The sequence below is a fragment of the Labrus bergylta genome, chromosome 3 (assembly GCF_963930695.1).
Source record: "Labrus bergylta chromosome 3, fLabBer1.1, whole genome shotgun sequence".
Lineage (NCBI taxonomy): Eukaryota > Metazoa > Chordata > Actinopteri > Labriformes > Labridae > Labrus > Labrus bergylta.
The window spans coordinates 9,888,131-9,959,498 of record NC_089197.1 but is presented as its reverse complement, the minus strand read 5'-3'; the positions used below and the strand labels follow the sequence as shown (position 1 = coordinate 9,959,498).

The 71,368-nt window shown below is 41.2% G+C and overlaps 3 protein-coding genes and 1 non-coding gene across 6 annotated transcripts in view; 3 read left to right on the top strand and 1 right to left on the bottom strand.

Annotated features, from left to right (window-relative positions):
• The first annotated feature begins 35,568 nt into the window (after positions 1-35,568).
• On the top strand, positions 35,569-35,735 carry LOC114921465 (U1 spliceosomal RNA). The gene has a single exon (XR_003809757.2). It is a non-coding gene; the product is annotated as a U1 spliceosomal RNA (small nuclear RNA).
• A 520-nt stretch (positions 35,736-36,255) lies between these two features.
• Positions 36,256-44,030, top strand: e2f8 (E2F transcription factor 8). Of its 2 annotated transcripts, none has more exons than XM_020655280.3 (13): positions 36,256-36,528; positions 37,732-37,992; positions 38,104-38,251; positions 38,466-38,789; positions 38,938-39,099; positions 39,481-39,618; positions 39,812-40,027; positions 40,125-40,206; positions 40,318-40,840; positions 41,368-41,634; positions 41,715-41,847; positions 41,975-42,309; positions 43,210-44,030. In XM_020655280.3, the coding sequence occupies exons 1-13, from the start codon at positions 36,511-36,513 to the stop codon at positions 43,384-43,386; spliced, it is 2,784 nt and encodes a 927-aa protein (XP_020510936.2). In that variant the 5' UTR covers positions 36,256-36,510; the 3' UTR covers positions 43,387-44,030. The 2 variants fall into 2 exon arrangements, with proteins under 2 accessions (XP_020510936.2, XP_020510935.2); XM_020655279.3 differs by lacking the exon at positions 36,256-36,528 and adding an exon at positions 37,120-37,289.
• A 1,496-nt stretch (positions 44,031-45,526) lies between these two features.
• On the top strand, positions 45,527-51,752 carry csrp3 (cysteine and glycine-rich protein 3 (cardiac LIM protein)). 2 transcript variants are annotated; one of them, XM_020655282.3, is made up of 6 exons: positions 45,527-45,637; positions 46,714-46,825; positions 48,776-48,947; positions 49,970-50,099; positions 50,566-50,659; positions 51,440-51,752. In XM_020655282.3, exons 2-6 carry the CDS (start codon positions 46,714-46,716, stop codon positions 51,511-51,513), a joined length of 582 nt encoding a protein of 193 aa, XP_020510938.1. In that variant the 5' UTR covers positions 45,527-45,637; the 3' UTR covers positions 51,514-51,752. The 2 variants fall into 2 exon arrangements, with proteins under 2 accessions (XP_020510938.1, XP_065808456.1); XM_065952384.1 differs by lacking the exon at positions 45,527-45,637 and adding an exon at positions 46,231-46,250.
• Positions 51,753-60,925: 9,173 nt separating this feature from the next.
• Positions 60,926-71,368, bottom strand: part of zdhhc13 (zinc finger DHHC-type palmitoyltransferase 13) — a 13,382-nt gene continuing 2,939 nt past the window's right edge. Inside the window, exons 2-17 of the mRNA XM_029281500.2 lie at positions 70,726-70,931; positions 69,060-69,182; positions 67,863-67,940; positions 66,796-66,940; positions 66,600-66,664; positions 66,292-66,454; positions 65,766-65,891; positions 65,533-65,666; positions 65,286-65,386; positions 64,049-64,173; positions 63,888-63,950; positions 63,688-63,781; positions 62,894-62,977; positions 62,644-62,801; positions 62,102-62,199; positions 60,926-61,553 (exon numbers count right to left, since the gene is read on the bottom strand). Of these exons, the coding sequence (XP_029137333.2) occupies positions 61,415-61,553; positions 62,102-62,199; positions 62,644-62,801; positions 62,894-62,977; positions 63,688-63,781; positions 63,888-63,950; positions 64,049-64,173; positions 65,286-65,386; positions 65,533-65,666; positions 65,766-65,891; positions 66,292-66,454; positions 66,600-66,664; positions 66,796-66,940; positions 67,863-67,940; positions 69,060-69,182; positions 70,726-70,931 (1,902 nt within the window). The 3' untranslated portion in view covers positions 60,926-61,414. The remainder of the gene's footprint in view (positions 61,554-62,101; positions 62,200-62,643; positions 62,802-62,893; positions 62,978-63,687; positions 63,782-63,887; positions 63,951-64,048; positions 64,174-65,285; positions 65,387-65,532; positions 65,667-65,765; positions 65,892-66,291; positions 66,455-66,599; positions 66,665-66,795; positions 66,941-67,862; positions 67,941-69,059; positions 69,183-70,725; positions 70,932-71,368) is intronic.

Below are 71,368 nucleotides of genomic sequence, written 5' to 3'. Positions count from 1 at the left end.
GTATCTCTTTATATGTGCTCCCAGGGGCGTGTCCAGACTTTTTAGACTGGGGTGGCCCAGCTGGGGCTCTGACTTGTGCAGGGGTGGCCTAAAGTTTGTGTGCACACACAGTTTTTTACCCCTTCTGTCTGCTGTTATCACACCAACTTTGCAAACATTGCAAACATCTGTACACTCCCAGCCTGAATAGTAAACTTCAACATAAGTCCCACCCCTGGCAAGGCAAAAAGGCAATCCTAGTTAAGGATTTAGGGGTGGCACCTGGGGTGGCCAATAAGATTTCAAAGGGGGCCCATGCCACCCCTCTAGACACGCCCCTGTGTGCTCGGCATGTGCTTAATCAACTGTGAGCCTTCAGTTATCTTCTCAGCTTTAAGAGAGTCATTCAATTAATGCATGTTAAACTGAAAAGGCAAATGGGGTCGGATTAGGTTTTATTAAATAAAAGCCACAGGTAACATGTCACAGTATATTCCAATAATCAACAGATTATGACTTTAAGAAAAAAGATCAAATTCTTTGACTTTCCTGTCACTGACCTGGACATCGAGCTGAATTCTCTTCTGTTTCTGAATGGCATTAAAATAATACCAAAGGAAAGCTAAACAGTATAATGGGATTTCAAGATAAGGTTGTTTAAATTCAATGCACATGCACGCTGATTCATTTTTCTCATTATTCCAGCCAACACTATCAATGTCTGGATCTGCCTTCAGCTCGATGGCCCCTCCATATCCCTCGCCTTCCACAAGCTCTCTGGAGAATCCGAGTGGGATGGCTTTAAGAGTGTGTTGATATTCTGCAGAGGTTGCAGTGTCTGGGTCGCCACACTTACCGGGGGGGGGGGGGGGGGGGGGTTGGAAAAACGGCATACAGAGATTAAAGAAAAAAGGGAAATAGAGGAACCGAAGCGGGATGGAAGAGGGAAATGTGTGAGTAGAGTTTACACAGCAAGTCCATTGTGTATTCAGGAGAGTGACTGTTTCATTTTCTCAGCTCTCTGGTGTATTTTTCTGACTCAGAACAAAGCCGGGCGCTGCTCTGCAAACAGAAGACCCACTTCATCTGGTCAGTGACCGCTATGGATGAGTAGAGACCCTCAAAGGACTCCTCTCAGGTGTGAAGACAATCGCAGAGGTCTAGTTTGGCCTCACTTGCTCCTTTGCACCACCAACAAATACCCCACTGGAGAGTAAAACAAAGTGCAATCAAACTCTCACAAGAGCTTGATCTAAAAGTTTGACAAAAGAGATTAATGGCATCTGCAAAATGCAACCTCTCAAAGAATCATGAAGAATAAGACCCAAGGTATGTCACATTAGACTTGAAGACAATGCCTTAAGGTTATTTATATATTTTTTTAACATATCAGGGAGGAGGGATATGCACAGACGGTTGCACCTCCACCATTGGACTGTGTCGTCCCAACCTCCACCTCCGTCCTCATGCATGACCTGCTCCGACCTCCACCTCAGTGGCAAGAAGTGTGAACAAGAGGACCGCGAGGAGTACAAAGGAGAAATCCTTCCTGCATACTATCCCATACGCTAATACAAATATATTACAAATAATGATTGATTGATTGATTGATTGATTGTTTGCAGAGATCATCTTTCAGAAAACATCTATTTCAAATGAGTTAATAAGCAAACTAGAGATCCAGTAGTGATTCCGACCTCCCACAGAAGAAATGTTATCTGTACAAACGACTGTTCTGATATGTCTCGCTGAACCAAGTAAAAAAGAAAATCTTCCTAGATCATTATTCACCCATTTCACCAAATCTTTGTTGACTTGCATGGTATGAAAAGCCTCCCTGCTAGACATGGAAAGTGTATTTAAAGTGAAAGGAGTGAGTATTATTGAGTGAGTAAAAGGCAGGTGTGTCATTTCCAACAATTCCCAAGTGTTGTGCCATTTCGCTCCACTTTCCATCTTCACACCTCTGATGCTAAACGCATCCTTTACTATATGTAAATTTATTTCTAGCCAATTTGCAGCTGCATATTTGAGTAAATTTAAAGGTAATGGAGTAAATCTGAAAAGTGTGTAATGCTGTATTTAAAAAAACACCATGCTGTGTCCCGGTTTCAGTGTGTTAATACCTCAGCCAGGTGTCCAGCTCCTCTCCTGGCAGCACACCCAGAGGAGTCCGCAACATGAGCCAGAGCTACTGGGACGGGATTGGGTATACATGTGTGTGTGTGTGTGTGTGTGTGTGTGTGTGTGTGTGTGTGTGTGTTTGTGAGCATGAAGTGGAGGGGGGTTTGTGTCTCAAAAACATTATGCTATCACAGCCTGAGTAAATCAGCGCAGTGGGTGAGGGGCCTGGAGTGTCTCGTTCACAGCGAGGGGGCGACCAGAAAATCAATGGGAGAGCAAAAACCCTTCAGAAACCTGCATGGCCTCGGGCCAAAGAGAGACGACGGAACAACGAAACGGGGGGGGGGGGGGGGGGGGGGATATGGGGGGAAAAAGGAAGAAAATGGGAAGATGGCAAAAAGAGAAGGAGGTTATGGTCAGTGTGTTTTCCACAGGGGAGACAGTAATGACATGATGGATGGGCTGCAATGAGTGAGAAAAATATGTAAATAAAACGATATGAACGATATGAGATGTTGCTGCTAGGATACAAAGTGTTTTAATGCTAATGAGTGTTTGTGGTAAAAAAAAAAAAAAAAAAAAAAAGAATAGTCTCTATATCCCCGTTAAAGGAGCAATATGTAACTCTGACCCCTAGTGTTTAAAATGGGTACTGCAGTCCAAATTCAAAACATTAGAGAGATCTGTCTCCCCCCCACCCCCCCTCCTCTCTAGAGTCCATGCTCTCACAGGTTGCCATGTGGTGAACACTGAAGCTTCAGTGTTTATCTAGCTCTGCATCAGTCTGTAAACCTTTCTGAGTTCTAATCTCTCTCCATTTTTTCAAAAGCATCTCCAATATTGATCCTAGTTTGAGCACGTTTCTGCTCTTATTAGAAACATGCAGAGGCTTTTTAGGTCGGGTACAATCACTTCTATCTGAACCAGTTTGTTTGCCCTAAAATCAGGATTTTCATTTTAACTATGCCACATGGAGGCTGGCACAAATACTGAGGTTGTAGGTAAATTTAGCACTTAAGTAGGTTTTAGCCTCAATAAACGAGCTTAACACAACCAAAATTATTCACCACCCAGGTGTACAGTTTTTTCCATTCATCCAGGGTTGTTTCTGTTAAAGCAAAGTAACCCATCCACCTCCCTAACCACATCCTGGAGCTCTTCCTGAAGGATCCAAAGGTGATCCAAAACCAGATGTGTGTTCTGTGTGTCCTCCCTGTTCGAAGTCTGCAAAATGCAGGAAGGCAAGGTTGCAGATATGTGAGATGCTCCTTTTAAAGAGCTGATAAAACGGATATATTTTAGGTACTTCACTTTTTAAACCTGTTATTAAGCTGTAATGGGGAATTAAGTCCTGTTGAAGATTTACACACATTGTTAAAAAAAAAAAAAAAAAAAAAAAAAAAAACAGACACAGGAAGTCATAAAGAATCCTTGTTGGAGAAATGTAATTAAAGTCACACATTTAGCTTTTCATTTTCTGGTAGCATCCTCTCATGCAGAACAGATAAGAAAGAAGATGTGCTGCTTTATTAACAGCCAGATATCTGCTATCTCTCTCTCACACACACACGTGCAGACAACACACACACCAAGCAGTGTTTCCATTCATTAGCATTTATTCGCTCTATAACTGGCTCACAGCGACTAGCCTGAGAAACTGAAGAGAGAGAAAAAAAAAGAAGATGGTGAGAGTGGAGGTACATCAAAAGCCCACTCCTCGTCAGTCGGCTGCATTGAGTCCTACCTTCTCTACAACATATTCACACAAACACACTAACCTAACCCCCAATTACCAGAAGGCAGCATAGTGAGAGGTCCGCTGTTGCACATCTGCCTGCCCACGCTGGGACACAAGTAAAAAATATTCTCATCAAGAAGAAAGAAACGAGTGAGAATAAAGAAAAAAACAACAGATGTTACTAGAAGTAACTCAAAGAGCATGAATGTTTGTTGATGTGCAGAGTTTTTTCAGCTTCCCTTCCCCTAAAACTCACTTACATTTACATTTTTAAATTGATTTCATGAAAAATCGCTCTCAAAGGTGAGAATAAAATCTCTTCCTATGCTAGTTCCATAGTGCACCATTTACCAACTATGTAATAGAAGAACTCCCACCTTCTGAGGTACAAACACTTGAAAACTTAGCTCAGTGAACTGGTGTCGGTTTTAGGCTATTCATTAAGATATTCATCAACCGCAATAAAAACTCATTCTTCTTTTTTTTAAGTGGACCACAAACGATGTGACCTCGCCCGTCTGTACAGGGGAAATTCTAACTATTCGTTGATATCATTTCATCTTTGCTATTTTTTCTCCCTTGCACAAACTGCAAAATGCCAGCGTCTTTTGCCACTGTGAGGAAATTGACTAGTGTCTCTGCCTCCGTTAAGTTGCAGACTTCAGACAACAAATGGTGAATGGACTTGAGCTTGTGTAGCGCTTTTCTAGTCTTCTACTCAAAGTGCTTTTACACCACACTGATGGCAGAGGCTGCTATGTAAAGAGTCCATCAGAAGTACCTAAGGACAAGGACACATCGGATATGTAGCTGCAGGAACTGGGGATTAAACCCCAAACCTTCCGGTTGAGAGACATCCAACTCGACAAACTGAGTCACAGCCGCCCCAAATGCACCATGTCACACATCTGCATCCAGCATGGAAGATGTCAAGATAATATAAAGTCCACCTGTTCTGTTCTCGAGTGCACACCTCCTGAGCAGCTGGCACAGGTATGAAAACTCAAGATGAAAGGTGTGATTCTTCATTGATTTCATCTGCTGTGGTTTTTTCAGATCGTAAAAAAAAGATGGAAGTGGTGGGAAAGTCAAAGAGGAGAAGGATGTACGAGGAGAAGGCTAAAGAGACCGGCGATAGATTGGAGACAGATGACTGAGACATGACATTACATTATAGGACCCGAGAGTTGGTAGCACTATCGATGAGCTCAAACCTGAATGATTTTCAGGTTTCAAAAAATGTGGAACTGGGTCCTCATGTAACTTGGTTCCAATCCCAATCCCTACTCAATAACCATGTGTCTCAACAAACTACTTTTCATGAACTTGGCACCAGTTACGATTCAGAACATGTTACTATCCTACCATAATCAAAGGTCTCGGGGCTTATGGGGACACTGAATGTTCTTGTGTATGCATCAAAACACACGTGTGTGCATGCAGAGATTTCCTCGGGTCCATGAGGTATTCCCTGAGCTCAGTAAATGAGTGAAAGCGCAGTGAAGCGGAAATCAATTTCCAACATCTTCTATCCGTGCCTCTTCCTTCCCAGACTCTATTTACCTCACCTCCACTTATTTACATATCCATTTATTCATTTATCAGTGGTCAGGTCTTGCAGGCCGTTGTAGCGGCTATATGGAAATCCAGAAGGCTCATTAATATTCAGATGTGTTGGTCGAACAATGACAAATTGCTAAAAAGAGAATGATGACTCTCTTTGCACATACACACAATTTTCCCTTTCAGATTATAATGTGTGCATGTCGGGGCTAAATGAATACAAAGAGGCTACCTGTATGTCTTTCTCTGGGAGAGTAATTATTAAGCAGAAAAGGCTGACAGGTCTTTACTCCATCCACAGTCTACACCAGCTGATGTCAAAGATTATACCCGTACCTACAGGCTGAAGGTGAAATTAGCTGCTTTTGTCTTTTGCTGGAGAGGAAACAATCAGACTCTCAATCCTTCTTTCATCCAAATCACTACTGAGCAACCTTGGACCTGTTATTAGTAAGTATTGTAACCATCAACAACAATGGCTTTTGCCTCTATTTTGGCAGTCTCTTGAAAAAAAAAAAACCCCATCCAAAGACAGAGATTGGAGTGTTGTGCACAGTTTTGTCGTACACCTTTGTATTTTTCTGCAACACGTTGATGCCAACCCCACATTGGCACAACTTGGGAGCCGAGAGAGACTTTTTTTTAACAGCTGCAATTTGTGAAGGGGAAATAAGGGGAAAGAAAAGACTTCAGAATTGCTCTGAGGCACAGATTAAAAAGGATGAGTTCATGCAGTCGGCTGTGAGTTTGTAGAGAGCTGCAAAGAACTAATTATCACTACGGGAAGGTTCTGTCTCGACATCGGCAGCCTGACAGAGAATATACATCTGTTAGAAACCCAAGTGTTAATTGGCTGCTAAAGGTTAACAACCCTTCATTTTTCTGTGATATATCATGAATGCATGTATGTTGGATAGCAGAATTCAGACTGCAACAAAAGTGTCGCTGTCAAGATATACAATCCATCTCTCTTTGCTTGAAGTCACCTGCCCACCAAACTGAGTACAGCCAGGTTGGAGACCACATTAGACTGTAATGATTGTTCACACTTAAGAGCACAAAACAAACAAAAGGAAACACATTCGTGACTCAATACATAGCAAACATGGCAAACATAAAGTAAATCTTTGCCTCAAGGCAGCAGCAGAGGGAAGACCGTGTAACCTTAACAAAAATGATTTATTATCTGTATAGTTAATGGACTTGAGCTTGATTAGAGTTTTTCTAGTCTTCTGACGACTCAAAGCGCTTTTTCACCGCAGGTCACACCTACACATTGACACACTGATGGTAGAGGCTGCTGTAGAAAGAGAAAATCAGAAGTAACTAATCCATTCATACCGCGCTGATGAAGCAGCAACTTGGGGTTAAGTGTCTTGCCCAAGGAATCATCTGACATGTGGCTGCAGGAGCTGGGGATCGAATCCCCCGACCTTCCAGCTGAGAGGCGACTGACTCTACCAACTGAGCCACAGCCGCACGCAATTGTGTTGTGGAGGTGATATTTTGCTTGAAGTTGGCATGCTAACAAAGCTACATTCTTATTTAACATACAGTATCTAATTAAGCAAATCTCTTACATTATTGCTGACGGATGATTTTTTAGTTGTCATGAATGCCAGTTTCACTATTTAAGCTCTTAATTTTAAAAAAAGATGGTCATCACCAAAGACACTGCTTCATTTATTCTGGGACTATTATTTTAATAGTTTCCTTTTAATACTTGCATATTTGGGTGAAAGCATGAAACCTATGCTCATGGAAAGAGAGACAGTTGAGTTACATCACAGCTGAAGCCTCGTCACTAGAGCGGCTGAAATGCTGTTAACACAATGAAGTGAACAAGTGTTTCACCTTCATGCAGGAGAACTCTCACAGCGTCATAAGGACCTCATGAGATTGCTTATACAGCTCTTGTACGAGGCACTTCAACATGGAAATGTTATCCACAGGGACACTTTGACACTCTGACATCTTCAGCCTCTCATGTTTAATGTGGTCATTGTGGTTATTGTAGAAGTGCTGTCATTTACCTTTTTGATCTTTTACCCCCACGTCATCCACCTCAACTTCACTTTCTGTGATGCTCAAAATGAAACATCAGAATGTGGTATTAATTATGAACATAATGAACATTAACAAGAAGCCTTCACTGATTTAGTTTGATGCAGAGGATGAGCAGGAGCACGAACAGCAAGACAGAGCAAAGGACTTCCAAGGCTTCCTGTTTTAATTTGGGCTGAGTTGAGTTTATGGCTCATTAAACTAATTTCTACCAACTGTTTAACTTGTAACTCACTTTACACAGTTTGCTATTACACCTGACAAAACTCATCAAATTATCCAATCCAAACCTTGCAGGTTACAGATTCAGTCACAGGCTGAGCAGTGGAAACACGCTTCTTTCCTTTATTTAATGATTAACTTCAGCTTTCCTGGTCGGAAAAAAAATTCAAACATGAAATCTTCTGAAAGTTTATAAGTTTCGTCTGACTCAGAGAATGACTCAAGGTCTTCGGGGTTGAAGCGAGGTGTTCTTGCCACTGCTTGGCCTGAGATTTCATCATCAGGTGAAGGATGAGCAAAGACGCCACAAAAAAAGCTGATTCCCACGCTAAGTGACAAGAGCAGTGGAGCACACTGCGGGCGTGTCACGCTCTGAAATATAAAAGGATGTGCGCTGAAATAAATCTGAGTAGTGGTCCTTTGATAGAAGAAAAGGATTTTGTGCTGATGACCGACAAGTCTGCTGCTGACTTTTATCCTCATGGGAACAGATGACAGAGCTGCTGATGTGGTAAACTTCTGAGTGAAGTGTGTGCATGTCCATCTGTGTGTAAACAGAGGAGTGTGTGTGTGTGTGTGTGTGTGTGTGTGTGTGTGTGTGTGTGTGTGTGAGAAATAATGAACTCCGGTCTGCCCTCTGTCTTATTGGATAACTTCCTGATTTGGCTAACAGCATATAACTCACACTGTTGACAGGGTGGCATGAATCATTCACATTTCAGATTTCACATTCTGGGACACAAAAACATTTTTCTTAAATACATATCTCATGTGACAGTTCTTATTATAGACTAAAGCTGCAGCTACCCCGTTATACAAAATTATATAAGAGATATTTTCAGATCTCAGGTCAGAGGATTGTGTGCTCTTCCTGTCCCTGCATGGACTTTGTCACTGTGCTGGAATTTTCACAAATATGCAGCATGCACTCTTATTTGTCATTCTGGACATACTATTCATGCACTTTCCCTTTAAAGGCAATGACTTAAATCCCAAGACAGGAAGAATATCTGCATGTTCTTTTAGCCGCATGTTGCACACAAATCAGTGTAGGAGCATCAACAAAGCAGGCAAAAAAAAAAACGTTTACAGACCAAGTCTCAAGTTGACCAGTCAGTGATCACTGTGGGTTAGCAGGTACTGCATTCTCTTCACAAATAACAAACAAACTAAGGGATTAAAACAAGTACAATCTCTAAATAAAGCCATCTGTCTTTCAAAAAAACGCTCTTCAATAACCTGAGCAGTCATCAGGAGGGACTGGGAGCATGTTTCCTTCAAGATTCTTTCTTGGTGCTCAGCTTGTTTTCAAGTTGAGATTCCTTCAGAGTTCATCTTTCACAAGGTTTTTAAGAGGTGTAGAATTATCTCTCTCAATAAGAAACAGATCCCATGATTTAAACAAATACATCTAAAAAAAAAAAAAAAGGGCTAATTAAACGTAAATAATTTGTCTCTTGACCTCTCTCTCCAGTGGGGAATTTGAGGCAGCTGTTAGCTTTATCTATCATAAGCTGCATGCAGAAAATTACAGACTCACCATTTTTTATTTGATTAATTGACAACAATACCCACATCCGACCTGTGGATGCTTCCCCGCTTGTAAGTCCCCAACTCTCTCTCTCCACGATTTCTGACTCTATTCACTGTCTTGTCTCTAAATAAAAGGCATAAAATCCAAAAAAAACAAACAGGGATGAGTAACTTGAAACACTGAAAAGGCAGTTGAAGGGAAGGAAAGTCCAGCTTAGAGTAGTCGCACATGTACAAGTTGATACAGGTTAATCGTTCAGGTAAAACATGAGACTCAAGTTGTAAAAATCTGGACATAATCATTCAGTAAATAAATTCTGAACCAATGACTCAAGCGGGTAAATGTTTGTTGAAAGTGGACGGGACAGCGGCACGCTAACCCTTGAGGTCCGGCTCAAGGAGGAGTAAAGAATAGCAAGAACGAGGGATCGATAAACATTGAGAAAGGGAGTCAAAAAGTGTCAGAGAGGAGGCGATGTGATGGGTAAAGGAGGTGGAGATGGAGAGAGGGTGATGGATCTTTAATAGGAGGGATGACAGAAGCAGCCAGAGAGGAGGAGAGGGAGAGACGTCCCAGGACGGGGGAGTAATCTTCCCACTCGTTGATGAATGCTTCTCCTCACTTCATACATCATCAGCAGGCGACAGCATCCCAAGCCTCCAGTCGATATCATCTCAGTTCATTGGCCATTTTTCTTCCTTCAACCATCCCTAACATACATTTCAAAACTGGTCCAAGTAAACGGTTGCGAACATGACAAAACAGGAGGGATGCTTTTTTTACCGTTTGACAATTTGTCTCCAATGTGAGTTTTTCAAAAAAATAAAAAAGCAAGAAAATATAAAATAAAAATGTCTACCTGATTCCTCCAGTGATACAAACGCCTCATGGTTTGATCGTAATTCAAAATACAAGGAAATTAGGCTGAACTAACCAAGCCATGTACGACACTCATTAATTAAAACTGGTGAATTATTATGAAGCATGAATCCAGGACTTCCAAAAATAAAACAAATGGACCATAGAGACTGGAGGTCTCATTTATAAAGCCTGTAAACCGTTAATCTTGTGAGCTCTTGTGAAAACGAGGCCAAGTTTCAGCAAGAAAAACAGTTATTGGATTTTTGCTTTTGTGACACACTTTTACTACAAGTCAACACTCAAAAGTCCTTGAGAAGTTATTTCCTGTGACGGACACCTTCACCTAGACGAGCAGCAACCTGGCAGGTTGATAAGATAAGAGGCGCAGCGTTCCAATAATAGCTGGTCAAGGCCGACAAAGCAACAATCATTAATCACATCAAAGCACACCTGGGCAAAACAAACCCAGCTCCAGACAGTTTCATTTTATGAGGATGAAATCATCATTTCTGTCACAATCCAATGTGAAAAAAAAGGAAGAGGAGAACCCAATTGCGGTACCGAACTGGAAACTATTTATTTAAACAAAAAGGCAACCAAAACTTACTATGAAAATGTCCAAACGGAAAACTCCACAAAAGAAGTAAAACACAAGGAGCCACAAGAAATCACAGCGAACAGGAAAAGACTGACGACTAACAGACAACGATCTAACACAGAGGGGAAGAAACACAGAGACTAAACAGACATGGGGTAATCAGACACAGGTGAGACTAACACACAGGTGAAGACAATCAAACTGGAGGGAAACACACAGGGGCAGGAATGAACACAAGAAACACTGAGGACAACTACAAAATCAATCCATGAAACACTGAAGACACACAGAACTCAAGAATGAAACATCAAAACTAGAACATAGAGGGACACAAGGATACAAAATTACAAAGCACAGGAAACACTGAAGGCTTAACTAGGAAACAAGCAACACTAGGAAACATTAATTTAAAGAAACACTAAGATAACACACAAGGGAACAAGCAACACTAGGATAGACATGATAAACAACAACAAGGAAACAAGAACTTTGAACTAGACAAAAATACCAAACTAACTAAGACCAAATCATGACCATTTCATCTGTACTGTTATAAGAGCAAGCAGAACTCCTGGCTACCATGTCAACTTTTTTTTTCATATACTTTATGAATCCCCAGAGGGAAATTCTGATTTACACTCTGTTATTAAAGGAACAATATGTAGAACTGTAATACAATGTTTACAATCAAATATCGAAATCAATTAAAATTTTACTCAACCTGTTATATATAATTTCTTGTTGAGTACTTACATTACCTAAAATATTTCCAACAGTTATCAAAGTCAGAGAAATCCGTAATTTTATAGTTGTAACGGGGCGTGTCTTGTGGCGGCAGCCTCCATGATGAGCCGCCATCACAGACACTCAATGGTTTGTCGTTGTCTTAAAGTGTGATGAAAGCAAAGTGCTGTTTGTTTTTTAGAGATCAGTTCTTCTAAACCTTTACAACAGAGGAATTTTACATATCTAACTTTGGAAGCCTGACACAACTCCTCTCAGTCTGCAGCTCCATACTGGAGGTGGCAGAGTAAACACAAACATGAGCAGGAACAGAAACTACTGAGAACTAAAACGCATCAATGCTACACAGGAACCCCCAAAAGACAACAAAACAGCTACAAGTGTATTTATACACTTACATTGTTTCCTCCAAACTGGATCTTGTAAAAAAAAAAAAAGTGCTTGAAACCTGTATCAAAGCTTCACGGGAGGAAAACTGTGTTTTAAAACACTTGATGCTGGAAATACAGTATGTGCCCTCTGAGTGAACTGTGGAGCCAAGTGTAATCTGTATTCTGCTCACAGTAGCAGCCGAGGCTTTGCGGCGCTTCTCCTCAGTGATGATGATTTAACAAACCCGCCTCGGCTCGGCTGCTCATTCTTTGTCCTGTTAGAGAACAGAAGGAACCGAAAGGTAATATTGCAACCCCCTTGTATTCACACATCATCCCATTTTCAATGCTCTGGAGGTATAGCCGTGTTTCACACTGCATTTCAATGGGCTGTTTTCCATACACCACTGTAGAAGTGTTATCACCCATCGGCCAACAGTGAGATATGATTCAGGCTTTATTGCATTTCCATGGAGCAGAGTGTTTCTCGGCTCCTGTACGGTGTTATCTCAGGCAGCTTATGGTGATCCTTCACTGGGACTTACTCCTCTCATCAATTCTACCCGTCGCTCCCCTGAACCTCACGTGTTTTGATTGGCCAGCAGTTGGCGCCGCCTTATTGGAGGCCAGCTCTGATTGGCTCGGCTGCGTTCTTCATTAGAGACGACTTGGACAAGCGGGCTGACCCTTGGAAGGTTCCAGAGCTTGTTATGATAAATGAGCTTTCTTCTCCGTCAAACCAACAGTTCATATATATACACCCACGTACATGTGTGCACACTCTCCTCCCGTCCCTCCCTTGTGTTTTCTGCATCAGTCCAAAGCCGCTGAAACTCAGCCTGCAGGCTTGGCTTCCCAATCTAAGATAACCTTTAGTTAAAAAGTGCTTACTGTAGTCTAATTTAAGATGTGCGAAAAACCCCAAACAGCCTCATTTGCATTCTGGATGAGGACAAGTCTTCGTTTTTTTTGGCAGGTGCTGAAGAGTCCAAGCTGACCTTGATAAAAGGCGCCCAAAACAGAAACTCAGTGCTCTCAATTCATCACCAATCACTGCAGCACTCATCCTTCAGAAGGCGCCAGTTGGTATGGAAATGAAAATCATTTTCTACAGTGAATTAACACAGCGCACATGCTGTGTGGAAAATATGTTCAGCTTGGTTGGCAGAATTACACGAGATGCGCACCTTCACAGTTGGAAATGTCATTTCCAGACAGTGACAATGAACACTTACCCCAAAGAGAGACCATTTAGAGTAAAGCGTGGCATTAAAAGTAACTACAAGGTGGGTTTCAATCACAGAAGATTTCTTATTACAAAAGTGTTAATAGAACGTCTTTTGTTTGGTCTGAAATTATTACAAATTAACTAAGCATATTTTAGCTTTTCAGACCATCTCTTCATGGCCTACACCATCAACCTGAATCAATCTGAAATACAAACTTCAGCCTCTATAATAACAACTGCACCATCTCACAATGATCAATAAATCCCTCTCCTTCTTCAAACTGAAAGAGTTACAGAGGGAGACAAAGAGAGAGAAAGAGGGGGAAACAGAGAGATGGAGGAGGGGTTTTACAGGAGTTACCAGCAGGTTTTGCAGCTCTGCAGTTAAAACCACCGAAGCAAAGAGAGAAAAACAGTATGAGGGGCCATAGGAGTCAAAAGTGCAAGATCACATAAGCGATTGCACTGAGTAGACACAGATAAACTGTATGAGATCACAACATTCAATGTACCAAACTGAAAGGACTTCTATGTGTCCAGAAAGTTGGTTTTGTTTACTTTCACGAGAAACATCACTGACAGCACCGTTAACACTTTCCAAAATGTGATCTTGGCTCAAATGTATTTCAGGACCATGAAGAAAACTGGTTACATGCATATCGCTTACTGTCGGTGCAGAGCAACCCAAAAACAGCAGCAAGAAAAAGGAAAGAATGTTTATAATCAAAACATTGCAAACAAATGGTTTGGGAGGAGTGGGATTATACATTTTTAATCAAATATGGTTATAATTGGGCAGTGCTTGTTAGTTAGATTCATCATGAGAGCCAGATGCTGGGGGGCATCTTGTGAAATATTAGTCTTATAGGCTATATGAAAATATATTTTTCCAATATCTTCCTCAACTTCGCCGATGTACCTGTAATAACAGCCTATAGGTTGATACGACCAGCTCTACCACTGAAGCAGCTATGTATATTTAATATCAGCTTTCATATGTTAATCTAAAAATGAGCTTCATTAGGATTGAGGCAATTCATTTCTAGTAATGGGGGAGGGTTGACAAAGAAGGCTCTTGGAGAAAAAAGCAGAAAAGTGGAGTTTAAAACTGGAGTTTCTTTGTCTGTAATGATGTCAGACAGAGGTTTGAACACACGCACGCACGCACACACACACATCCTCAAACACACACACACATCCTCAAACACAATCACCAGGCGGTTTTGTACACAATTCAAGTCTGTATGTTCTGCACTGCTGCTAGTGCGCTACTCGACCACTTCAAATGTTCACACATCTCCAAACATGCTGCTTTTATGTGTCAAGAGTGTGTTCATCAGTCTGTGCGTCTTATCTCCTTCTCAGCACCGCATCAAGGTACACAGCTCCTCTGCCTCTGAGTCACAAACTATCATTCTGTTATCACTGCAGCTACAGGGGGTCTCTTAAGTAGAAAAAAAAAAAAACCCTCAGTTTCTTGCTGCTTCAGCCAACTGGCACCACCTCCTGCTCTCCTGCAGCACCTCCTCCCCTCGCCACTTACTTCTGCCAGCTCCACAGTTCAGCGAGCCATTCAGGGCTGATGTAAGAGTGTGAAGAGCTGCCGACCGAGAGTCGAAACAGCTGGAAGGAGAAGCTCAATGGGAGACAAAAACATAAGCAGGGTATTAACTCCCTGAACCTGAGGTCTCAAACAGCTTTAAACCTGCTGGAGATGGCGGAAAAGTGGGCGGAAAAGTGGGCAAGAAAAACACAGATAAACACGATGATTAACACGATCGTGATAATAGGCAGCCTTGTTATCACATCAGCCTGGGACTCCCATCTTTAGAATTTGGAGTAATCCTTTTCTCCCAGCGAGAAACACAAGGGAGATAGGAAGACGAGGCTCCCAACAGCCAATAAATTAACATGTTTTTACATGGCCTTATCATGTGCATTTTGGAGGGATCTTGTTTGAGGAGGAGCCGCTAATGTGTTTGTCCCCGCCTGACTAAAGATTGCTGTAGATGGCTGAGCAACGGAGCATCAAAAGGGGGAAGTATACACATTAATAAGACAAAGGTTATATGCCCTTTGGATCAATATTTGACAATGTGCTGCTACAACTTAAAAAGCTACTGTTAAGATTAGGGTTGTCACAATACCAGAATATTAAACCTTGGTACAATACTTGATGATAAAATCAAATAACAAAGCAATAAAAATACCCGATGTTGGGTTATTTCTTGTTTTCAATGATCAAAAATTGCATGTAAACACTGCTTGAATTAAACATTTAAACAGTGTGCAGGAGATATCTTGAATGAAGGATTGTTGTTGAAACATCTTTATACATTTTCTCGTGACATCAACGTAATGATTTGTGAGAGCCCGTCTGTCAGAGATTATCTAAGAGGCGCATGTGTAAGTTCCTATGAGTCAAAATGTTTACATGCACAGTTAAGTCGAGCTACAGCTATAGATCGATTGGACTATTTAACTGGACCACTGTCCTTGTCCCACTATACGGGGAAGAATCAATCTATATGATCGATGTCTGACTCTGCGATGGTATGTGGCTATATGATCCCTTTTAGCTAGATGCGTAGACCTTCTTCTGGTTGACCTATTACATCACAACTAAATAATCGACAAATAAATTAGTAAGTGGAAAACTGGTTGAACAGTGAAAACATGGAGATCTGTACATTTCTGTCGTCGAGTTTGTGTGGTTCTCAGTCTGGCAGTTTATACCTTTATCTATGTTTGTGACGGCTTTTTCTTTCTATGCATTTATGCTGTTTGACTGTGAAGCATTTGCACGATGCCTACACCATGGGTCGGTTGAGGTGTAAACATGATGTAAGAGTAAATTACCTCACAACCACATTATCAAGGTGTGTCAGTGTGACTTTGAGAAATTTGTGATCTCAGTGCTACAAACGTGTATTTTAAAGATCCAGTTTTAGTGGGACTATCACAATAAATTGACTTTTGAAACACCATGTTAATGTACTTATTGGCTGAAATTGGCTAGAAGATCTCAGGAATGAGTGTTAGAAAGAGGCTTTAGATTTATGGTTCATTTTCATTTGTGTTTTCTTAAGGTTACTTTCTCATACCTGCATTGGTCTGTGCAGTCAAAAAACGAGGTTCTGAGATAAGTTAGGGACCCGAGTAACGTCTTTTTTTCCCAAAACTTTATCGGTCTTAGTTTCTCCATTTAAATTCAAGGAAATATATTGGACCTATGGACTTTAAATTGGTGGTGAATGGAGAGTCCTCCTTCAACCTCATACCTGTCCAGACTATTATAAAGAACAGCCTCATGCCCCTTCTTCTTGCTGAAACCCTGTAAAAACACAGATCTTTGCTTGACCACAAAAGTAACAGTTTCAGCTCCCAGACTGTTGAAGTATGAGTTACTTCTGCCCTTTTCCCACCTGTATACAGTCAACAAATAAATCAATCAATGAAGAATGATGTCATAGTTGTTAGGTCTTGAAGTCACAAAAAAATGGGCATTGTGGAGCGCCATAACCAACCTGCTGAAACAACAAGTTCACTTTTAGACAGATAGCATGTCTAACTATGTCTCTGGCTCCATTCAGACAAAAGACATTCTTGTGAGTAAATGGGAAAAGCTGGTTTCCCAGATTCTCTTTTTGTCTCATTGCTTGACTTCTGCAGTGCGGTATAGACAACCCAGGTGGCATCTTAACAAAATTTAATCAACTCAACTTTTGACATCTTGTGCTTGGTGATGTTAAAAAAAAGCCAAACCCCAGCCTGCCTAGGCTAAAATAAACACAGTCCTCATTCTTCATACATGTAGTTCAACCTCTTTTCTATGAATGAAGTATCTTTGTGTTAATAGGCACTTAGGGCCAAGAGATGGACTCTAATTACTAACACAGAGGAGTCAGGCTTGTGCAGACAGACCGGAAAAAGAGGTTTACCAAAAGGCAGAGAGACAGACGAGAAGGCAGACAGACAGGGAGTCTATCTCCCTCTCTTCCTGGATAAATATTTGATCAGCTGAACTCTGATGGGTATTGATCGGAGCCCTTATCCACTCATTATCGATCCCTGCTGACTGTGATCACTGTTTAGATCAACACACACGCACATGCACTCCTGTAACCTCTGAATGCCAAATCTGAATGAAAGGTTAAAAGCTTTAAACATTTAGCTCCACTAAAGTGTTTTGTAATGAGATGATTGCAGGGTTGCTCCAAGACAAGCACTGTAAAACACAGATGGTACAGATAAAGAAACAAATGTGTGTCAGTGTGTGTGTGCATACAACTGTGGTCTATGTAAGGAGCCACTCTCAGGTTACAACCCTTTCCCACTCTTCGGCTATCATACCCCCCTCAGAGTCCTATTAACAGCTAAGATTACATTACTGCGATGTCCTTGAGCCCCATGTTGGGTGACCCCTGCTGAAGTGCTTACACACGCACCTCTGCCTTCAAAACGGATGGGAACTACCACCACTACACACATGTATGTTCGCTGTGTAGTTTTGTAAGGAAAAAAAGTCTTGTTGCCACTTTAATCCAATCAATGGACTTTTATGACATGTTCAAGTGCAGCAAACACATAATCCTGGCTTGACACTGATGTTAAAATCGAATAACGGCAGCACAAGCACCAAACAGCTTCACTCAGGGAAAAAGGCCATTTGGGAAAAGAATAATCTTGGGTTGAAAAGGTTGAAAAAGGCATTGGTGTGGATGTGTTCTACATGTATTAAGATCAAATACCTACTTTTATGTCCAGGTTTCCCAATGTGTTCATGAGTTTTATAGTTTACGAGGTGCCATAATGCTGTTTCCAATATGAGGAAAGAATGTACCACTCTGGAAAGACATCACATGAAGTTCTTGGCTAGTTGTGGTGAATACTGAATGAAAACTTGCATTTGAAAGTGTGTCGATGGGTTTGCGTTCAGTGGCAATAACGGACTACCCAGGTTCATAAAAAAAAAAACCTTTACTTCTATCAGGCCCCCCATAATCGAACATGGTGGCTGTGTGTTTGAAGTTAGTAAGAATAAGCACAGTCGAATTCCCCATCCACTGCAATGAAAAGCTGCGGAAGGATTTTCAATCAGGTATGAAATCAAAACAAAAAAGAAATGATAGGTTGCCATGGTATAAGAATTTAAAGGACCTGAAACATTTCTTCCCCAGCCATTAACTGACATTAGACAAGCTGTACTTGTCAAGGGTGACTAATAATCTCACTGAATCCCATTAAAAGTATCTCTGCTCGTATCCTTTTGAAAATAAGAAACCAGCTATCTGAGTGGGTTATTGTCTCTTTTGGTTATATTCTTTTGAGGGGTTTTCTTGGGAGTTTTGAATTGATGTGGATTCTCTCCAGTCAGAATAATCTGTATCCTCATTGCAACTAATTGCCCTCAAACGTACTCTGTTTCCTCACCAGTGTAGTAGAGATGAAAGTGTGAGGAACATAAAGGCAAAGTGCTGATGTAAGGATTGAACTCCAGTCTCTGGGGTTACCGGTATGCTATATGGGATGGGAGTCAGGGATGCATGTTTTCCCTGCAACACCTCAATTCTAATATTTGACAGTGTGAATCAAGCCAACAATAATCCCCACTAAAACCCCAACAAAACCTAATCATTCTCACTAATCCTGGTATCATCTCTGATCTGGCAAACGCAGAAGGCATCAATGATATCTCATCGGGTTCTCTGATTGAATGAATGCCAATATCACATCTAAAACAGTGAGACCTTACGGTTCTTGGAGGTTATTGGAACAATTCAATTACGCCAAGGCGGCCAACCCTATCCACCGTGAATCAATCAGCGGAAAACACATCATATTTGATTTCATTTGATTGTACTGATTGGCTCTGACAGAGGGTAATATGTCCAAGTGGGGAAGGTAAAATTAAAGGTAATTGAATTCCCAGGATGCAGTTGCGGCCGGCTGTCGTTATGGGAAAAGCTGCTTTCAGATGCTCCAGGCAATATAGACTACCACCACTGAGCAGGGCCTTCAGGCATCCATCAATCAAGGAGTGAGAAACAATCACGCCTACAGTTTGATTGCTTTTGCACAAAACTAATTTTAAAAAGTTTACTTTGCAGATGTTTGTGTTTTGTATTTGTTTACACATTACCTTAAGTAAAAAAAATAAATTAAAAAAAAGACAAACTCCAGTGGACCAATCAGCAGCGTATCAATTGGGCATACTGCTCCTGTCATCTCGCCAGGTCAGGAATTTCAGTAATAGCTTATAGAAGAAGTATGAGTCAGTAACTTTGTGCACAGCATGATTGATGATCTTCTTTGGAGTTCAAACCAGTGAAAAACAAATTAATTCATCAAAACAAACAACTTTCTATTCCTCTCCAAAGAAAACAAGTTTTTCTTGGCTAGACAAAGGCCCACATTTACAGGAATTCTTAATGTAAGGGGGGGGGGGGGGGGGGGGGGGTGGAGAGAGAGAGAGAGAGAGAGTGCCACTCAATTTTAAGTGGATTATTCTCACCTGAAGTGCTGACTTTAAATCACTAGACTCTCTCTGGTGCTTTTGTTGCATCAGTCCTGATTCAAGCGTCTCCAGAGCATCATAATGAGACTTTCACTGGTTAGCGTCTGCCTTCCTGTCTGTTTTTCCACTGGGTTAGAAATCTAGGCAGTATAGGGAATGTGGTTATAAAAGAAAGGTGCTGGCATACAATCTATTGGTAATGATTTATTTCCTAATCAAAGGTCCGTTCTCTTCGGTTCTCATCAGTCTATACAATGCCGAGCAGAAGTAGTCCATTATATTTAGAAAGACAGTAACTGACCTACTTTGGATAGCTTTCCTAACAAAAACACTGATTAAACGTTGTTTATAAGAGGCGTCTTCGATGTCCCTATTCTCTCGTGATCTCCACGCGTTCGACACATCTTGGATATGGCTGTGGAGACCCAGGTGTGTGTGATCAAGTGTCCTTTTCAGGACCCTTGATTCCGGGCAGGAGGCCCCAGTCTGGGCTCAGCAGCTGTGCATGCACCGTACCTGGATCAATAACAGCAGAGAGCTTGTATTGATTATGTGTGTAAGTGATACTAGAATGGGGGTTGTTATGGAAGAGGAGGGGGGAAGGAGGATTAGTGATACAGGAATAAAGCCTTGTGGTGGCCATGGTGAATTGAGTGTGTGTGGGAGATTTTGTTGCTTTTTGGCCTCCTTTATTTTTATTATAGACGACATTGTTTTTAAAAAATGAGCGCAGAGTTGTCTTTTACCCAATAGAGGTTAACCCCTGATCTTTCCAAGCCTGCCGTATCCCCCCTCCCCATGTCCTGGTTTGACCCTTGCAACATATTTGCTTCACCTCACCTCAAACAAGACCTTCGATTAATCATCAACACAAGCTACATCTCGCCAAGACAGATTTGACATTCAGGAAAATCTTGACTGTGTCCGGGGATTTTCTATTGATTGTGAGGTGAATCCATCAAGACAAGTGGCAAATACTGAAGCATAAATGAAGAAGTGTGCTGATCTCAATCTGTCAAACTGATGATCAATGTTAGACTGATCCATGAATAATCCCCGACAAGGATCATTTACACAATCTTATCAGTGAGGGTCGATTCTCCCTCTAGATCCCTCTGACAATCAATTTCAGTTCGGTTTGACATTTCAATACAAATTGGATCAAAGGTATTCCTCGGAGCATTTTAGAAACCAGCCTGTTTTTGCAGCCGGTTTTGGAATAAGTTCAGTCAAGCTACCATATCACAACCAGCTGCCGTAACCTTACACATTAACATTTGTTTCCAGTCAAGAGTGAGTTTAGAGCTGTAGTTGAACTTTTCCATCCCCTGCTCTTTCTCTATAATAATAAATTTTTTGAACGAGAATTGCAATACAAAAATGCAAGTTGAAAATTGAGAAAATAGTACTTTCAGCTTCTAAATGCATGTTATAAATTGTATAAATGGATAATCTGATATTTACTTATTTTTTCTGAAGACACAGTGCTGACATTTTTTTGAACTAAGATGGCAAACAATGCAAAAAAAAATCAACTGAGGACAATCAATCACACAATCCATTCTCCGCCAAAAAAAAAGCAACCTGATAGGAACAAAAATAATTCCAAAAATAGCACATCACAGAGTACTGATGCAACACTTACTATGTTTTATTGGGTTGTGTGTCAAGACTGTGCATTTGCTTTGGTTAGAGGAGGTTTCCTCGGTCTGCTCCGGAGAAACAATGGGCTGACAACATTCCCTGTTTTGGGAAGGTTTGCTAATTTAGCCTCATTAGCATTCAGTGGATTAATCCTCACACTAGCTGTTTTACCATCTATACTTAAGTAACACCCCTAAGCCTGCATGATGCCACAGTCAAAAACATTTCACTTGTCGCACCAGAACTTTTTAAAAGACATCAAAAATGCACTAATGATGATTTCAAGTATTTTTATCCACTTAAGCACTTTACTTAAGTTGATACACCAAGAACTTTTAAAACTTAAAATATTAACAGAGGGAATTAAAAAAAAAATTGTTTTCAAAATAATTATTTGCACTATAACTGACCCCCCCCCCCCCCCCCCCCCCCCATCCTGAAATAGTAACCCTGACCAGCCTGTCGTCCCAGCTGCTCTGATTGACATTGATTTTGTGTTTTCTATGGACATACTCACATGAAAAACATCTGTTCTAACGCCCAGTTTAGTGCTCTCCGAGGAATTGGAAAGCTCAATTACAGCAAAGCTCCATGTGTGCAGCACTGCCCTCCAAAATAATGCTGAGGCAGCATTTGAAGAACGTAAGGGGGGACCCGATACATTCTCCGGATACGCCAGATTCTGAGAACACCGTCAGACACATTTTGAATATCTCAGTGATGTCCCAAATTATGAGCTATTACACCCACAGCTGAAATCTAGACCATTTGGGAGTGCTGGCCTGGAAACTGCTGTGTGGACGGCAGACATCTACAGCCTTTAAGAGAAACTGGGGAACACATTAAAATGCTATGCTGCTGCGCCTGAAATAATCTCATGATCATGTGAGGATAAATAAAAGGGTCGTAAAAGTCTTGATTTATCTTAAAAGAGATATAGCTATTATTAAATGAAAGCAAATGTGTTCTTATAACCAAATATTACTTCACCATAATCATTTTTCAATCCCTAACTTTGGAAAATCGACTTAAAAGGTAATATTTTAAAATGACGCTCCCAACTAGGTCTGCTGCCCCCTAGTGGCTATAAAACAAGGAATACAATACATTTCGTGCATCACATATAAATATGTTACTGGGGCTTTCAGAAGGTTGTCTGAAACTGTTTTCACACATGCACAACTGAAAATTTCTAGGAAATGTAATTTGGTCTGATCCTGATATTTCCGGAGTTGCTTGTTCACACTTGTTTTCCCTGTCAGTCTATGGAAGGGTAAAAGTGGAGAAAGGGGACTGGAAGGCAAAACTTTGGTTAATGTCTGGTTGAAAACATTTGGCTGTTTGGGTTCACACATGTAGCTCTCCAGAAAAACACATCGGAAGTTTTTTGTTATGTGTAAAAGCACTATAAAAAAAGTTTAAAAAAATACAGTGCTTCAAATTACACGACCAAGAATCTAATAGTTGAAAAAGGATACTGCAAATCAGTGTAGCAAATATTTTTTATATTTATATTTATTTTTTTAATTTGGTTTTTAAGGGCAACTGCTGACTGCTCTGTGTTGTTTGCAAAATAATGACTTTCAAATGTGATCTCATGTCGAGAAAATTAGGCTGTTTTTGTTGTTTCAGGGATTGGATACATTTATTTTTTCTTTGCAGTTCATAGTGGGTGTTTGGTGCCCAACATGCAAAAGCAAGAATAAAAACACCTCTAAGCAGCAGGCATCATTCCTCGAGCACAGACACAAACAGACATAATTAGCCTCTCCCCACCTCTGCATCCTTTAGATTCAACAGAACCATGACTCCCCTCGCAGCAAATTGACTAGAGAGTGTATTGAAATGCAGAGAGAAGCAACAGCGGTGCCTGGAAAGGTGGAGGGAGGCTGGGGGAAGGTGTTGGAGACAGAAAATCATTGTCTGATTCATCACTTCATGTTCAGGGGATTACACGCTGAGAGAGACACTGGTGGAAAATCTGCTCCATGAATAAAACAAGATTATTAATTCAGAAAGATAAAAAGAATCATTGAAGTTGAATCCTTCAATAGGATAAATTATCTAAAAAATTATCACATGGAGGCTACATACCAACACATGTACTACAATGGAAGGGATGGGATTTCCTAAAGACACAACCATTTCACACTTGTATGTACATATCTGCGTCCCTGTGGAACATGTGTCTTTTTGGGGAGTTTTTCTTTTTTTCAGTCTATAACAATCACAGATGATGCATGTCCTTTTCATCTCGGAGGTAAACAAGTGGACAAAAAATGAGATGAAATAAACATTTTAACAAAAGCTTTTTCTTCCGGAGAAACAAGTCTAGAGAGAATTTGAAAACCAGGCCCTGTGTTCCTTCAGTACCATTGTTCATTGTCACAGTGCCAATTGTGTTTCCCATAGCCCCCGCAGGCAAACAAGGTCTAGCAATATTTCATTGAACAACACACGACAGAAATCTCCATTTCCCTCCACAAAGGATGCTGATGCAGAGGAACCTTGTCCACCTTTTCCGTACTCCACTTTCCTTTATCTGCAGCCTCTTCCTATAATTCTGAATACTTCAATTCCAACCAAAATGCCACAAATATAAACCCAGGGCGCCAAGATGGAGGTGGAGCTAAGGTTAAGAGGTTGGGGAGTATATGTGGGGGGGGCTACAAATGAAAAACATAACCTTTTTTTTACCCCTCATCCCTCCTTATCACTTGGAAAATTGCTGGTGTGTTAAATTAAATTCCAACTGTATTTTCCAGGATGAAGGCGAGGGGGGAAAGGGGTGAAAACATCTTGAAGAGAAGCCGGGACACCCACTGTAGAGCACCAAAATGCACACCAGTAACCCATCCATCCATCCATCCATCCATCCATCCATCTGTCCATCCGTTCATCCAATTGTCCAGGTCGCATCACGGCACTTTGAAAGCCCACTCCTTTCCCTACTACTCTGCCTTTTCCAGTTCTTACCCACATTCAGACACACAAACTAACCACAGACACAAGATAATGGGGTCTGTATCTTCCCAAAGCAAAAGTAAAGTGGAATAACATTAAGCCAATGAGGCAAAGAAAAGCCCACTTTATTTGGATCTATGATGTTGGATAACAACAAATCTACCATCTTACCTTGTTGTTTCTTTCCATTCTAGTCACATACACACACCTTGAGCCTAAAGCAATCCTACAAGGTGCGGCAGATGGATTTTATATTTTTTATGAGCTTGAGTAAAAAAACAAAAAACAAATGCATAACTTATATTATGAAATATATCCGCTGGTATGAACTCATCTAAATAACTGTTCTTAAAGGAAAAACAATTAAAAAAAGTGTAAGTGAGCGCAGCATTTTGGTCCAATAGGGGGTTGACAGCTTTTAAATAACCTCTTCCAAGATATGAGAAATGCTGGCTCTCAGCGTTAATTATAACTTCATTATTCATTGAAATGAAACCAAACACAAAAAGAGGCCTTAATTTATAAAGACTGTTCTCAAATCACAGCCACCTGCTGAAATGATTAAAATGTGTATGTGTTTGAATATGGATACAATGGGTAAGTGAGAGGAAATCCCATCACCACAGGAGCGAGCTGCAGCACCTGTTCATCAGCCGAGCATCTAACCCTGAACCAGACTGAACCAGATCCTTCCCACTGACCCCCAGACAAGGATTACAATGTTGTGTGAGTCAGGACAGCCGGACCATCACACACCCTGCTGGGCATGTTTCTAACAACACCATTTCGCAGGCCATATAGGCTAGAGCTGTCATAGGACACAAATTGAAGAGAACGTGAATATAATGAGGATTTTTTAAATCTTGCCAATAAATCATAAAGAAACAGAACATATTATTGCTGTGCATTTTTTCAACAGGGTATTGAGAAACTGAATGTTACATGGAAAAATACAGCCTTCATTCAAATGAAGCATTCATGTAAACGAGGGGGAATTCATCACCATTTACAAGTATACGTACCTTTTTATGTTTTTTAATCATTTTTAAGTTCTTAAAATGAATATAAGTGAGAAAGGTTGGAGTTTTTCTCTGTTTTTGTTAAGCGGTCATGAATAGTGTTTGCTGAGGTACAAGGGTGTTTTCACTTAAAGGAGATTAGGGAAGATCAAATTAAGTGGTCTAAAATAGCTAAATATATGTAATTATCTCACTTATAACAATAACTCACACAGTCGAATCATCTTGGCAGTACAATTCTGGAGGATAATCTGGTAATTGTTCTGAAATTACCCTAATTAAATATTTAAGACAAAGGATTTTACGCCCGGTCACCAATGATATCCTTCCTGACATGAAGATGAGCAGGCGATTGGTATGTGAGGGGTTGGTAGTTTAGGGGGTCTGGCTAGCCAATCATGTTGCCCCTTAGCCAAAGTCCAGGCTATCCCACCAGCTCTTGCCACCTGTCCTTCACCCTCCCTCAAAAAGACTGCAGGGAGAGGGTGAGGGCCAGATGGTTCTAAAGGCCAAGCAGCATCCTGAGTGTAGCATCCTCCCCACCCCCAGCCTCAGAGCTACATGCCTGGTCCTACCTCCACCCTCTGACCGACCCCCCTCCTCTTCCCCAATCCAAACCCCAGAGTCCCAGTGCTCGTCAGTGCTGCATGACTGGGCAAACACAGTCCTTCACCAAGATAAATCCCCTGTCTCTCCGATGCAGCTGCCTGGTATGCAAGAAAGGCTTATCCTGAGCCTAAAAGAGCCCTCATCTTTACCGGCGCAAAACAGGATTCTTGACATTAAGATTTCCTCTATCACAAAGTGCCAGAACCTGCTCCCCGTGCAGCCTCTGTCGGTGGAAATCTTTTAAATGTAATGGTTTATGGATGCTTCAGCTCCAGAGGACCAGAGCTATATAATATAAAGAGAACCGGATCACTAAAGATGGTAATCACTTATCTGAGTGGTCCAGTCAGGGGCTGGACGTGTTAAAAGGGGGGAGAAGGTGTACAATGGGCTCTAAATAATCTCACAAGGCTGCTCGTTTGTCATCACGCTATCCTATCTCTCTGAGATTACATTCAATTAGTTTCAGATACCAGCAGTGCGGGGCGGCTGGCACATACTATCAATCAAATCCTGTCAATGACAAATTGTCACCGCTCTTGTCTCCCTCCATATCATGAGCAGCAAGCCAACTTAACGATGGATTTGTGATGGTGGAACCAGTCTAATAAGAGTCTCAACTCGGGGTCCAAAAATGGTGTCAAACCTCGCTGAAAGCAAAGAGATAGGTCGCTATTCAAATGTATTCAGGTGCCAGCAAGAAATGATCATTGCAGTTGCAGAAGAACAGGTGAAAAGTATGAACAGAAAGGGCTAAGGCCTTAATGTTAAACATGTTTAAGAGAGTAATGTAAGAGGGCAATGACTGCAGCTATCTGAGAGGTGGTTAGCGCAGATGTTACAGTCCTAATGAGCAGGTTGGCAGCTCAGGGAGGGTATGGCCTTCATGACCTTGCCCATATGTCTGCATAAATGACCACTGATGGAGGAAGCACTGTACAGAGCAGCATATGTGAGTTCTCTTTTGGTTGCACAAAAAAAGGTCTTGAAGTACAGTGTATCATACAAATACACCTAAAGACCTTAATTCAAAGCCTGGTTTTTCTGTTTCTTTAACTGAGAGTTTGCCTCAGAAAAATTGAGTTTCACCAGATGCACTAACCTGGATGTAGTTAATCAGATCTTAAAAGAATAATGGGTTCAGCTACAGGAATATTGTGAAGAGCTTAGACAAAGGGAAGCCAAAAGGTATAGAGGCTGCAAAGTATTGGCATTGCAATGGCCAGTTAATTTAATTCAGCTTCAACATCTGATTGACATGCCCCCCTGTGGAGGTTTTATCGGCTTGTTGCAACAGAGCTGACACCCAAGGCATGGCTGGGAATCTGCTGGTGAAGGGATTCCAAATTACAATCTGTGATCAGAATATCATGGGAACCCAAAGAAGCATCTCAAGAGTAGAGAAAGGAGTAGGCTGTCAAAGTGCCCTGATGCGACCTGGACAAATGGACAAAAGGATGGATGGGTGGATGGACGGATGGTTTGCTGGTGAGCATTTTAGCATAGTTCATCAAATCTTCAAAGACACTTGGTTCTATTTGTACACTGTATTCTAGAAAATTCGATTTTACATCAATATGTGACTGAAGTTGCTTAAGAAATAAATGATAAGTGTATTGCATTTTTATTCATGCATGAGTTTACTATTCCTTTGTCAGTAAATATTGACCCCCCCCCCCATTATCACATCTTATTGAACCGTTTGAAGGTTGGAAGTCACTCGAGCATTAGCAGTCAGGGAAAGAAAGCTCATTAAACCCGGCCTCCCACGCTGAATATGAAATGTATCCTGAGGTTCAGGATTAAGTCCATCTTGAGAAGGTAATAAACAAAGCCATGTAGGGTTTCCCACTCTTAGCTAATTACAGGGCCGTTAGAGAATGACTGCAGCAGAGCAGCCAACTGCACAAACACACACTGCAAACACCTCGTTATCCTACAGAACCCCACCCGACCGTATCAAACGCTTCATAATGAGCAGCCAGCAAAGACTAGTTAAAATAAATACATAATTTCCAATAGTCCTGATTGAGCAATTAGTGTCAAAATCACCCTGTCATCCTCCTGAGCTGAATCAATAATGGATTCCATTACAGACGCACTCAGTCACCTTGCGAATGCCCTTCGACATCTCTATCACATGCTTGTGGACAGGGTTGAGATGTGCTGTCAAACTCAGTTTTTATGTTCTCTGATAGCATATGTGAGGAGGACTTTGAGCTTTCTCAGCATACTCAAACCTTATTTGTAATGTGTGGACAATAAATATGCCATGACCCCTGCTTTCTCACCACAAATGAAGGTGGCTTTAAAAGATAAACCACCAATAAAGCTAGGATTATGTCAACAAAGGCTTACCAAATGTTGGTGCTGTAAATCTGTTTTTTATCTACATCACTCTGGAGTAGGTCACGGTATAAATCAAAGAGCTGTTCAAAAACATCAAAGATGAGGTTAATTAAAACACTGTATGGTGGAGTCCAAAAATGCTGTTCAGACAGTTTTGATCAAATATTAGCCAAAACTTTTTCTTCTTTGACTTTGATTCGGCACATTTAGCATGCCTAGCGAGACTTGAAAATCAAAGGCATTTACCTTCCAAAATGAACTTTGTGTTAGTTCACCAAAGTCAGAGAGAGAGGAAATGCAATACTCAAAACAAAAAAAATCTATCAATATCTGACTTTAGTTTTTGAAGAAGTTCAGTTTTTGACTGAAAGGGGAACATGTTAGAGATTGGGCTGGGACCAACCTCTACCCAGGGATCATCTTATTAGATTTTGAATGTGAATAAAATCCTGTTAAAAGTGGCTTTGTTTTATGGTAACTCACCGTTCGCCCAATGTGATGCTGATATGAAGATCCTTCATCTTGTTGCCATAAATAAATCTAAAGCCTGCTTCTCATTGGAAAGTCAAAGACAAAAACTTGCATTTTTTTAAGAAGTTAATATTTTTTAAAGTAAAAAGTTTGTTGTATTTGGTTGACTAGTTGTAGGGCAGAAAATCATTTTTGGGTCTTAAAACTGAAGAGCTTCAGCGAGGGTTACTGAATTATATCTAAAACTTTGGCCACGGTGAGGGATAACAAAGGATGCTCTGTGCATTATATATTACAAACCAACTCAATTCCAAATTGAGTTGGTTTCCTTTAACTCATACAAACGTTACCCCTTACCCCCCCATACAGGTAGTCAGTTACAAGATCCAGTAAAAAGACTTCTTGATCACATAATGTGTTGAGTGTTGCCAAAGAAAGCCAGACAGCACTATGAAGGCCCATAAAGGGACATGCTGTAAATCCTTAACCATTTCCTGTCTGCAGCTGGTCAATTCATAACAATAATGATCCAATCTCATGGAATCATAGTTCAATGAATACCTATTGAGGGCAAATAGACGCGTATTCAGCTCGTAGCAAAGTCTGCAGTTCTGCTCCGTCAAACACTGAGCCTTTTTTCAGCACAATACAATACATCCCTGATTCTCGTCTGCTTTCCCATGTAGGTCCATGATTGCCACTCAATGAACATTAATATAGAGAGCAGGGGACATGCGAGAGAGTAAATCTACAAAGGGAACAAAATCCAATTACCTCCTACTGCAGGGAGCATCACATATAGGATCTTGAACTCACGCAGCCCAGGTAATTGTCAAGGGACATTGAGCCTTGCTGCATGGAAGCCTGAAGTAATTCTGCAACAATGGGCACCGTGTGTACGGGTTACTACCTCAGTGCTTTCAATTTATTTAAGTTGGCTGATGTCCACTAAGAGGGAAGGTGAGTATTGGCTCAGTCTAGAACAACCTCCCTTCCCTGGAGAGCACTGAGCGTCTGGCCTCGTCTGGTCTCTCCGATTGATGATGCCGCCACGTTTGCGGCTGCAAGAGGGGCTCATAAGGAAATCTAGACATGTCACTGCTGATAACTGATCAAGCATGCAACGAGCGAAAACTCACTTTATGAATGATGTCTGGGCTGGTTTCCATAGCAACAGCAATGCATACAGAAAATAAACTAGTTTGGGTAGGATTACATAAATATTGAGCAGAATCCAAGCACTGGACAAGGTACGCTGAAGTCCTTTAGCTGCTCAGTTTGTCACTTGGAATCCAGAGAGAGAATCTGCGGCCTGGAAAATTGGAAAACAGCAGCTGGGACTTTGGTTGCATCAATTAATATTCATGTTCTACATAATCCCAAGTGACTAATTTAACACACCTGATCAAATCAATAATTCACAGGGGGGTGAAAAGAAAGAAGAAAAGGGATTAAACCCACTTATCATATCTGATCCCTGGGACATCAATGGCAGGGGGAGTGAAGTCAAATAAATCTCCACCCCATTTGGACCAGAACCAGACCCAGCAAAAATAACCAAACACTGCCATGCATGCTGTGACTCCAATATCTGTCCAACCATAGCTGCCCTGAGCGATGGAGCCCAGATTTTCTTTTTCACCTGAGTGAGGTTAATGACCGAGGGGATTTGGAAATCCTTCTTGTTATGCTACCTGAATTGAAAACAAACTCGAGCCTATACAGCCTGACCCATATATATATTTGGGTCGATATAGGCCTATCGCATATATTTAATATATTGGCCTTTATAGGAATTCTAAAAACTAGGGTAAATGATAACTGACGAGTTATTATGAAAGTGGAAGGAGAACATAAGCTTTGTTATGACTATAGACCCCATCTCATATTTTAAATATTTTGTATTTTAATGTCTCTATTTTTGCTTAATGTTGTTTTAATACATGTAAAGCACCATGTATGAACAGTGCTCTAAAAATAAACCTGCCTTGCCTTTTATAGTTGATGGGTGCCAGGTTATAACGTACTAAATAACACAAAATACAATGCTTGGGGTAATTAAGAAATGGTGTCATTGACCTCATGGTTTACAATGCATATTAATGAATTAATGTTAAATACACAGGAAAACAGCATTCTGGGTACCTTTGCAGATTATATCAATGCACCATTCATAAATAACCCATACATTGTAACCCATAAATACACTATTTATGCTGCCATATGGTAAATGGACTTGAGCTTGTATAGTGCGTTTAGTCTTTTGACTTCTCAAAGCACTTTTACACCGCAGGTCACATCTACACATTCACACACTGATGGTAGAGGCTGATATTTATTCATACACATTGATACCCCACCAACAAAGCAGTGGGAGCAACTTGGGCCAAAGTACTTAGCCCAAGGACACATCGGACATGTGGCTGCAGGAGCTGGCGATCGAACCGTTGGAAGACGACCGACTCTACGAAGTGAGCCACAGCCGCTTGGTAATTGATCCATTTATAAGTCTGATAGGTTAATGAGTCGAGTTCTACCGTAAACAGATCTTTGTTTGTAGCATGAAAGCTGCAGGAGAGTTGATTTCCTTTTTGTTGCAAGGAAGCAAATGAAAGTTGTTCCACCTTCATTAATGTGAAGAATAATCTTATTATAATAGGTTTTGAATCAACACAGACATTTATTTGGCATTTAATTGTCAGCATGTGCCTCTGTTACAGCCGTCATAATAAAGTGAAAAACTTCTATATCCTCCAAATGTCAGCTCCACCAGAACTTCTGTCACACCTGAAAGCCAGGTTTTTAGACTCTGACATTTCTGAATGCCCTAAGCACAACATTAAAACGGCTTCATACCAACAAGAATATGTCAAATTTTTTTTTTTTACAACTTACCTTGATGTATTCATCTTAAATCAAATTAGAGCTGTGAGGTTTGCATACAACAACAGTAGTACATCAACATCATCATGTGGAAAATGCAGAGCAAAGCTGAAACAGGGAAAATGAGTCACGGTATCAAGTGATCCATCAATCTTTACGCCAACTGCTAAAGTAATTCTACACAACCACAAAGCGCCAACGGGAGGCTGCGCAGACGCCTTGACGCTTTCACCGACTCTTTGAATCAATCCAGTTTTGCTTCCTTTGACGCCAAGGCTGGTTTACCTCGTCAAGGTCAGACTAGATCACAATGCAATGGCACCAAGGACTAAATCACCTAAATGGGAAAATGAGGGCATTTTTTGCTTTTGCATGAGTCTACCTGTTTTGGACCTTTTCTTTACAGACAAAATAGGATCTAAATGTGCAATTTACAAGAGTTTTCAGAGTTTTTCAAATCAAAAATCTTAGTTTGAGCAGAGAATCTTCAAAGTAACTGATTGACCATGAGGCATTTCTTACAACATTCACTGGAATTCGAGCGTTGCAAAATCTGCAAACTATTCACAGAGTTAAGTTGCCCAACATTTTATTTTTGGTTCTTGACTTTCCATGCAGAAAACCTCTCCAGACTCAACTGCGACATTCAAACTTAACAACCAACAATTTCTGATCCACTAGACGCTCCAGAGCACCCACTCAGCCTCCCTGTGTTCTTAAGGCGTCACACAACAAAGCGCAGACAGGTAGATAACAGACGGTCAGATGTTTACTCACCCTTTTCTGGTCCTCCAAGCAGTGCAGCACAGTTTTCCTCCTCGAAAGCTGTTGTGGACTAGCCTCTGCCCCTGCCTCCATCTTCCCATAGGTGAGTGAGTTCTTGGGCTCTCCAACAGCTTAATATATCCACTTCAGCTTTTACAACAGGCCTCTCAGGGAATGAAGGGAAATACCTGCTGCAAGTATTCAAGTCCCCTTCTTGAAATCACTTAGTTGCCAGTTGTGGTGCATGAACGTCTATCCAAAAAACAGGAAAATCTCTCCGTCCATCAGCTTTGCTTCACGAGAAAGACGACACCCAATCTTTGGGAGGATCCAACCTCAACCACAAGTCTTGTCTCAGTCATATCAATTCCTGATGGTTTCTCTGTGCAGCCTTCAGTCCTGAGTGGCTGATCTAAAGAGAGCATCAGGGCAGAGAACAGGAACCTGAGACAACCAGGGTGGTTGTCCTTCCCAAAACCATCACTGCTGCCATGGAGAAGTTATCTTACATGCAGGATGTGATCTACATGATCCTCTCCGCTGGTGGAGATTCTATCCAGTCGGCAGTAGATGAGGTCAGAATTCAGTTTCTTTGCGGCAGAATAAGTGAATGTGTCTATTCCAGGGGAAATCCTGCAGTGTGAAAAAAGACAAGCCAAAAAATGTCCAGTGAAAAAATAGATGAGTAAGAGCTGGTGTCACTCACAGCTCAAAGGTCAAGTGTGGCATCCTGACAGAGGACAAGAGCTTGTGTTGGGAGAGAAAACAGAGTTAAATTAAAGCATTGCAGCAAAGACTGCAGTATTAGAAACAACTTGTGATGCATGTTAAGAATCATACATTTCTGATAAGGCTATTTCTAAGTATCTCATATGCACAGTGGTTAATTATTTCTACAATTTGCATCAATTTTTGTGTATGTAGTTGTTAATTCATGGAGATAAATGACGAAAACCAGAGTTTGTGTATCGATTCCCCACTTGCTCATTGCTGCAGGTGTCTGAAAAACACTTAAATACGAAACTTTTTGCTGATCACAAACTTGCCATCGTGCTTTTTAATCCTAACAAGTTGTAGTAACCACTGTTTTTTTTTTTCCTCCGCATGGATTCCACGTCACACCAACATGAACTCAGGAGTTAGGTTACAATCTGGGACAAATTGCTCGCTGAAGGTTTGAGCTACTGCAGCATCCCTTCAGCAGAACCTGCGAGAGCTCCGAGGCTGCCTGACGAGACCGGCAGCTGCTCTGAGCTCTCCGCAAACTGTCCGTGATTGTGTCAATTAAACAATAACAAACAAACTACAAACATGAAGGAGTAGAGTCTGTGGTAAGAAATGATGCTCACCTCGCACTTGTCTGTTTCTTTCCCTCCCGGTGGAGATGGTCCCTGCCTCGTGCGCAGCGCTGTCCGTTCCTCTGGCTGCAAGCGGAGCAGCCAGCTGCGGCGTTCAAGTACCGTCGGAAATATTACGCGGACGGTGTTCCTTTCTGTTTTCTCTATGTAAAAAGTAAAGTGCACCCCCCCCGGATCATTTTACTGTTGTTTCATGAAAAGCTGCACATCTTTAAACTTTATGGAAGGGGAAAATTGCTGCGTCTGGTCTTTACATCTTCAGCAATTCGGAGTTAAGAGACACAACAAGCGATTTATTGTATATCAGGAAAAAAATAAACATTTTTATTTTGCACTTTGCTGTACAAAACTACATACAGCTGTTTATTTTGACTGTCTTGCTTCTTGTCCTTTAGTCAGATTTTTTTATATATAAATCCTCTGATTCTCATTACAATCAGTTCTTGATCTTCCACCGACACAATTTTATCTTTTGCAAATTAAAAAAATGTATTTTGCGTATTAACAAATTCCTATTGGGGATTAAAATGTTTTATATTTTCCCTAATTTTGTGTGTTTTAATTGTTTACTAGATTTTACGATATGATAAGTTCTATACTCAGGTTCTATACTCAAACTACTCACGCAATTGCAGTGGGTATTCTAATTTACAAGGGGAACTTAAACGCAGCACCAGGGTCCCACTCGGTCTCTCTCGCCGCCGTAACCTTACGTCACTGAGTGCTTCAAGCTCCGCTCTTCACTCCCAACATCCTTGAAGGCGCCCGTTGGTTTCCATGACGACTCTCGCTTTGGAGTGATCTACCGCCACCTAGCGGCCAAACAGAGACATGCCGATGCAGACATGTGGACCCAGTAATCAACACAAGTCCAACACAAAGGCATTACTCAGGCTACTGTTGCCATACCTGTTAATAGAACTTCACTTTTCACATTACACCTTAACGCAGCTTGAGTATTATTTTGTTTACCTTTAATAGATTGACTTTTTGCTTGTGAGGATTCAGGGAATAAATTACTGTTAAATCAATTAGCTGATTTACAGAAAATAATAATAAAAATGGACTGGTTCCAGCTTCTCAATCTGAGGGACTGGGTGGGCTCTGTTTCTCTTATCTCCTGTTTTCTTTTTGTAGGTTTGTGTGATCATAAAAACTTGATATATAGACTTTAAGTCAGTCTTATAAAACAGGAAATGTGTACGTCTACATCATGAAGCAGCATGGCCCAGTGCATTTAGAGACCAAGCATCCTGTCCGACTAACAGCCAGGGTTTCTTGATAATGGAGGCGGGGATCAGTTTTAGTCATGTTCACGTTGTGTGCTCATGCTCCTGTATGAGCAACTGTACCGTGCCGAAGCACACCTCTTCCAAGCGTGCCAGGGCCAAGGAAGTATACCGTGCTTGAACATAGGAAGCACTCACAAGACAAACAAAGTGGATTTTGAGGGTGAAGCCCAATTAGGCGCAGTACGGATAGCTTAGTGTGAATGCACTGTTAATAAGAAAGCAGTGTAGGAGAAGTGCTGTGCGGGTAAACCTGACACCTCTTCTGACACCTTTCAAGACACATCAAATATTAGTATTTACAGGTTGTATTGTTTACAATTATGTGGTTACGTCATGTCTTTTTTTTCCACTTGTTGCACAGAGTTGTTCGATTAGAGGTGGTATGAGTTAAATTTGGTGAACTTCTTAGCTAATAGAGGGTTGGCGGTGTGGTTGGTGTTGCTCAAGCATTGCCCAGGTCCCTCCACGAGGTTAAACCAGCTGTGCTCCCAGCAGGAATACTACTGTGTAAGGGGGTAAGGATTACAACAGAGGTAACATTTTAGAAAGTGAGCAGTGTAACAGACAGAATATGTTGAATTATATTTGTTAATAAACTTACAAATTCTTGGGACAACATGTTCAGCATGCTTTCCCAACGTTGGGTGCATGAAATATGCTTGTACTTACTCATACTTACCTGGCAGGGGAGATACCATGATCCAGAAGGTGGTTCACCCACGGCGGTGGCCTGGCCATTGCACTCCGGCGGGGCTGACCCATGCGAATTCCCCAAATGTGGGAATCTCGACTGCATAATTTGTGGTATAGTGGGGGACTGCGTTCACGCTCTCCCCTGATTTTCCACAATTTCCCAGTTTGGGATCAATAAAGTAATTCTATTCTATTGTAATACAAATGGGGTCGCCTGAAAGGTGTATTTATTGATAAATAAAAAGATATTGTATATTAAAATATATTGAACACAGGCTACTGTGGGTAATAGCAAATGCCAAAACAAGAAATTTGCAGAGTTTCAGACTCTGTCACTCATTGTTCATGATGTCATCCCAACCTTCTTTCCTCTGTCCCCCTCCCCCCCCACCCAAAAAAAAAGCCTGAATGTTCTCTACAATAAATGTTCACCAGCAACACAGTAGAAAAGACATTGAAAACAAATTAATTTAAGCTGTAGGTTGTTTTAGATGTCTGGAGTCGCGAGAGTTTAGGGAAATCACGAGCCAAAAAAAAAAAAAGTGTGGGAACCTGCTGATGTACAGTAATGTGTGGTGGGCCGGCCTTAGGTCTGCAGCAGCAGGGCGGAAGTGTGGGGTGACGTCAGCGCGCATGCTCAAACTGGGCGGGCCAAATGGTGGCGGTGGTCACCCACACACACACACACACACACACAAACACACAACTGGGCCAACTTTTCACAACTGTAGCAAAAGTTGACCAAGAGGCTACTGCCACTATTAGCGAGGAGGGAAAAACTTGTTTTTAAAAAAGTTTCACTTCAGGTTTTTTTATTTTTAGTTTCGTGGAACAAAAAAAACAAAAAACAAAGTGTTAAGATCCTGATTGTTAATCTGTTGGAAGTAATCTCACATTACCGACACGATGAGGAGATCTACATGATAAGAGGCCTTTGGGTAAGTCTACAAATATCTGTGTAATAACACGTGTGTCTTATTTTATTTGTGCGCTTCTACTCAGGTTTGTGTTTCGTTGTTGCTTAGTTACCGCGTCCTCTTTATAAACCACTTTATTTACCGTGTTTTTAACCTTAACGTCGTTTATAAACATTTATAACCTACGTTAACGTTACTGCAGAATAATTTATAACATATCTGTTTATGTGTAAAAAACCTGAACATCCGGGTTCTATAGTGTTGTGTTGTAAACTTTACCAGACGCGCGCCGACTTACTCGACAACAAACGTAAACTTCACGGTCGGTTTTCGACGTTTTAAACTTTTTCACCTCGTAAAACTAACGCTGTTTTTTTTTTTTAATAGTAGGGAGTTAAACGTTTTCACAATCGTGTCTACATTTTTAAAGATAGCCGCCACTAGATGCTTGTACAGAAGGTTCCGCGCCAAGGATTTCAAAAAATCTGTTTACCTGCGCGGGATTCCTCTTTCCACTTCCGCTACGCTGCTACGCGCGCCGCTCCCATTGGCTGTTTTCGATTAACAGGGCGGGACTTCCGCGTCCGTTTGATTAAGCGATTCGATGGAACGTACGTCAGTTACCGCCAATATGACTTCTGTTTTGATTAGATTTAAACAGATTTTGTGATGATTTTTTTTTAAACTAGATTTCTACCATCGGAACAAAGTTTCTCTCGTTTGTTTTCAGGGTGTGTTAAACAATGTGGACTCCCCGACAAATATATTGCTCTCAAAAGGCGGTAAGACTGAGTCGATATTGCAGTAATCCTGAAATCAGCGTTCATAGATAAACAGAGATCCACAGAGTTCAAATTATGAATTACTACATGATTCAACTAGGAAATATTTCCTTAAGCAAGTTAAAATCAACTTGAAATTAACACATGTATTTAATTAGTGTTTTTTTCTTCTAGATCTGTACTGATAAGAGCAAATCATGAGGTTTTAAAACACTTAATGATTCATTTGTCTTGGTTTTCCACTCTTCATATAAGCTTGTAATGCTAAGAACATCATTTAAAAAACAGATTATATCAGATTATGAAGACCCATTTAAAGGTTACTGTTTGTCTGATATGTTTGCCTCTCTAGTTGTCTGTGATAAGTCTCCTAAACCTCAGTTAAAATGAGTTGGCTTGTAATTAAATCACTTTTTTTTCTTCTTTTTCTTTTGCGGACTAGAACGATGGCTTTGTAGCTCCTCAGGTTTCTGTAAATACTCCAGTGAAATTGTTTGGTCACTCTGAAGTGTCAGCCGAGGGCCGCCAAACCATGGGTCCCCTCACCACACCCAAAAAGGGAAGGGAAGTCGGCTCCGTCGATCCCTGGACGCCGACTTCAAACCTCAAAATGCTCATCAGCGCAGCCAGTCCTGAAATCAGGAACCGAGAGAAGGAACTGTGCATGGACAACGATGGACAAGAGGATGTTGAATCTACACAGGTAAGAAAAAAAAATCATCTGAGCAGTCACTCATAACGGACACTCTCCAATGAAGCTAATGTTTAAAGAATGACATTTCTTGTGTGTTTTTCTCCGTTATCGTTCCCACAGGAAACTGAAAACGGAGAAGAAAAAATGATCAGCAGGAAAGAGAAGAGTCTGGGTTTGCTCTGTCATAAATTCCTCGCGCGATACCCAGATTACCCGAACCCTGATGTCAACAACGACATCTGCCTCGACGACGTGGCCACTGAGCTCAGTATGTCTTTTCTGTCAACTCTGTGTTGTTGTACTTCATAGTTCAGTTGATACAGTGATTATTAGAAAGTTAGTGGAGCGAGGGAATTTACTTTCGATTGTATTTGTTCCAGGTGTACGCAGCCAATCAGGCAACATGTTCCGTATCTTTGCTTCTTGTGATTCTTGTTTACAAGTTTACAAGAGACATTTTGTTTCACATGTTTCCCCTCCAGATGTGGAGCGCAGGCGGATCTACGACATCATGAACGTGCTGGAGAGTCTGCACATGGTGAGCCGCTCGGCCAAGAACCGCTACAGCTGGCACGGTCGCACCAAGCTGGCCCAGACCCTGGCCATTCTGAAGCAGGTGGGCGAGGAGCACAAGTACGGCCAGCAGATGCAGCAGATCAAGCAGCGTCTCCTGGACAGGGAGTTTGACTTCGACGGGGAGGAGAAGGAGAAGGAGAATGAGGAGGTGGTGGTGGACCTGGAGAACGGGGAGCAGGGCCAGAAGGAGCTCTTTTTTGTGGAGCTTCCAGGAGTAGAGTTCAAAGCAGGTGAGAATGCGGGCTGTCAGGTTTGAGGCTAACTGTAACTGTGTTATCTATAAAAAAAAAATGACTCAAAATGAAGAGATAGACTTGATCGTTTTATGTTTCTGCGGCGCAGTAGACTTCATTTTTCACTCTGTATTTTTCTGCGCAGCCTCCGTTAACAGTCGGAAGGACAAATCTCTGAGGGTGATGAGCCAGAAGTTCGTCATGCTCTTTCTGGTCTGTAATCCTCGCGTGGTCAGTCTGGAAGTGGCCGCCAAGATCCTGATCGGAGAGGACCAGGCTGCCGATCAAGACAAGAACAAGTTCAAGAGTGAGTGCAAGACACCAAATAAGGAGTGCAGAATACTAGAGTCAGATCAATGATGTCACCTCAATGGTGGAGAAGGTTTGAGGAGATGTGTGCAGATGTTAGAAAGCTGGTCAAATTTGAACACCTTTGTCAATACAGACTTTTTTTTAATAAGGAATTACATATTTTTTGCACTGTTAAACTTTTCAAACGTTACTGTAAGTTATTACATTTGCAGCACATGCACATTTGTATGAATTCACTTTGATGTCATCTTGTGCAGAGAATATAAATCAAAGTACGGATGCACAGTTCTAAATCCAGTTGTGACGTTTGTCAGAATGTGTTCTCTGTGTCTGTATGAGCAGGAGATAATCTTGATGTTTTGCTCATGGTTTACAGCAAAGGTGCGGCGGCTGTATGACATCGCTAACGTGCTGCGGAGCCTGAAGCTCATCGAGAAAGTCCACGTGACAGAAGAGCGGGGACGGAAACCGGCCTTTGAGTGGGTCGGCCCTGAAGAATTCCCTCAAGTCAAAGGTACAGACAAATGATTGTTGATGATATTTTTCCCACAGTCAGAAAGAATTTTTGACTAAATGCAGCACATTTATATCTGTGGTGTGACAACCTGGATACTCCATTGTTGAATCTCCCACATTCACACCCATTCCCCCCCTCCTTCTACTCACTGATTCGTTTTCCGGTTTTAACATTAAACTTGTTGTTTCAGATTTGGAGAGCGTCACATCTGAGTGCCTCTCCAAGAAGAAAAATGTATTGGAGTCCCGTGCATCTGCAGACAACTGTGCCAAAAACCTGTTTTCATCACCTGGGAGGAAACGCAGCTTCACCCGGCACCCCTCCCTCATAAAGCTGGCCAAGAGCATTCAGGAGGACCGGCGCAAGATCAACTCTGCCCCCACCAGTCCTGTGAAGAGCGCCCCCGGTGAGTGGACTAAAAGGTTGCCATAGAAGCCTATTGTTGCGGGCGAGTGTTTACGAGCCGCGTTGACAAATCTTTTCCTTTCTTCCTTTGACTTCAGGTGACTCATCAAACGGGGACTTCCCAAACAAAATGGCCCAACTTGCTGCTATTTGTAAGCTCCAGCTTGACCAGGAGTCTGTGTAAGTTCTGATGTACAAGCTAAGTTAAAAGTAAAATCAAATCTGCTGCGTGATAAGACCGTAGTTGAAGATTTATTGGATGTTAAATCAAGAGTCCTGCTTCTGTTTCAGACCTGGAGCTGCTGATCCAACGCCCGCTGCTGCTGCTGCTGCTGCTGCTGCTGCTGCTGTGAGATCAGAGCAGACCTCTTCCAGTCAAATGGAACCACCTCAGGCTCTGTTTCTAACCCCAACCCACGAGTCTGGAGTCAACACTACTGTCCACCTAACCCCCAACACCCCTCTAGGAGCCCTGCCCGCTGGCTCTGTCGCTTACATCCCTGCACATTGTTCCTCCTTGATCCCGGTCCTCTTACCTCAGCAGCGAGGGAACGGACCCTACGCTGTGTATCTGCAAGCTCCCCCATCCAGGCCGAATCCTCTGGCCAGACCGCAGCCGACCAGCCTCGCCGTGCGCTCTATGACCTTCGAGGATAAGACGGGGCAGAGTCCGACGGGTCAGTGTGCAGCGAAGAGCCAGCCGGCCTCCAGCAGGGCGGCAGACATCAGCCCGTTGGCGCTCAAAAGACTGCGGCCGGATTCCGCCTCAGAGTGCAGCCCTTCCAAAGCCAAGAGGACAGACCCCAACTTCAGGGTAATGTGACTTTTACACATTTTACATCTCGTAGTTTGGACCGCTTTAAAACCTTTCAACAGCTATTTACAGCCCAGCGTTCGTGCAGTTTGTTGTCTGAAAACGGTCAAAGGGCATTTTAATGTAAGAAAAAACACAGTAGAATAAGCATGAAGATAATGTTTACACATAGACCAAATCGCAGACTTAACTTCTGCTGTGTTGATCACAAAATGGTGACATCACTTCCCCGTTTGACTTTCAGCAAACTCTGCTTTTGAAACCCACAACAACAGAAAAAGAGAAACGTACTGCATATCCAAAAGTGCTTCACAACAAGTGTGCAGAGCAAAGACGAAGATAGTGTACGAACAGGCATCTAGATTATTAATTTTTTTTCTAGAAAGCAGAGGGGCCAGTGAGTGAAGTCAAATAAGAAAACCTGAGGAAACAGCACTAAAGTGGGAACACACTGTTGCATAGCGCCCGTTTAGATTGAAAAGTTACACACCTTGACATCCAGTGTTTCCTCGCCCTGCTCCTTTCAGGACACCTCTCCAAAGCTGAGTGAGATCCTGCAGGCTCGTCTGAAGGCTCATCGCGGCTCTCAGCTCTCTAGCCGGCCCTCGCCCCGCGCCCTCCACCTGGACCCGGAGTTCGTCAACACGCCCGGCGCCCCTGTGGCCATTCAGACACTCGAGCAGAGCTTGGAAACCTTCCTGGACAGAGAGGACAAGATGTTAAACTCTGACAGGGAGGCGGCATTAACTCCAGTCCGAGCCGTACCCATCACACCAGGACAACTCCACACTGAGGTATAAATCGACCGAATCGCTTCGTTGTTAAAGTGAACGCAACAGCAGTTTGTGTGAAGCTTATTTCTCTTTTCATCCAGACTTTAGTACCAGCTGGATATCTGATCCCGATCTCTCAGCAGTCCCTCATTGGCTACAAAGAAATGCAAAGCGCGGGGAGAGAAAGCAACAAGGCCCTAACTCCCGCCTACATCTACAAAACCCCGACAGCAGGTAAATATGTCAGGAACTGTAGGACTGAGGTCCAGGGATGATGAGCGCCGATCAGAAAGTAACGTCTTTGAGAAAGGAAGAAGGATTGAATTGTAATGTGTCCCCCCTCCCCACCGCCCCTTTTCAGGGTCTCGACCCACCCTAGCCCAGGAGATGACACCCACCAACCTGTGTCTTCACAAACCCGTCGCCCTCGCCTCGCCTCAAGCCGCCCAGCTAGCCCGGCGCCTCCACAGCCCGAGTCCTGCCATCCTGAACTTCACCCTGCAGAACCTGGGTCTGATCTCAGGCTCCAGCCCGGGAAACGCCTTCCCAGACCCCCAGACTCCAGAGAACGCCAACACCATGCTCAGCCCGCTGAGTCTGCAGCAGAGAGGAATGGTTTTCATCAAACCGGTGTCCCCCATGCCCCTGCAACAGTCTGTGTCAGGGCAACCACTGGCTTTAATCAGTTTGCAACAGGTAAAAAAAACAAAACATACAAGTTAAACCATATGAGTTATTCAACGCACCTTAAAACAACAGTTTTTGTGTTTAGCATCTGAACCAATACACTTTATAAATCATTTTTAGAGCCCAACCAATACATCGAGGGGCCGTTATAATGTAGGCCAATATCAACAACCACAGATACATCAGGATCGTGTATATGTTAAGCAAATAGAGATGAAAGGAGGGAAGAAATTTATCAAACATACGATGAAGAAGAGAAAGCTGTAAATGATTTAGAAATGGTCTCGTGTGATTTTCCCAGAAAAATACACTCATGCTCCATCATGTACAACATCACAGAGTGGATCATGGTCCGCACTTGAATTCCTGGCCATTCATTTGTCATAAATGACATTTTACATTCAATTACACAGAGTTCTTGGTTACTTTTGTATCGTTTTTTGTTGCCAATTTTGCCTTTTATTAGACAGCTGAAGAGAGTCAGGAGGACAATAGCCTCTGTACATGTGGCTCACTTCATAACCGCTAGGCTATCATCCGGCGCTCGCAACTTTTGCATCGTTGTATGAGTACAAATCTGTTTCACAATCCACAAAGAGAAAGACAGTTTTCATTCCACTCAGAACATTTCACTGTATCGAGCAGGTTTCATAGGTAAACTCTGACTTTATCCCCTTAAAAATGGCCACTGGTCTTAAATATCCAATAATCGGGCTCCTGCCACTTCCTGAAACAGAAACGTGTAAACATGGTCTGTTTCAGGGTTTTAATTTGAGTTACTTCTAAGAGAAAAAAGCTCCACAGCTGTTCCATGTGACGTTATTTCTCACATCTTCTTTTATTATGTTCTTGGTTAAATAGGTGGAACTTATCTTTTATATTAACCACACACACTTTCTGTTTGTCCAGCCTCTGATGACCACACCCAAAGGGACCGGGCTCCACCAGCCCAGCTTCTTCCACACGCCCGTCCCCCTCTCCCCTCTTGCTGCCGTGGTAACCACCAGTGGACACCCCGCCACCAAAACTGTTTACATCCCTCAGAGGAAGCTGGACGTCAACGCTGAGGACTCGAGTAATCCCTGACGGACGCGCTGTGACGTGTGTGTGTGTGTGTACATGATGTGTGTGTGTGTGGGTGATGTGTTTGTACTCGGGGTGGGTGACATTTAGTATTTTACAGTTTTTATTACCTCTGAATCTCTCACAGCAGGGGGCCCTCATTGTCATTTTTATCATTGCCAGCTCTATTAATAGCTGCCGTGCAGACTTCAACTGTGCCCAGTGGACACAACCAGACGATGAGATTTCACACCAAGTTCACATGAACTCATGAACTGAAGGAGTCAGTGGAGTTCATCTTTTCTCCCCCTTTTTAAAAAAAATATTTGTTAGTTCCTTCTGCTGGTTTGGGCGATCCAAACGTACATGATCTATCTCCATAGAAGTGTTAAAAGTCACATCAGTGCTCTCAAGACGGATGTTTCTGACCGAAGGACAAGTTTGATTGGAAACCTGGTTGTTTGATCATTTTGTCTCCAAGTTCGAGACGACTTTTGCACAAATGTAAATGATTAACTGTTACCTAGTGGAATTGTTAAAAACGTGTCGATAAGAACTAATCAGACGTTTTGCTATGTTTAATTTATAAAAAAAAAAATCAGTTTTAATGTCCTGATTTATGTAATGTGATTATTTTAATTTGAATACATGTTTTCTAAGAACATCAATTGATTCATGTCTTGTTTTGTTTTTTTTGTTTTGTTTTGTTTTGTTTTTTAACTTTATTAATCCCTGTGGAAATTCTGGTTTACACTCTGTTATTGAGAGACATGCTTCTCACACACATACAAAAACAGGACCTGCATTAATGGAGTGGGGCTGCTACACAGCGAGCGCTCCAGAGCAGATGAGGGGGGGTTCGGTGGGCACCTCGGCAGTACTCGGGAAGTGACCTGGCACCGCTACCTTTAGTTGTCTGCCAAATATATTTCAATAAAGAGTTATTTGAGTATTTTTTTTTTTTTTACATCTAAGTAACTGTATTTTTGCTTCCTGTAAAACATTTCAAATGTCTGATGACTCATCCCGCACTAAGGGGTGTTTACCGAGTTAAGACAAATTAAGAAGCTAACGATCCAATCAAATTCCTCCAAACGTTATGTCCCGCCTTCTATCTTGTGATTGGTTTCAATAAGAAATACGATACTCTTGATGTCTGCATGAAACAGAACTTCAAGAGTTAGAAATCAGAGAGAGAGAGAGTGGGGAACGCCGTGTGGGAAAAGGAGCAACAGGTCGGATTCAAACTTGGGCCGTCCACTTGGAGGACTGTAGTAATGGTCAATGGACTCGAGCTTGTAGGGCGCTTTTCTAGTCTTCTGACTACTCAAAGCTTTTAAACAGCGTGCAGGTCACACCTACACATTCACACACTGATGCCAGAGGCTGCTGTGGTCAGTGACCATCAGTATTAAATAATCCCATTCATACACATTCACACGCCGCCGACGAAGCAGCGAGAGCAACTTGGGGTTAAGTGTCTTGCCCAAGGACACATCAGACATGTGGCTGCAGGAGCTGGGGATCGAACCCTCAACCTTTGTGTTTAGAGACGACCAACTCTACCAACTCACAGCCGCCCCTGCTGTTGGCATCAATATATGGATGCTAACTTAAAACTCTTCAAGTATTTTTAATCACAAAGGTTGTGATTATTATTTTGAACCATATACAAGATTTCCAAATAGTTGTCTAATAATCTACAGCTGACAACTAATCCTTAATTGTTTCTGCTCTGCTTTTAAGTGAAATTCTAGTCAATATAATTTGAATTTGGCTTGCTGTCTTAAACACATTACTGGCATGAGTTGAAAAACATTTTGATTTAAGTACCAACATGTCCTCTCCTCTGGTGGAATATCTGCCTCAGAGTGAATAGGTGTATTAACATTCACACGAGCCGTTGTCAGCTGTATTGTTTGAGTCCTCATCATGTTTGTACTTAATCCTGTATTATATGCCAGGCCGTGCCTCTCTGTGTGCAGCTGCCCAACACAGGGGGTGGGGGGGTGGAGGGTGGGGGTTCAAAGATGGTCAGAGTGTCCCGTGTCTGTCTGTGAGCACAGAACAAATGCATGAGAGGCTGATGTTCAGGCCTCTTTCAGCCGCTGATGGAGGGTCAGAGGGCTCCGCTCCGTCACAAGTTATTTTAGGAGGATAGTTTCACTGGAGCGTCACTGATGGACCCTGGTGATGGCGAGATGGATGGTATTTAAGCGGCCAGGGAAGTGTTCACTGCCACGTTTTTAACAGCGCAGACAGACTTGGATACAAGGTAAGAACTCATTTACACTGTTTGAGTGAAGTCTTCATGTTGGTTTTTTTAGGGGTATAACTACGATAACTATAACTATGTAATTTGGTTGATCTGTGATCAGGATTTTAGTTGTTACAGGCGGTATTACATTTAATTTAACAGGATTCTTTCAACATGAACACAAATATCAGGAGTGGATTCAGCGTTTGATTTCTGATTGGTCTCATTGCAATCCAGAAAGTCCCAGTATTGTGTGATGGTTGGCAGCTCGTCTTTTGTCTGTCTGATGTCCCAGTAAAGCCTCTATTCTTGGGACACATCACATACCAGTCCTGTGAGGTGGTAGTGGGCAGACTGATATGAAACTGGAATGTCAGACAGAAGGACAGACAGAGCAGCTCTGACACACCTACTGGCTTTTAGTGGAGCCGACAGACGGAGTCGTGAGGACATTTGAAGCTTTGTTTTCTTCATTTTTAAGAAATGACAGTATTTTACCAGACTATTAAAACAGAAAAGATCGAGATCAAGTCATCTCAAAACTGCAAAGATTAGATGTAAGAGATACTCTGTTGATTGATTAATGTCAAAACGGTTCAAATAGTGTGTACTGCAAGAAGACGACCCAGAGGTGAGGACCCAATTTGGCCTTCATCAACTTAAAAATATAATACAAACCTAGTGAATCTCAGCACTAAATGTCTGACCTACCACCTGCAAAACTACTGATGCACATTTCTGTTCTTGATCCCAGAAAAAAAATCTGTTGATTGCGTTATGGAATTGAAAAAATAATAAATGCTCAAATGAAATCAACCTTAATGTAAAAGCAACAAATAGGAAGTATCAGGCCCACCTTGATTCATATCTTTAAAAAATCCAAATGTCAATTAGATTCCAGCTCTACAATGTCAACGTTTTGTGTTATTTCAAAGCGAATGTCTGTGAGTTGTTGAGACAAAAACCAGCATATGAAGACAACACGTGGCTCTCTGTTGATTTCTGATTGATTGAATGATCTGCAGATTCATCTTGTACATACAGATGTATTATTAAAGCAGCATTTGAAGTGCGTCTCTTTTTCTGTGTCTTAGATGCCAAACTGGGGAGGAGGTGCGAAGTGTGCCGCCTGTGAGAAGACGGTGTATCATGCCGAGGAGATCCAGTGCAACGGGAGGAGCTTCCATAAGACCTGTTTCATGTGCAGTGAGCACTCATCTTCTTCTTACTGCGCCATAACTTTCTTTTTCCTCCTTTCTCTCTCATTTTCTATTGTATCTATTGTCTATATTAACACTGTTTTTTTTAATAGTTCTTTATTCATTTATGTTTATCTTGTCTTTTTTTTTTTTTTCCAAGATTTATTTTTGGGCTTTTTGTGCCTTTATTGAAGAGATAGGACAGTGGATAGAGTTGGAAATCAGGGAGAGAGACAGCTGGGGATTGACATGCGAGAAAGGAGCCACAGGTGGGATTCAAACCTGAGACGCCCGCCTGGAGGACCACAGCCTCCATACATGGGGCGCGCGCACTAACCACTGCGCCACCAGCGCCGCTTATCTTGTTTTTTTGCTGCCTTGTGTCTCTTTGTTTTTCGAACTCGCCTCCTTCTTTCTTCACCTTCTTGGCACTTTTTATTTTTTGATATTCTTCTTTAATTCTTACTCTCTTTGTTGCCATCTTTCTTTTTGTCCTTCCTTGTTTTCCCTTTTTGATTTCACTATTCTTGTTTGCCATTTATCCTTCTTTTTTTCTCTCTTTCTCTGCCTTATTTACATTTTTTCACTCCTCTGTTCTTTATTCTTATACTTCTAAACCTTCTCCTGCTACTCTTTTCACTAGGGTTTACCCACTCACCATATTGTCCATGTGAATACACATATTTTCTCCATGAAATGGCTTTTCCTCATCTCTTGCAAAGTTGGATGCTGACTTTTTGGGTGTACCAGCCTGGCTGAGTTTCTCTTCTGATCTCCTGTTTGGTCCTGACGCCCTGACCTGAATTTGAGTTGTGTGTCGTTAAACAGCCAGCGATCTTTAGGCCATAACCAGCTCCCCATGCCCTCTCTAACCCGGGGAAACCACACAGCGGACACATCATACAGGCTCTCTGTCCTCTGCACAAACACAAACACTTTCCATTTGGCTGAATATGAGTGTGTGTGATTGTTCCAGTGGGAGCTCTGAAAGGCCTCAGTGATAAGCTCATCCATCTGTAACTGTACATCTCTTCCCGAACGTTCACCTCACCCTCTCCTGCCCTCCAGAAATAGAAACACAAGACATCTGGCTAAGTGTAATGCCCCTGATGACTGATAAAAGCAGCAAGGTGGAAGCTTAATTTAACCTCCATTACTCAATCCTGACACTCCCACTGAAACCAGTTCACCAGACCTCATGGCCAGACGACAACTGTTTCAAACGTATGGCGCTGTATTTGTACCAAAGTAGTGTCAGATGTGCTCTGCTTCAGTTGACTTAATGGCTATTCTAGTTTTACTTGTGTTTGGAACAAGAAGAAAGACACAGCGGCGATTCTAGAGTCTGTAGACCGGATATCATCCCCCAACGCTTACTCCTCTTCCTCTTCTCTCTCCTAAAGACGAGTAATTCCTCTGCATTTTTGTTTGTTGACTTTCACTGTCGAACTTTGGTTTTAAGAGCCATAATGTATGCGACGCTTAGCAGGGCAACAGGAGTGAGTGCTGTCAGATGGTGCCCTCTTAGGGGAGGTTTCCTACTGTCGTTGCACATTTTGGGCCACTGCTTTGGTTTAAGTTTGTGATCGCTCAGGGGCCCCCTACTGGTCTGGGGCCCTGAGCAGTTGCCTGCCTTGTCTGTTGACAAGCAGCACCTCTGAACAGACAGACAGACAGTGACTGTGTTTTTACAAATATTCAATACACAAGGAGTGCATTTGACATTTTTTCGGCACAAATGTAACTCCATACAAGAGGACAGAAGTAAAGGTCAGAATTCAACTGACACAGAAAAATGTTTTTGTAAAGGAATTAATTGACACTGACATTCTGACTGCAAGTTTTTTCACAAATGAAGTACATATTAAAGCTAGGAGAAATTGTCAAGTTTGGTTATATGTTTATGTTACAAGTTGAACCCCATAAAATGTGTCATTCTTTGTTTTCTTTCACACAGTGAGCTGCAGAAAAGGTCTGGACAGCACCACAGTCGCAGCACACGAGTCTGAGATTTACTGCAAGTCCTGCTATGGCAAGAAATATGGGCCAAAAGGCTACGGATATGGGCAGGGAGCCGGAGCGCTGAGTTCTGATCCTCCAGGACAAAACTTGGACCTCCAGTCTAATGAGTATGTATTGATGTTTTTGTTGGAAACAAAGGCACAGTTTGGACTTTGTTCATAGGGAAATCTCACTGGAATCACATTTCTTTAACTTAAGTACCGTATTTTCCGCACTATAAAGCGCACCGGATTATAAGGCGCACCTTCAATGAATGGCCTATTTTAGAACTGTTTTCATATATAGGGCGCACCGGATTATAAGGCGCATAGAATAGAAGATACTGCAGTCAAATGTTTGACTGGGGTTGCGTTATGCATCCACTAGATGGAGCTGTGCTAAAGGGAATGTCAACAAAACAGTCAGATAAAGTCAAACTTTATTAAGCGTTCTGACAACTCTGTTCACTCCCATGGTAACGATGTTCAAACGTTAATGTGCATATTAACAATATCTCCCAGCCTTGTTCACTCTTCTCCCAAACGTGGAGGGGAACTTTCCCCTGATTCAGTAAACACGTAACAGAAACAGTCTGATACCACTAAATCAAACGTTAGTGCATTCACAATAACTCAACGTTGTTCAAACGTTAATGTGCATATTCACAATATCTCCCAGCCTTGTTCAGTTGTAAACACGTAAAAGAAACACAGTCTGATACCGCTAATTCAAACGTTAGTGCATAACTCAACATTGTTCAAGTTGAGTTGAGCAAGTGAGCTTCACAGTACCGGTGTTTACTGACTACGGTAGCCGTAATGCTGCAAGCGGTGCGGCTTTGTAGTTTACCAGTCGTACTGAAACATTTTATTATTATTAAATTGTTTTTATTGGTTTTTCATACTGAAACATTTTGACAGAGCGCCTTGAGCGCCGTGTACAACCAGTATGGATCAACCAATTAACCAATTGATCCATATATAAGGCGCTCCGGATTATAAGGCGCACTGTCGTTTTTTGAGAAAAACAATTACAGCAACAGAAACAATGTATGTACCTGAAATGTTTTTTTTGACATTTAATAAGTGATTTCCACCACAGGTAAACAAATCACACCCCAGTGAACAGCAGAGTGTTTTCTTTTTTCTAGATCTAAACCACGACCAGCCAATTCAAGCTCCAACGGCAGTAAAATTTCCCAGAAGTTTGGTAGTTCGGACCGCTGTCCTCGCTGCTCTAAAGCCGTGTATGCAGCGGAGAAGGTGATGGGAGCAGGAAAGGTAAAGCCCATCTAGCCTTAAAAACTGTGCTAGTTCTTATTCTGGGATTTGTCACTTGCTATAGTCAATCTCTTGTATATAGTAATTTTGATATTCAGTTGGTTCCTGTTGCCCCAATAGAGAAACATCTACAAATGATTTGTTTAATTCTTAAAATATTATGAGACCAAAAATGACTACCCCTTAATTTGCCGTCTTAAAGCCTTAAAGTCGAATACCTAAAGTCCCAGACATGAAAATACATTTTCCTGGTTTGAATCCAGCCTTCCCGTGTTAAATGTTCATTTAAATATATATTAAAAAGACTGTATTTTCTCTTCCTTCAAAATGTTTCAAATGTCTGACGACTCATCCTGAACAAAGGGACGTTTACAAATTTACAGGATAGTTAGTTTTATATTAACTTTACTTTTGTTTATTTTCATTAGAACATGTTTTCTGAGCATGTGTTTGTGTGCCCTCCTAGCCCTGGCATAAGACCTGTTTCCGCTGCCTCCTTTGTGGGAAAAGTCTGGAGTCAACGACAGTGACAGACAAGGATGGAGAGCTGTACTGTAAAGGTACACACACACACACACACACACACACACACACACACACACACACACACACACACACACACACACACACACACACACACACACACACACACACACACACACACACACACACACACACCTCTTTCTGGAGCTTGTACAGCACTGAAAAAAATAAATATAAAAAATATATAATCCAGTTGGGCAGAGCATCACTGGGACCCCCCCCCCCCCCTTTTTTTTTAATGAATCCCCATAACATTTTGTGGACCCCACATTTTGAGTGGACTTACTTATTGTCATGTCATTAAAACCCACACACACAACACACACAGGTATTTGTACTTCAGCCTAAACATATTCTGACCTTTTTTTAATCCAAGTCTGAACCCTCAAATATAACTCTGAAGCTCAACTGAAAAGTTATGAATTGCCAAATATATCCTTTAACACCAGCTCAGCTGGTCGGGACCCAAAAGAAGTTCATGGAGCCGATTTCAGTGGGTCACAAATGTGTACCCAGAAAAACGTTTACAACATTGTTTTGTTCTATCCGAGGTCCAAAATTTTCCATTTCTAATTAAACATATCTCATTGGTTGTAAAACATCAGACATTTGGGTCACAATATTTTTATTAAGGAGTTGGTGGGGGGTCCTGAAGAGACCAGTTGAGAAACACTGCTTTAAAGAACTCCAACAAACCCAAGATCACAACCCCAATGTAGCAGTATATGCACACACTCCACACACATATCAGATTCGTTTAATAGTTACACAGCTTTGTTTCTCATTTTTTTCTTCAGTCTGCTACGCCAAGAACTTTGGCCCAAAAGGATTCGGACTGGGGAACGAGGCCATGTTGGAGGAGCGGCAGTGAACACCAGTATGAAAACATACAAACTTAGTGTTTCACACGGTAGCTTTTTCTATGAAGTCCCAGCTCTTAACCTTCACAATGGATGATATTTCTTTCACCTGAAAAGCGCCATACTAGTGTTGAAATGCTGGCACAGAAAAGTAACAGAAGAGTCAAACAAGGTTTAAGGTTGCTATTGTTTTGAATGTTTGATTAAAATGTGGCATGCTACACAATAAAACTATTTTGTTACCTTAAAATGGTTTCTGAATGGAGTTCATTTCCCCCAAAAATGTATTATATCAATAAATAAAAAGAATGAAGGTATTACGTTCCCCCCAGTAAACAAAATCTGAATGACAGAGACACCCATAACTGAGCTCTTCATTCAAAAACAAAAACATGACATGAAGACTAAACTCTGCATAGAGAAGGTGATCTGGGCTCTGCAGGAGAGAAGTCAAACCTGCGCAAGAGCAAGGAAAGCCTCTGACCTAGTTTCCTTGGAAATCTATCCACAAAAAAGGACAAGAGTGATAACGTAAACTCAGTGTTCATGTCTTTGACTAACCCTTTTTCTATAACAGATACAGAAAAAAATCTTATCTACGACAAAAAGCAGATTACAGAAAAATATTATTGTCAGATCTGATTGTTTTGATGATTAAAATGATAAGAAACTTGCCAAACCCTGCATATAAATAAACTTAGTTCTGTTACACTGTTTCCTCCTGCTGTGAGAAGACAATTTGCATTGCCTCATCTCGTTATAGCCAATTATTAAAATAATCGTATTTGCATTTATAAATAATTCAGTGAAATAATTAAATAGTGCAATCAATGTAAATCGTGATTAACAAACCCACGGTGTAAATTCATCCCAAACAATTACGTGTGAGCACTCATGCAGAGCTGGTTTGGATTAGATGTTTTTGTCGAACTAAAATTGGAGCGGTTATCTCACATTATTAAATTAGAAGAGGAGGGAACATACAGAGTAAAAGTCACTCCGAGAGAAGATTGCTCTACCCTCTAATCACTTTTAAACGTATCAAACAAAACCTACAATTTGATTTAAATGGCTTCCTTAATTAATACATTTGAATATATTTTCCTTTGGAGGTTTTGGAAGAAAAATGAAGTGAAAAAAATTCTCACTTTCCTGATTTAAGTATCCAGTACATCCAATACGTTACTCATTAAATGTGTCATAATAGAGGTCATCATAATATTTGTAATACACATAATAAACTCTATCACAAGTACCCTCAAGCTAAAGCACTCTCTTTTTATAGTAGTTATTAAACAATGATGCACAAATAAGTTAATTTACCAGAGAATTACATGCTTAACATAAATGTTTTGTCAAACCTTATATGAAGGTTTTTTTTAACCTAAACATGACCTTTGGCCAACGTTTTAAACAGATTCAGATTAATAAAGCTTACTGGCTTTAATCAATTGCTTTAGTTGAAAGTTATTAATCCATATTTTGAAGCTATTTTATCTGTTAATTTATTACTTTTTAGCCATTTAGACATTTCACCTATTAGTCATGTCAAGCTTACTTTTTCAACTTCGTAAATGATAAATGGATTTGAGCTTGTAAAGCGCTTTTCTCGTCTCCGGACTACTCAAAGCGCTTTTACACCGCAGGTCACACCGACACATTCACACACTGATGTGGAGGCTGCTGTGGAAAGTGATCATCAGAAGTAACTAATCCCATTCACGTTTATACGCAGGCGACGATGAAGAGTTTTACTTCAATTATCAATTTTTTTTTTTTTTTATCTTATTATCTTATAGCCTACTACTAGCTTCCAGGCAACATACATGTCAGCCAACCAGTTTGATGGCTTGCCTGACAGAGAGAGAGCAGCTTTTTATTTTTTCTAACTGAGCCTTCGGGGGCTCAGTGCAACAAATCAATACTCCAGTTTTTTAACAGTTTCCCTTTGTCCTGTATCACAATATGTGAGCCTACTGTGGCCAAGAGAAAAACCAAGAGAGAGCGCACAATCAAGTCGGCAGCAAACAACTGCACACAAAAAAAACCAGAACGGCAAGTAGAATAACATACACTGAAACAGATGCATTGAACAAGTCTTAACAGCGGACACTGTTCTCTTTATCTCTCTCTGCTCACCTGTAGAGTTTTTTTCACAACTAGACGGTGTGTGTGTGTGTGTGCGTGTGTGTGTGTGTGTGTGTGTGTGTGTGTGTGTGTGCGTGTGTGTGCGTGTGTGTGTGTGTGTGTGTGTGTGCGTGCGCGTGCGTGTGTGTGTGTGTTACCCGCACGTCAGCGCAGCCATGACGCGTCACAGGAGAACTACAAGATCCCGCGGGAATAAAGAGAAAGACATGCAAACAACATGTTGCTTTGTCTTTCTGAGGATGCATTGTTGTTAATTCGTTGCCTGTTTTGACGTAATGTTGATAAAGTGATCGCGAGTTCGTATATTGTGTTTTATTTTGAAATTGACCGGATGCTCTGTGCGTTTCCTTGTCTGACTTCCTGTCCGGGCTGTCATATTCTGTCCAGCTTGAACCGCTTGAACTTTGAAACGGAGCAGAGCGCAGTGAACACAATGATTTGACTAGACTGGAAACTAAGTAAAGAAATATGACCTCTGGGGTGTGGTTACAGCCATATACATACTGTACCTTTAAATAAATCATAGGCCATATATTAAATATACACTATACTCTTGCTGACAAAATGTTTGAAACCACATGCCCAAACATAAAACTGAGTAACACATTCTCTCAGCCTTTAGCCTTTGTTATAATGTGACGTCATAAACAGATCAGATACCATGTCTCCAGCTTCTGATTAGACTGTAGGTTGTCACATTATCTAGTTTTGATATTTAAAGGGAGCAAAAGATAATAATCACAGCCAACAAAATGTTGTTTGTTGTTCAAGGCATATTTTCTTTTTTACAGCAACACTAACATAGGGGATTGTGTGCCAAGGATGAAGTCAGGGGTGGAGCTGATGGTTTTAGATACGCAAAGGTAGGCTGGTTTGTATATGCAAAACATTTATCTTGTTGTTCAGCCATGATATTCACTTCATACAGGGTGTATGAATGTATATGGGTTTGTGTCCTCTCAGACATGATCAATTTAAGGGAATGGAAATTGGAAAATTGCAATGTTGGAATACCTATGTTTATTTATTTTTGTTCTTTTTGGTGGAGCAAACGGCACTGGAAATAAGAACTTTTTTTTGTTCCTGTTTCTGTTATTTCCTTTAAGTATTTCTACTCATCAGGTGAGGTAAGTACATCGACTAAACAATGAAATAAAAGAATGACCACCAGGTAATCTGAATCAAATAGCAAAGCAAATAATACATTAATGTCACTTGATTTTGACATCTGTATCACTTATTACCGGAAAAAGCTTCTTAGGTGTAAATAATAATTTTATTTAGGTTTTTTTATAACACACATTATTATTTCTTGGGGAAAAAGAAAATCTGAAAGCGCAACAGAGTTCAAAATAAAAAAAATTTAATTAATAAAAATAAACCGGACAGAAACTACAATTTCCTGCACGCCTTTTCCGGTGATGACCAACTTCGCTAACATGGCGGCTCAACCTCGTGTAAGCTTTGTTTGCTCTTTTTGCTCGATTTACAGGTTCTGAGAAAGAAAATAGCTTTAGATTAGCTCAATTTAGATTGATTAAGTTTGTGATGTTGTCGGCAGCCAAAAAAGTTAGTTTACTCCTGAAATGTTTACGTAGTGTTCGAGGCAAGACAACGCTAACCGAGAACAAGGCACCAAACACATGGGTGCTCCGATGTAAGATCGAGGTTTCTTTATTCGTCTCCCTCGGGAGAAATTTGCTGCATAGACAATACAATACATGTTGTGTGTTTGTTATATGTACTGTATATCGCTTTTAGAGTGAGGTGTCTCCCTGCTATAAATTATCCAAGCATCTGCACACACACTCCGACAGTCACAGACGCATGCACACATGCCACTCCAAACGCTTACGGTTTTATACATTTATACATTTATACACATATACAAAGACATAGTAAGATATTTAGGGATAAAGACTGAGCTAAGACCAAGATAAATATCGGTGATATCAGCACACGTGTTACTCAGTATACTGCAGCCTCGGGAAGGTTAAGGCTGTGACCTCTAGGGCTGGTTAAAATTATCCATTCATCAATTATTATTTTTTTCCAATTCAATATCGATTCAGGAAAAACCTGAGATTGATTATTTCTGTTGTAATGACGCCCCCTCTCCACTGTACTTGAATGTTTTATTTTTTGTTCATGAAAGAATAATGCAACGATAGAATACATTTTGAGTCTTTTTGTTCTAAATCAATTCAAATAATGCAAACATTATTATTTAACAAATATCAGAAGGTACTGTGTTGAGTTATCTGGGTATTTTCTGTCACCTGTAACTATTATTAAATCGATATCAAAGCATATTGATCAATATCGAATTGATATATGTATATCTAATGAACAGCAAAGTCACCAAGCAAGAACACGTCAAGAGTTTTGTATTAAAACATGGCGAGCTGTTATACATTGTATTTAATTTTTGCTTGTTTTTAATGATTTCTCAGATTAACATCAAGTGTTCATGGAGGAATGAGGAGAGACCCCTTGAGATTGTCATTTCAGGGTTAGGGTTTTCTGCCAGCTAGTTCAAAGAGCAAAATCAAAATGTCATTAGCACAAAGTCTTGAGCAATCTAATTTATTCTAAATCATTGTTATGTAACATTCATTTTGTATTTTTTTGTCTCTTGCAGGTCCAGGATGCTCAGGCCACATCTGCTGATGAAGAGATGGTGGTGGATCCATCAAGGTAAAACAAGATGAAATCTCTATGGTCAGAAACTTTTGTAAGTGTCTTCTGAAAATATCTATAGGGCCCTTAGGAGGTGCCACGAGGTACCAATCTGATGAACCAATCACGCCTCCCGCGTGATTGGTTCATCAGATTGGTACCTTGTGGCAGACATTGGTCAAAGTTTTTACAGGATTACAACTGATACAGATGACGGATTTTCTTTGTTCCTTTTTCAGAGCACATGAGTTTTTATTTTCTGTCAGGACCTAAAGACAATTTCAACCAAAATGTTAAAAAGTGTATCTAGAGAAAATTACCAACCCTGCCTTTAATCAGTTTACTTACTGAGGTTTTTTTTAACCTATAAATGATTTTTAGTTAGTGTTGTATTCATTTTCCCTGTTTTTTAAGTGTGCTAAATCATTGATTCTCTATGCAGTGCTGAGGCACCCCAACCTGCCACTACAGGGGAGACCCCAATGGAGGTGAGCACGTGTTACTCAGTATACCGCAGCCTCGGGAAGGTTAAGGCTGTGACCTCTAGGGCTGGTTAAAATTTTCCATTCATCAATTTTATTTTTTTTCCAATTCAATATCAATTCAGGACAAACCTGAGATTGATTATTTCTGTTGTAATGACGCCCCCTCTCCACTGTACTTGAATGTTTTATTTTTTGTTCATGAAAGAATAATGCAACGATAGAATACATTTTGAGTCTTTTTGTTCTAAATCAATTCAAATAATGCAAACATTATTATTTAACAAATATCAGAAGGTACTGCGTTGAGTTATCTGGGTATTTTCTGTCATCTGTAACTATTATTAAATCGATATCAAAGCATATTGATCAATATCGAATTGATATATGTATATCTAATGAACAGCAAAGTCACCAAGCAAGAACACGTCAAGAGTTTTGTATTAAAACATGGCGAGCTGTTATACATTGTATTTAATTTTTGCTTGTTTTTAAAGATTTCTCAGATTAACATCAAGTGTTCATGGAGGAATGAGGAGAGACCCCTTGAGATTGTCATTTCAGGGTTAGGGTTTTCTGCCAGCTAGTTAAAAGAGCAAAATCAAAATGTCATTAGCACAAAGTCTTGAGCAATCTAATTTATTCTAAATCATTGTTATGTAACATTCATTTTGTATTTTTTTGTCTCTTGCAGGTCCAGGGTGCTCAGGCCACATCTGATGATGAAGAGATGGTGGTGGATCCATCAAGGTAAAACAAGATCAAATCTCTATGGTCAGAAACTTTTGTAAGTGTCGTCTGAAAATATCTATAGGGCCCTTAGGAGGTGCCACGAGGTACCAATCTGATGAACCAATCACGCCTCCCTGTGTCCCTGCTCCTTCTAGACCCCATGCATGCACGAGCCCACACTCAAAGCATGAGTTGACGTCCGCTTCTGGACCAATGGCGCTTGTGCATGTCAGTGAGGGGCTCCCCTCTGTGTTCCCTCAAAAGCCACGCCCCTCACTTACATGCATAAGGGCCGTTGCTCCAGAAGCGGACCTCAGCTCATGCTTTGAGTGTGGGCTCGTGCATGCATAGGGTAGAGAGCGACCAACCCTGCCTTTAATCAGTTTACTTACTGAGGTTTTTTTTTTTACCTATAAATGATTTTTAGTTAGTGTTGTATTCATTTTCCCTGTTTTTTAAGTGTGCTAAATCATTGATTCTCTATGCAGTGCTGAGGCACCCCAACCTGCCACTACAGGGGAGACCCCAATGGAGGTGAGCACGTGTTACTCAGTATACCGCAGCCTCGGGAAGGTTAAGGCTGTGACCTCTAGGACTGGTTAAAATTATCCATTCATCAATTTTATTTTATTTCCAATTCAATATCGATTCAGGACAAACCTGAGATTGATTATTTCTGTTGTAATGACGCCCCCTCTCCACTGTACTTGAATGTTTTATTTTTTGTTCATGAAAGAATAATGCAACGATAGAATACATTTTGAGTCTTTTTGTTCTAAATCAATTCAAATAATGCAAACATTATTATTTAACAAATATCAGAAGGTACTGCGTTGAGTTATCTGGGTATTTTCTGTCATCTGTAACTATTATTAAATCGATATCAAAGCATATTGATCAATATCGAATTGATATATGTATATCTAATGAACAGCAAAGTCACCAAGCAAGAACACGTCAAGAGTTTTGTATTAAAATATGGCGAGCTGTTATACATTGTATTTAATTTTTGCTTGTTTTTAATGATTTCTCAGATTAACATCAAGTGTTCATGGAGGAATGAGGAGAGACCCCTTGAGATTGTCATTTCAGGGTTAGGGTTTTCTGCCAGCTAGTTAAAAGAGCAAAATCAAAATGTCATTAGCACAAAGTCTTGAGCAATCTAATTTATTCTAAATCATTGTTATGTAACATTCATTTTGTATTTTTTTGTCTCTTGCAGGTCCAGGATGCTCAGGCCTACTGATGAAGAGATGGTGGTGGATCCATCAAGGTAAAACAAGATCAAATCTCTATGGTCAGAAATTTTTGTAAGTGTCTTCTGAAAATATCTATAGGGCCCTTAGGAGGTGCCACGAGGTACCAATCTGATGAACCAATCACGCCTCCCTGTGTCCCTGCTCCTTCTAGACCCCATGCATGCACGAGCCCACACTCAAAGCATGAGCTGACGTCCGCTTCTGGACCAATGGCGCTTGTGCATGTCAGTGAGGGGCTCCCCTCTGTGTTCCCTCAAAAGCCACGCCCCTCACTGACATGCATAAGGGCCGTTGCTCCAGAAGCGGACCTCAACTCATGCTTTGAGTGTGGGCTCGTGCATGCATAGGGTAGAGAGCGAGCAGGTAGACAGGGAGGCGTGATTGGTTAATCAGATTTGTACCTCGTGGCAGACATTGGTCGTTTTTTACAGGCTTACAACTGCTACAGATGACGGATTTTCTTTGTTCCTTTTTCAGAGCACCTGAGTTTTTATTTTCTGTCAGGACCTAAAGACAATTTCAACCAAAATGTTAAAAAGTGTATCTGGAGAAAATTACCAACCCTGCCTTTAATCAGTTTACTTACTGAGGTTTTTTTTAACCTATAAATGATTTTTAGTTAGTGTTGTATTCATTTTCCCTGTTTTTTAAGTGTGCTAAATCATTGATTCTCTATGCACTACAGGGGAGACCCCAATGGTTCATTGTGCTTTTCTGAGTGATTTATTTCAGCTGTTGTTTACTATTTACCATGTTTAAATCTTTTTGTTTCAGGATGATGAGGTTCGTCAAAGTCCAGGCAAGAGGAACATCAAATAAAACTTCTAGTTGAAGACAGAGACAATGTTGTTGTGGTTTTTTACTAAGAGCAAACATACACAATTCTACAAGTCATTTATGTTCAGTGAGAAATTATTAAACACAACTGTATATAAAACAATGGTTATCAACCTTTTAGACTTTTCAAATCTAAGTTACGGGTAAGGAGAAAGGAGAACAGTTCTCTTGTAAGGAGAATTTTCCACACACAGTGATTAACTAAAAGGCCGCAAGACTGCAGGAAATCACACTGTAAAACTGAAATTCTTGGGGCGCTGTTGGCAGAGTGGTTAGGGGACGCACCCCATGTGCATAGGCTGTAGTCCAATGCAGATGGGGCCAGGGGTTCTCAAACTTTTTTAGACCATGGACCCCTTTCAGGTGAGAAATTATTCCAAGGACCCATTTTCGTAACGTTGATAAGCATATATTAATACTATGTAATAATGTACTATGTAGTACTTTGCAACGATAGAATTAGGCTACATTTATACTTTCCAAGTCATTCATCTGATAAACTTTGGGAAAATGTTGGCCATGTTTTTTTATCGTTGTGCACTGTGAAGTCACAGACATGTCACGATAATATCAGAATTGATCTAATGGCACAAAACTAAAGTGGGCGGGTGTATTGGACAAAATAGCAGATTTTATGGGTCCAAGAGGTCCAACTTTGTAGATATCCTTTTTCAATGATATAGCACACTTTTACAATTGTTTGTAAATTATTACACGGACCCCAAGCTATGGTTCGGGGACCCCACTTTGAGAATCACTGCTCTAGGCGGGCGACCCGGGTTCTGATCTGACCTGTGGCTCCTTTCCCGCATGTCGTTCTCAACTCTCTCGGTCCCTGGTTTGTGGCTCTGTCCACTGTCCTGTCCCTCCAATAAAGGCACAAAGCCTGAAAAAAAAAAAACAACAAAAAAACTGAAACTGTACTCAAAACAAAAAAAACACAATTTCCTGCAAAATGTGTGACAATTCTTCTAAGTGAGGTGTTTATTTAAAACTATTGATTAGTGGATCTTTCAGTATCCACATTTTATATTAAGACTATTTCAAATTATCATTCTCCACTTTAGCCCTTTGGTGTATTTGACATGTTAGAGGTTGCCACGTGAATACAGAGCTCTCATACTGCAAATATTCTTTTTAAATGTGACCTGCAGCACCAAACTGCAGAGTCACCCTAATGAAACAACGCTCCACGACCTACATTCATGAGCCCCACTGTAGAGATATTTACTGATGTTTCTTTATTGTATGTGGAGGCCTGTGAGAGAAAACAGAGACAGTTTAAAGACAGGCACAACATTGCTTTATTGTAGTATAATAGTGGTCATTCATTATTAAACACATGCAACTCTTACAAAAGTCATAAACCAACTGTGTACATGTACAAAGACTTTTTTTTTTCTCCGAGAACAGATGATAGAAAATAGGCTTGATGTGTTTATATAAAACATCTCCAAACGTCCATTACAATTCAGGCCTTTAAAAGGTTCATAAACCCTACCTTCATTCAAACACCTGTGATTCTTATTTCACGTACATCGGTCAAGTATAAGGCAGCAGCAGTCTGTACAAAGAGCAATGGATTCAAACATCTACACATTCCTTTTTTTTGTGTTTCCCTCATTTCTGATATCCGAGGTCTCTCTTCACAAGGAGCCTTCCCTTTAAAAAAATAAATAAATACACTTTGTGCTTTTGGTCCAGAACCACTGTAAGAGTCTGACCATTGAGCCTGAGCCTGAGCAGGGGGGGGGGGGAGTAGGGGGGTGGAGGGGTCAGACCATGTCGGTGTGTCCGAACATGTGCTGGTCGCGGCCAGGAGGGAACTGCTGCGTCCAGTCGATGATGGCCGGTTTGAAGAGGCCGCAACAACGCAGGTGGAAGAAGGAGACCAAGTTCTTCACCACACCCAAACTGCAGAGAAACGACAACGGACCAATCAGAATCTGTCCTTCTGACTTTGTGGTGTCATTGTTTGTAAGCTAATGTTTTTCTAATGCCACTAATATTAACCCCCTCTTGAAGGACAAATAAAGCATTTCCAATTGAATTGAATTATTTTGTACTGAGAGTATAAAGAGACTGATACATAGAATTGCCATCAGCACATGCTGTCAACCTGTCCAACTGACTATTGTATGGAGATTATGATTGACCTCGCATTGATTTAAGTTCTGTTTTTTTTTTTTTTTTTTTGCAAAGAGATTGCATCAGTAATAAATCAGTAGCTAATCTGCAATAAGATGTTAATGACTTCACCAGACCTCGACTGAAAAGCATTAAGTTCCCTCTGCATCATTAACTAAAGACGTTAATCCTCCTTTGCTTAAAATGATACTGGTAGAAAAAGAATAATTTAACTAAGCTTCAACTTGGATTCCAGAGAAAACAAAAACAATCTGAAGCAGTGCAAAAAAATAAATAAATGAAAAATGAAAAAAACTAAACTAATATGAACTCACTTGTAAGGGTTTTGTTTGAGGGAAACAGATTTCCCGAGCTTCATCTGGTGGAGTGTCAGGTTGGTTCGCTCTGCTGTGGTCAGTCCCAGGAAGGCAATCTGCTCAGGCACAAAGGAGAAACATCAGTCCCCACGGGAACAGAAAGATACTCTCCAGGTGTAGAAACACAGCAGGGGGGTTGCACCCTTAGAGGTACCGTAATTATGGTACTTTCATTATGGTCGTTTTTTTTTTTAAACTTCGGCTTTATTTTCTGTATATTTTAGAGTCTAAATGACTAAAAGGAAAAGACAGTTTTTGATTTTGTTCAGCTGCTCACCTCAGTTATTTTTAATCAATGAAAAAGGTTTTGATCACAGAAAAACCTGTACCTGTAAAAAGTGTACCTGGATTATCTGTTGTGTCTATTAGTCATTTAGGCCCCACAATGTGTAGGTTTTAATAGAGCCAGGTTGAAAAAAGACCGGAATTACACTTTAATTTGGCTTGTTTACAGTATCTTTAAAAGCTCTAAAGAGTCAGAAAAAACAGGCTCCATTGACCTGGTAGAGCTGCAGCACCAGGACCGAGCTAGACCAGCAGGTGTGATAGAAGGCCAGCAGGAAGATGCTGAGCACCCAGGGAGAGCAGGTGACCAGGGCAGAGACCACCCCCCACAGACCCTGATCCTCGTAATGCAGCGTGCAGTGGGTCGACCAGTCTGTAAGAACACACAGCACAGTCACATGTGTATCCAGGTGAGATTTAAAACTTAATACTGTCATGACTTTGTTTCATTTTCCTGTAACTCACAGATGAGACAACCGTAGAACATCCAGGCTCCCATCAGCATGAGAGAGAACAGAAAGAGGATGAAGTAGTGATGGTTCCTCGCACCTGGAAGAGAACAAATTATTCTGATCAGAGATGTTTTTTAAATAACTTTAAAGGCTCCAAAGTGTGCGCTCCTATTGTAACACAATGCTAACTATTGTCTTAATTTATATCCCCACAAAGAAATCAAAATGCACATCCACAGATTTATATAAAATCAAAGTTTATGGTCAATGGACTTGAGCTTGTATGCTTTTCTAGTCTTCTGACTACTCAAAGCTCTTTTACACGCTCTTTTTGCCTAGGACACATCAGACATGTTGCTGCAGGAGCTGGGGATTGAACCCTCAACCTTCCCGTTGAGAGACAACCGACTTTACCACTGAACCACAGCGGCCTAATTAATGCTTTAATCACTACAGTTATGATGGTTACCGTGCTCTAACAGGGATTTTATACTATATTATATTATCAATCTCTTAGAAATATAACCTTTTCTGATTGGCAGATTTACATCTGATTCGATTTTGACAAAGTCTGGTGAAACATTATTTTGACATGAAACGAGACATTTTCAGATCCTTACTGAAAATAATCTAACTTTTACAGTATCCAGCCAACGCCTGGCCCATTCTGCAGTTTTAACATTTTCAGTTACTAAAGTATCACATTTTCATTTATAGCGTGAACGTGAGGATAATGTTCGCATGTCATGTTATTCTCTCTTCAGGCAGCTGCTGCGATCACTCGTTACTGACTACAATGGTTCTCACCGATGCAGCAGTTGGTCCAGACTGAGTGGTGGTCCTGCTTGGCCACACAGGCGTCACAAGAAAAGCAGTGGTTGGTTCTCATTGGTTTCTTTGTCTATGAAGCAGGTAAAATAAAACAGTACAGTTAATCACTGTGTGTGTTGAAGGGACAGTGTTTCAAGAAGTTTTTTTTTTTTTTCATTTCTGTTTTCAAGCCTCACCATGCAAGAAGTGCAGAATATTCTGGGCCCCAGACATCCGGCTTCAGCCAACACCAACACGTTCTGACAACACAGGACAACAACAGTCAGCTCGTTTGTGCAGAAAAACATGACCTGTAAGATCATATTATTATTCAGTGTATATTTAATAGCCGTCTCACGATTTTCTTCTCTTCCTCGGTCGCCTTCACAAAGCCGGGGTCAGTCCTGCAGGTTCGGAGGTAGTAGTAGAGCAGAGCAGTGGCATTCAGAGTGAACAAGACCTGAACAGTGGCGCTGGGCCCATGTGGGGTCAACGGTTAAGGAGAACATTTCTTTAAAAAAAAAAAAAAGCTTTAAAAAAAAAAAAAAAAAAAAGAACTTCAGGGTAACAATCTGCCACATAAACTAACGAGCAGTCCCATCTCTGTTAACGATGATATAAGTTTTGGGAATGGCAGCATTTCTTTCACGAAGATGAGGGACCAACTTGCTTTGTCATCAAAACTCGGTAAAATCATTTACATAAAGCAAGCTAGCCAGACAGTTGATTTTTAGTCATGTTTGGGGCTTTTTTGCCTGTATTGGATGGGGCAGCTGTAGAGAGACAGGACATGTAGGCAGGAGAGAGTGAGGGATGACGTGCAGCAAAGGGCCCGATGTCAAATTCGGCACTCTGCCTGAACACTTTTTTAAATGTGTTACTTCAAGCAACCAGTTTAGTACGGTAGCTGCACGGCCCACTGATATGTTTTTTCTTCTGGTAATGTGGCCTCAGTCACTCCTTCATACATTATTTTCTTCCTCTGAAGAAACATCCTTTATAAAACCTTTGTACAGGGGTGCCGGTAGCCTAATCATTATTGAGCATCTGTGATGTAGTGGTGCCTGAAGAAGTGGGTATACTCTTCATTTTTCCCCAAAATGTTTTTTTTCTTAAGACTCCTCTGTTATTAACAGTGACAACAAAGACTCATTTTACACATTTAGTCAGTGCGTACTCGCCAATGAGAGACAGAGTAGTGAGGGTCATCCCTTCACCATCCTAGGAAAAGAAAATTGCAGCATACTACTGATTTTTGTTAATCAATCAATGGTGTGAATCAGAGGGGATTCAGAAGTGGGTATACCTGCGTATACCCTGCACTACAACACAGGTGAGCGTGCCCCATGTACAGAGGCTATAGTCCTGGAGAGGGGGCAGCCTGGGTTTGGATCCCACCTGTGGTGCCTTTCCTGCATGTCATTCCCCCACTCTCTCTCTCTCCCCAGTTTCTGACTCTATCCGCTGTCCTATCTCTGAAATAAAGACAAAAAAGCCCCAAAATTAACCTTAAAAAAAACTTTGTACAGAACATCACAAACTTCTCTTGTCATGTAACTGACTGAGCGTGTCTTTTTCCTCTTAAGAAAGGATATCTGGGAGGAACCAGAGGCACCAGGTAACAATCATCCAGAAGAATGAGGCCATGAGAATTGAAGCAGGTAGCAGAGACTGAAAGTCCAGACTGGGGAAGTTCCTGTTTAAACACAAATGCTTCTTTTTTTAAGGGCAACATTAATATAGAGAACACAAGCATCCGAATGAAACCTGTGTTTTTTATTTTTAATTCTCTCGACATTTACATTCAACATGGAAGAGTTCAGTAGAAAGCTCAGTCCTCACCTTAAGGCCAGATTGATCAGACCTATCACACAGGCCAGCAGGATCCCTTTGAGCAGCCAGGACTCAGAGTTCATATCTATGATGGCGCCCACACTTCCAAAGAAGGCAGTGCAGAGCAGAAACTGTAGAAAAACCTGGGAAACACAAAACAGGGTGGGGTTTGTAGAAACTGGAGATTATTTGAATGTTGTCATTAGACATGGTGTGTGTGTGGCTTTTAGTTTAGTTTGTACCCTGTATCTGTTGAGGAGTCGTAGGCAGCGTGTATTAGAGCGAATCCTCTCCTGTTTGACGTGATTCAGCATGTGGATGAGCAGCGGGCTGTGCACCTGGTGGGCCACGTCGATGGGAGTGTGACCCTGAAAACAAACAAGCATTAAACACAACTTAAAGACACGGATCAAATCCCAAAATGTAGGGTAACAATAAGCATTTATTTTACTAACTTGAAGCAGCAATTCTCAATATAATATGGGTTTGCAGTTTTTTTATGGTTTTGTGTATGAGCTTGAATTGGCTCTGTTTGTGTGTGTGCCTGTGAGTCCATGCGCTGGGATTAGGAAACACTCGACCGAGTTAATATCCAATCACCATGTGCTAAAGTTGGGGAAGTTAACAACACTACACTCATGACGAGCAGTGAGGAGAGGCAGCATTATGTGCATCCCTAGACTGGTGGCATGTGTTTCTAACAGAGCGACAGTAGACTGGTGTCAACACTTGGAATGTTTATTCATTTTGGACTTTTGTGAAGCTTACGTTTATGTTTTCTGCGTCCACACTGGCCCCGGCCTCCAGCAGGATGTGGGCAGCGTCTACGTTTCCTGCCAGCACGGCGCAGTGCAGAGGAGTGTTCCTGTTCACTTTGTCCACAGCGCTCACAGAGGCGTTATTTTTGATTAGGAAGTTTGTAGGTTCAGGCCTGAGACAGAAGAACAAACGGGTGTTGTAAGATCCTTCACAGACTGACACATCAGACTGATACATCACAACGTTCCAATCCAATCATGGGGAGTATTTTGTGATACCCGAGCTGTTTAAATCAGTAAAGGAGTAAAGGTACTTACCCAATTATCTTCAGGGCGGCTAACATAAGTGGCGTCTGTCCGTTGCAGTCAGGACCGTCAACTTCCTGCAAGAGAAAAGTAAAATGAGAAGATTAGCACTATGGAAAAGAAAATGCACAAAGTGAAAAAAACACTTAAAGAAATGCAAAAATGAATGTTTGCCAACACAAATGATGGAGTGAGTGTGAAGTCTGACCTGTCCCTTTGCCATGAGATAAGCTGCTATGGCCATGTGCTGGAAGAGGATGGCGAGGTGGAGAGCGCGGTAACCTTCTCCGTCTGCGATGGAGGGATCTGCTCCGTATCTCATCAGCTGGATCACCATGGGGAGGTGGCCCTGCCTCATCATTGACGAAAATCCACAGACAGCTTAATGGAGGATGCACTGAGCGAGCGAAATGTCTAAACAAGTCAACATTCACCCTTCAGAGAGCGATTACAAAATGTGACTCTGGTAATAATGTGACTAGTGTTTGATACAAATCACTGTGGTTAAGTGGTAATCAGCAGGTTTAGTTAAAGGCCCAATACGCAAGATATTTACTGAATTAAATCACTAAATGACCTTAATGTATCATAAGACATTAAGGAAACATGCTATGTTGAAGTGCTGGCTTCTCTGACAACAATGCAGCAGCCAGTATGTCCTCCTTCTAACTTTAGATTCTTCACGGCCGTTTTGGATTCCCCTCGGTTTTCCAGATATGAGAGCAGTTATCAGGTCAAACCAACAGGTGTTGCAGCGATGGAAGCAGGCAAGAGAAGTGGTTCAGATAGAAGTGATTGTATCCGACCTAAAAAGCCTCTGCATGTTTCTAATAAGCTCCACGAGCAGAAAGGTGCTCAAACTAGGATCAATATTGGAGATGATTTTGAAAAAAGGAGAGCGGTTAGAACGCAGAAAGGTTCACAGACCGATGCAGAGCTGGATAAACACTGAAGTGTGTCCTGACGTGAGCATCGACTCTAGAGAGGAGGGGGCGGGGGGGAGACAGCGCTCTCCAGTGTTTTGAATCTGCACTGCAGTACCCTTTTTAAACACTAGGTGTCAGAGTTACTTTTACAAAGCTGAGAAGCAAAATGAATCACACAATAACTTCTATACTTTTTTATGCAGCTTAGAAAAACTACAAATGATGGTGATTTTTGTTTGGTTACACATTTTTTCGGTAACACGTAAACAACTGAACAGTGAATCAAATGTACAATACAGAGGCAGAGGCAGACGTAGACTAACAAACACCTTTACTGAAATTCAGTCACCTTATCGCCCAGTGAAGAGGAGAAGAGTTCAGGTCTCCTCCGAGCTGGTCCACTATGGCCCCTTTAGAGATATAATACCTGTCGGAGAACACCAGAGGAGAAACAGAGCAAGAGATCAATGATTACTGTTCAGAACATTTCATGTTGGATCACTTTGCATTTATGTTCAGTTTTTCAGAGTTTCTTTGAAGGTTTTCCCCTGAATCTGTCTGTTGTTGTGCTTCATCCAGCTCACTCTTCTCCCAATGACAGATGTCACAACACACGAAGTCTCAGAGGAAGGACTGACAATACATACGCTGTTTTCATTTTCAATATATTGCTCATCCAATGTTTGTTCCTTATGAAGTGAAAACAGCCACTATGCTGCTCACAGTATTTGATACAATGTCCCTCCACAAATTCTGTCACTTTCAACTGTCTCTAAATATGAGTGAAGCTTCATGGGTCACTATGCTGCAGAGCACAACAAATCTTTTGAATTTACATCCAAAAGAGGAATTAGAGCTTTCATTAAAAGGTCACATATTATGTAAATAAACTTAATGTTTGTCTCTAGTCCGTCTACAAACCCCCCAATCATGAGTAAAGTCCATCCTCTCTGTCTTCTGCCTGCTCCACTTTTCAGATAATGTGTGCTCAAACAGGCCGTTTGGAGATTTTCCCTTCATGACATCATAAAGGGCAGTAACCTAAAGTGCTTTGGGTCTTTGTAATATAACAATGAGTATGGTCTTTTTTACTTGCTTTTTGTAATATTAAATAACAAAGAGTAACGTCTTTTATCTGCTTTCTGTAAAGTGTCTCGATAACACTTGTTATGAGTAGGCGCTTTACAAATAAAGATCGACTGATTGATTGACTGACTGATTCATTACCCCGCCCCCAGGTGGGTGACACTCTCACAGCTAGGTGTTTGTTCTGCCCTCTGAGTCTGCCTTCTCACCGTTCATTATAAGGCATGGTGCAAGGAAGCCCGAGCAACATCCCCGAAGTTTAAAGACGGACAAAAGAATCAACAAATCCTTCAAATAATTGTAAATAATTCCTCAAATTACCGACATACTAAACACGGGACTGCTACTCAGACATGTGTACACTGCTGAGTTCCCTGCAGAGGAATGTGTGTATTTACATAGAGATTCCTCTGTGGTGAGTCAGAGTGAAGGAGATAAAGATGATATTTGCAGGTCTTACTTGACCAGCTCTGAGCGGTTGTTGATGGCTGCCCAGTGCAGCAGAGTGACGTTCTCTTTGTCTGGCTGTCTGACATCATAACCGGCTTCAACCAGCTCCTTACAGCGCTCCAGGATACCAAACCTGAAAGGGTCACACACACACACAGAGAGAGCAAACCTTTATAAACACACAATTTATGATGAAAACAAGCAGACCAATGCTCTTCATGACACAGTGATCCAAATAATGAAATCTCAGTTTCTGGACTCAAAGGGACAAAACCACTGCAAAGCAAGGAAGAAGTAATAACACAATTTACAGAAAAAAATCAAGATAATTCAATTGAAAAGACCAACACTGTGTCAGTATGAAAAGACATCAACAGACGGTGAGGTGAGGAAACAGAGAGGAGTGGTTCTGCAGATTCTTTACTTCTTCTCCCCGTCTTACGAGAAAAGTGACCTTTGCTCTGCTGTGCCTAAACTCCCTGATTAGGTAGTCAAACAAAAAAAAAAAAAAAAACATTCCTGTGAGCTTAAAATGACCGAGAAATAGACTCAGCTAAAGTGGAATTACCAGTTTCTGCAGCAGCTATGTTTAACAGATTTGATCTATTTTCAAACCGGACAAAAACAAAATGACTAGAGTTTTGTTGTTTTGTTTGGCAGCTCCTGTGTCAATACATGAAACACCAGTGTTTCCCCTACCATTATATTAGGGGGGGATATTTTTATATATATATATATTTTTTTTTTAAAGATTTATTTTTGGGCTTTTTGTGCCTTTATTGTAGGGATAGGATAGTGGATAGAGTCGGAAATCAGGGAAAGAATTCATTTAAGGATATCTTTCCGATAGAAAAGGACATCTGTCATTAAAAGTAACACATGAACACCAAGATTCCTTCAAGTGTTTGTGTCGTCGTGTCGCCGTGTCAGCATGTTGGCTTGTCCCCAACCCCCCAACGCTGTAAACCTATGGGAAACACTGAACACCTATATCGTTATAATGCAAGGAGCGAGTTGTAAAATAAAGCGTGTGTGCTCTGTAGGTTAAATGTCATTCTTAGTTTAGTTTATTTGTTTATTTGAATCAGGGACAGTGTAGAAGAGAAGAGACGCTCTGTACCAGATGTAGCTAACTAGCTCATTTCTATCTGTTGTTCCTGGACAGATGATGGCAAGAGTAAAATAAAAATCAACCAGTCATGCACGCCACACAATAGCTATAAAGTCTGTGCAGCTCATCAGCTTCATGCTCTGTATTGAAACTATGCTAAATTGCATGAATAAATTCAGTTCAATACTGAGACTGTCTGCTGTAAACATCCATCACAGTTTACACACAGGTTCAACTTGACCTTGTATTCTTGCTGTGGTAACAAAAATACAACAGAGGGATCAATATGACACAAACACACATTTAACTTCCAAAAAAAAAAAGAGTTCACCTAATCCGACTTGACCCTTTAATAGGCTGTTGTATTATCTGACTGCTTGGGGTTTTTTTTTGTTCTGTTGTAAATCTTTAACGAATTGCCTCTGTGTTCCCACATGAACAAAGTGAAACCCCAGTGGTGGTTAACAGGAAACATGATGATTTCCTGCTCGTTCATCAACTGTGGCATCACATGAAATGGAACCAAACACGCTCACGTAAACCACCTCATAAAGCGTTCACTCACTGCGATGCCTTCACGATGTCCCATGTGCTGCTGTCGTCCATGTGGGAGCGTTTCTTCGGCTGCTGGCTGAGGTTCATCGTCTGCTCTGAGCTTTTGCCGAACTGTCCGTGAAAGCCCGTCATGAAGGGGTGCGCGGCTCTCGGCCCGTGACTGTGAGAATGACCTCCATGTCCGTGCTGACAGCCGTCATGCATGTGGCCGTGGCCCTGCAAAACCAAACACAAAGAAAAGACACAGTTTTGATTCAACATGAGAGGCTTATGTTCAGAGAGCAGCAGTGGCAATACTGATTTATGTCACACAATCACACTCCAGGGGATTCAAAGGGATGGAAGCTGATTTAATGTTTGTGAGAATGAGGAATTTTCTTTGGGGGAGGAGTTTTTATTTCGAGGATGCAGACACCTCAAGGCTCTCCAGGCTTTAGATGCTGAGCATGGACTCACAGCATCAATTTGCATGAAGCACAGCCAGAAACCTCTGCTGCATGTCATCCCCTTCATTTCCTGACAGCACCTTACCGTCTCTTAGCACTGACTTAAATCTCCCCACAATGCATTAACACTTTACATGAGATCGACAGCTTTTTAAGCCCTTAAACTTGAACTTTTCAGTTTAAAGTAAGGTCTCTTACTAGTTGTTT

What these genes read in the sequence shown, in the direction of transcription:
- e2f8 (XM_020655279.3), top strand. Translation starts at nt 37,251, where the DNA reads ATGTGGACTCCCCGACAAATATATTGCTCTCAAAAGGCG. An exon ending in CAGCTTGACCAGGAGTCTGT is followed by an intron (nt 40,207 to 40,317) that starts GTAAGTTCTGAT and finishes CTTCTGTTTCAG; the next exon opens with ACCTGGAGCTGCTGATCCAA. An exon ending in CTACAAAACCCCGACAGCAG is followed by an intron (nt 41,848 to 41,974) that starts GTAAATATGTCA and finishes GCCCCTTTTCAG; the next exon opens with GGTCTCGACCCACCCTAGCC.
- csrp3 (XM_020655282.3), top strand. Translation starts at nt 46,714, where the DNA reads ATGCCAAACTGGGGAGGAGGTGCGAAGTGTGCCGCCTGTGAGAAGACG. An exon ending in TAAGACCTGTTTCATGTGCA is followed by an intron (nt 46,826 to 48,775) that starts GTGAGCACTCAT and finishes TCTTTCACACAG; the next exon opens with TGAGCTGCAGAAAAGGTCTG. An exon ending in TGGAGAGCTGTACTGTAAAG is followed by an intron (nt 50,660 to 51,439) that starts GTACACACACAC and finishes TTTTTTCTTCAG; the next exon opens with TCTGCTACGCCAAGAACTTT.